Source organism: Tachyglossus aculeatus, chromosome 4 (genome assembly GCF_015852505.1).
Source record: "Tachyglossus aculeatus isolate mTacAcu1 chromosome 4, mTacAcu1.pri, whole genome shotgun sequence".
Taxonomy (NCBI): Eukaryota; Metazoa; Chordata; class Mammalia; order Monotremata; family Tachyglossidae; genus Tachyglossus; species Tachyglossus aculeatus.
In genome coordinates this window covers 104204154-104274997 of record NC_052069.1, presented here as the reverse complement: position 1 = coordinate 104274997, position 70844 = coordinate 104204154, and the positions used below count along the sequence as shown (strand labels likewise).

The 70844-nt window shown below is 51.9% G+C and overlaps 1 protein-coding gene across 1 annotated transcript; it reads left to right on the top strand.

Annotated features, from left to right (window-relative positions):
* Positions 1-30434: 30434 nt before the first annotated feature.
* PTGS1 (prostaglandin-endoperoxide synthase 1) lies at positions 30435-66358 on the top strand. The gene is made up of 10 exons (XM_038745084.1): positions 30435-30544; positions 48584-48700; positions 48954-49094; positions 50146-50289; positions 52682-52863; positions 55637-55720; positions 59271-59517; positions 60880-61166; positions 63414-63561; positions 65321-66358. The coding sequence occupies exons 1-10, from the start codon at positions 30463-30465 to the stop codon at positions 65668-65670; spliced, it is 1782 nt and encodes a 593-aa protein (XP_038601012.1). The 5' UTR covers positions 30435-30462; the 3' UTR covers positions 65671-66358.
* Positions 66359-70844: the final 4486 nt, after the last annotated feature.

Here is a 70844-nt window from a genome sequence, read left to right as displayed (position 1 = left end):
GCCTGGGCTGCCCCCCTCCCCGGGTCCTGACTCCGATGAGCCCTCTTCTCCAGCCCCCATCCCCAGGGGAGTGGGCCTCAGACAAGCAGTCCTGCCCCTGGATGACCCACATCCTAATCTGCTTAACTGTTTTTTAATTAATTGCAACAAAACACTTTCAAATTAGGATATGTGCTGGAGACGGGGGGAGGGAAGCAGAGATTGGGGGCCGGGTGTGGAGAGGGGGGAGGGGGTGGTCTGTACATTAGACAGAAACCGCTTGTCCTCGGAGCCCCCGGGCCCTCAGCGGTCCACCCTGGTCTGGACACTCCGAAGCAATTTCTATAAGATAAACTCCATAATCAGGTAAATAATTCCATAAGGTAGATTGGTCCCCGCCAGCTGCTTGTGTCTTCTGCCGGTAACCTGCTCAATTTCAGGGGAGTGAAAGCATGGGTCCAATTACAGGCCGAGCTCCGGCTGGACAAACTGCTCAGGGAGGAACTCGGGCAGGCAGGCACCCTCGCGGAAACGCGGCTTGGGGAGAATTAAACCGTTTAAGCTGTCACTCTGAATCCCAGAGAGGCCCTGATTACCCAGGGTGGAAACGGAGGGTACTTAGTACCGTGTCTGCTGCAATTTCCTGGCCCCCAGCATTGATGCCAAATGAGTTACTCTTCTCTCCAAGGCGGCCTCCATCGTCCCCCCTCAACCCTGTGCCCGCCCTCCCGCTGCTCCAGCCGGATAGAGGCCTCAGGGAGCCCTGGCATTTGACCCCTCTGTTGACTGTTGCAGGCAAACACCCGGGGTGACGGGGGCCACTAGTCCGGCCTGGTCTGCGGGCTGCAGGGAAATTCATGTCCAAGCAGAGAGAACGCCCTGAGTCTCAGAATTCCAGAATCCTTAAACTGAAAGTGACCTAGAGAGGTCATCCCACCCATCCCCCTGCCACCCATCACCCACCCTCCCTCGCCATTCCCTGCAGAGACAACTCTATCCCAATCGGCGGTATTTCTTGAGCACTTACTGCGCGCAGAACACTGTACTAACTACTTGAGAGAGTACAATACAGCTGAATTGGCAGGCACATTCCCTGCCCATAATGAGCTTATAGTCTAAGCATTTGAAGAGGAGAGTAAGCCTAAACTTTGAAACATTAAAACCCTGGAGAACTGGGTGTGGTCATAAAGGTTAGGATTTTGTGTTGGCATTAGCTCAGGAACGGTACCCGATCGATCATCTGCCTTCTTCCCCTCCTCCTTCCAGGGATCTGCTTCTTTGGCCACTGTATGAAGGGAAGCAGTGTGGCCTAATGGATAGAGCACAGGCCTGGAAATCAGACAGACCTGGGTCCTAATCCTGGCTCCACTTGCTTGCTGTATGACCTTGGGCAAATCACTTCACTTCTCTGTGCCTGTTACATCTTCTGTAAAATGGGGATTAAGGCTGTGAGCCCCGTGAGAGCCAGTGACCTAGTTGAATCTGAGTAACTTGTATCGACCCCTGTGCTTAGTACAGTGCCTGGCACATTCATTCATTCAATCGTATTTATTGAGGGCTTACTGTGTGCAGAGCACTGTACTAAGCGCTTGGGAAGTACAAGTCGGCAACATATAGAGACGGACCCTACCCAACAGCGGGCTCACAGTCTAGAAGGGGGAGACAGACAACAAAACAAAATATGCAGTCAAGTCATCAAAACAAACAGAATTAAAGCTAAATGCACGTCATTAACAAAACAAATAGAAGAGTAAATATGTACAAGTAAAATAAATAGAGTAATAAATCTGTCCAAGCATATGTACAGGTGCTGTAAGGAGGGGAAGGGGCATGGGGGATGGGGAGGAGGAGAGGAAAAAGGGGGCTCAGTCTGGGAAGGCCTCTTGGAGGAGGTGAGCTCTTTATTGAAGGAACATCTCCTTCAAGAGGCCTTCCCTAAGCACTCATTTCCTCTTCTCTCACTCCCTTATGAGAGGCCCTTGCACTTGGATTGACACTCTTTATTCAACCCTGTCTCAGCCCCACATACCATCCCCCCCAGAGACTTTAAGCTGGTTGTGGGCAGGGAACATGGCTGTTTATTGCTGCATTGTACTCTCCCAAGCGCTTAGTACAGTGCTCCGCACTCAGTAAGCGCTCAATAAATATGACTGAATGAATTGCATCGTACTCTCTCAAGCACTCGTTACAGTGCTCTGCACACAGTTGGCGTTCAACAAATACCATTGATTGATTGATTGACGCAACACTGCCTGAGGTCACCTCCCCCTCCTGCCCTCAGTGGAGGGAGGGGCAGCGAGATGCCAAGCCCAGGGTATCCCTCCTGCCCCACTGTGCTGAGATGCCACCTAAAAAGGAGCGAAGGATAGTGTGCCAGAGTTAGGGCTGGGGCCCTGGCCAAGGCCGGGTGAGGAGGGAGGGAGGGAGGGAGCCCACGCCCCGAGACAGCACAGCCCCGGTGGGCAGGCGAGGGTCACTGAAGATTCCTTCCTCCTTCTAGGAGGGGTAGGAGCAGGGCGGATCAAGAGGGGATGGGAGGAAACAGGGCATTGTTCGACAGGGAGGCAGGGAGCTAGGGGAAGTCTGTTTCCTCCAAGGGAGTTCCCTTAGCCATGTTCCACTTTACAAGAAAAAATAAAAATACACGGGCCAGAGCTTCCGAAAGAAGGGGGGCATCCGAGCTGGGCCAGGTGGGTGCCTCCTGGCATACGCGAGCCTTCCTGATCCAGTCTCCCAGCCCCCTCACAAGCCCACCTGCTCTCCCAGACCCGGAAAGTCACCTCTGGTCCACTGGTCCTCAGGCAGAGCCCTGGAAGGCAGAGAGATGGGCAGCAACGAGCTCCTCCCTGCTCACTCTGACACATCAAACACGAGCACAGTGAAGCCTCTTTCTAAGGGATTGATTTTGGAGGCCTCGGTTATAGGGGAGTCCTTTTCAAAGCGGAAACCAAGATAAAGTCAGTTGCTGGATGCAAATGAAATTTTCATGTTATCGGTTTTTTGTCAAATTAGTCATAATGAGATTGTCCTCAACTTTGTGTTTCTACAGTACCTTTCTTCCTGAAAACTCAAAGCACTTTAACATCTATTATCTTGGCTGCCCTCCCTGCATTCTTGAGAGCCAGGGAGGAGTTAGGATCATTCTCCACCATTTTGTGGAAGCAGCGTGGCGTAGTGGAAAGAGCACAGGGCTGGGAGTCAGAGAACCTGGGTTCGAATCCCAGCTCCACCACTTGACTGCCGTGTGACATTGGGCCAGTCACTTTGTATCTGTGCTTCAGTTACCTCATCTGTAAAATGGGGATTAAGATGTGAGCCTCACTTGAGACATGGACTGTGTCCAGCCTTATATCTATCCCAGCGCTTAGTGCAGAGCCTGGCATATAGTAAGTGTTCAACAAATACCTGTTCTCCTTCCTAGTTAAGCGATGAGCCCCTTGTAGGACCTGATTATCTTGTATCTACTCCAGCGTTTAATACAATGCTTGGCACATAGTAAGCACATAACAAATACCATAACAATTATTACAGATGGGAAAACAGGACAACTGAGGTTTAGCAAGTGGCCCAAAGTCACACAGCAGGCCATTAGATTAGAATTTGGGATTAAAACCCAGGTTTCCTCATCCTTAGGCCAGGCTCAACCTTTTACTGAAAGACTAAAAGAGACAAGCACTTAAAATAATATCCCCTCTTCTGAATTCTGCTTTTGCACCGATGTGTGTATTTGTAGTGGTGTGTATGTGTGGTGGAGAAATGTGTTACTGTGGGCCTGTGTCAGAGGGGAACACCTGGAAGGAAGAGGGGGGGGGGGGGTCTCTTTGTCCATGAATCAGGAATCCCTTCCCTTGGCCCTCATCCTGTCTGAGGATGGGAGTGTGGGGTAGGAAGGGTGATAGTGGTGGTTATGATGACCAAGGAAGTTCACCAACATCACAATCACCAGGAATAACAGCATCCAAACATAAACCACTCCCAAACAAAGTTGATTACTACCCACCTTAGAAGCCTCGCTGAGCCTGATTGACCATGAGGCCAGGGCTGGAATTATTACAATGCTCCCTCTCCAGCAGACTGAAAGCTTTGGGGCCCTGACTCATAGCTTCTGCGATACTAGTACATACTCATTTGCAGAAGGAGCCCAACAGGGGTTTTTAATAGCAAGTGCTCCAGGAACACCTGATCAATCATCTCACTCACCTCTAATCAATCAATGGTAGATTGTAAGCTCATTAGGGGCAGAGAATGCATCTCTTATATTATTGTACTGTACTTTCCCAAGAGCTTAGTACGGTGCTCTGCACAAAGCAAGTGCTCAATCAATACCATGGATAGCTTTATTGAGCATTTACTGTGAACAGAGTACTGTACTAAGCACTTAGGAAAGGACAGTACAGCAGAGTTGTTAGACGTGTTTCTTACCTGCAGTGAGCTTACAGTGTAGGGGGGGAGACAGACATTAAATAAATAAATAATTTATAACATATAATTTATGAATATATCATCTCACTCATTAGAGAAGCATCATTAGAGAAGCATCACTCAGAGAAGCAGCGTGGCTCAGTGGAAAGAGCATGGGCTTTGGAGTCAGAGCTTGTGGGTTCAAATCCCGGCTCCGGCAGTTGTCAGCTGCATGACTTTGGGCAGGTCACTTCACTTCTCTGTGCCTCAGTTCCCTCATCTGTAAAATGGAGGTGAAGACTGTGAGCCCCCCGTGGGACAACCTGATCACCTTGTAACCTCACCAGCACTTAGAACAGTGCTTGTCACATAGTAAGCGCTTAATAAATGCCATTATTATTGTTATTATTATTATATATGCGTAAGTGCTGTCAGGCTGTGGGTGGAGAAAATACCAAATGCCCAAAAGTCACGGATTCAAGCGCATACATGACATGAAAGGGAGTGGGACCTGGGGTAAAGAGGTCTTAATCAGGGAAGGCCTTTTGGAGGAGATGTGATCTTAAATCTGGGAAAAGTGAGGATGATTCTGCCCATTGTAGAGGGGATTGGAGAGGGCACATGACTTATCCAGGGTCACAAAGCCCATCAGCTACAGGGCTAGTTCTAGGAACCAATTCTCCTGGCTCCTGGGGGGTTCCACTAGATTGTGCTAAAAATAATAATAATAATAATGTAATAATATGGGACAGGGACTGTGTCCAAAACAATGTGGCTCAGTGGAAAGAGCCCGGATTTGGAGTCAGAGGTCATGGGTTCAAATCCCGGCTCTGCCACTTGTCAGCTGTGTGACTTTGGGAAAGTCACTTAGCTTCCCTGTGCCACAGTTCCCTCATCTGTAAAATAGGGATTAAGACTGTGAGCTCCACATGGGACAACCTGATCATCTTGTAAATTCCGCAGCGCTTAGAACAGTGCTTTGCACATAGTAAGCGCTTAATAAATGCCATCATTATTATTATTATTATTACCTCAGCTCTTAGTACAGTGCCTGGCACATAGTGAGGTCTTAACAAATACCACTAAAAAAAGATTTCTAAAGTGTCGGTGGGGAGAGCTATCACCCAGGGAGGGAAACAGCCTAAAATGGGGCAGGCTGATCGTGGCTCTCAGGGGACGTCCCCTGACAGATCCCGGCCATATCCTGTTTATTATTGGGCGGCCCACGGGACAGGGGAATCCTACACCAGGGGAGTAATTGACATCAGATGCTTCCTTGACCTACAGGATCTACTGAGGAGCCTGCAAGCATTTATTGTCTGGAAGAAAAAAACTCCCTCTCTCCCTCTGCCTTGTTCTCCGCATTTCCCTCCCTCTCCTCTCTCTTCTCTCTCTCGGTGGCTGGCTCTGTGTTCGTGTGGCCCGAGCTCAGGGAGACTAACGATTCGGAGCCGCAGCGGATGATGAATATGATTGCTGAAAGCGTTTTCCTGAGTTCTTCTTTCCTGGGTTTAGGGTTACAACGTACCAGACTTCCTGTCCAGCCTGGCCTTTTCAGTTCTGATTTGTTGGCCTTTCAAGCCCTGTCTGTCAAGTCCCTGAAGCAGGATGAGAGAAAGAAGGAGGAAGAGGAGGAAGGGTGTGGGGAGGGGGAGGAGAGGAGAAGGAGAAGGGGAAGGAGGAGGAGGGAGAAGAGGAGGGAGAGGAGGAAAGGAGGCAAGCCAAACTGGGACCAGAATGGAGGCGGAGGGGACCACTGGGGCCAAACCTGGTGGGATCTGGGCCTCTCTTGGCCCCCAGCCCCCATCCCCACCCACACGTGGATTTGCCCTCTGCTTCCACAGCACGTTCACTTCTGCCCTCTTACCATGATCCTGGCAATCAAGGAAATGGGAGCAGGGAGGCATCGTTCATTCAATCATATTTATTGAGCGCTTACTGTGTGCAGAAGGGGACACTGAGGCCCAAACAGGGTAAGTCACTACCCCAAGGACAAGTCACTTAACTTCTTTATGCCTCCATTTCCTCATCTGTAAAATGGGGATTAAATGGCCATTCTCCCTCGAATCTAGAGTGGGAGCCCAATGTGGGACAGAGCCTATGCCTGACCTGATTGTCATGTTATCTACCCCAGACCTTAGTACATAGTAAGAGCTTGACAAATACCATGCAGGGAGTCAGTGTCAGAGCTGGGACTAGGGCCCAGGCCCTCTGGCCCACAGCTCAGGGCTCTGTCCAACAGATGACCCTGTTGGACCCTGAGTTGCCAGTGGCCATCCTGGGGTTTCCATATCAATGCCATCTCAAGCTACTTCCTTCTTTCTCCTTATCCTCAATCAGTGGTATTCACTGAGCACTTACTTTGTGCAGAGCACTGTGCTAAGCCCTTGGGTGAGTACAATACAGTTGACAGATACATCCCCGCCCTCAAGGAGCTCACAAGGCCTTGGCTGTGCCTCAGTTCCTCCATTGGCCCAATAAGTTTGTCCCCATCCTTTCCTGGTTCCCAGGGCTCTTGGAGCTGCCAGTGGGGAGGAAGCTGAGGAGTCCAAAGAAGCTTTTTATTGTTATCACTATCAACGTTGTTATTATTGTTTTCATTTGAGCAGTCCTGATCCCTCCCTCCTGCCCGTGGTCTGAAGGTCCCTCCTCCAGTCTCACCCTGGGCCCTGTGGTCACTCATTCCAACAGTAGGAGCTCCTGGGCAGCCCATCCCTGGTCTTCCTCTCCTCTCACCTGTGGGGGAGAGTTTAGCCAGCCAGTGTGGGGTGCAGGCACTGAGATTGGGCTGGGAGGAGATGACAGGGAAAGGAAAGAGAATATGTGTGTGTGTGTGTATGTGTGTGTGTGCACACACACACACCCATGAGCAGAGGTCCTTGAGGTGCGGAAAAACAAGATGCTATCCTGACCCTCTCCCCGGCTCTTCCATGTGAATTGGTTAATTTTCTCTACTGACAAAGGGGAAAAGGAAGATGCAGGACAGAGTAGCAGAGTGGCAAAGCAGATGGGAGGCTAGAGGGGCAGTCCCAGGAACATGGCTGGTGCCTGGGTCCCAAGAGGTGCCACTCCCAGTCTTGGTACAAGGAAGTGGTTTACTTCCAGTTGGTTGGCCCTCAGAGGAATCTCCCCAGCCATTGGCCTAGGCCCGGGAGCTGTTAGCCAGCTGGCATTGGGTGGCATTTGACTTTTTGCCTAAGGAGGATGCCAGCTTCCATACTCACTGCAGGCTACTCCCGCAGCTGGGTGGAGGGGAAGAATATCCACTTCTACTTCTCGTGGTGGGTGGTTAAGGGGGTAGGGCAGCCCCCTTGCTCCACAGCCTTTGATCCCAGCCAAGATTACTGAGATTTTCCTCACCCCATTCACCCTGTTGGGCTGCCGCTGGCAGACCTAAGCCCCAGGGAGCTGTCCAATTTGCTTTCAATGAAGCCCCTGGGAGTCCCCAGCGCTCCCCACCCTGAGCCCCTCATGGGAGCCTACCTCTGCCACTCCAGCCCATTCATTCATCCATTCAATCGTATTTATTGAGCACTTACTGTGTGCAGAGCACGGTACTAAGCGCTTGAGCACTGTACTAAGCCCAGACCATGCACTCACTCGCTGAGCCCACCCGGAAGGCTGATATTTTCCCCCTTTCCTCCAGCCAGCCCCTCTCCAGCTTAGACGTTTAGCGTTTCCCCACCCTCCCCAGTCTCCAATTCCAGCCCTGGGGCAGGGGATGAGATGGGTGGACTTGGTTCAGGGCTAAGGGAGATGGAAGGAAGGGGAGGGGATGGGGCAGTGAGGAGGGATGAGGGAGGGGACAAGGGAGCAGGGGCTGTGATGGGGGAAAGGGGGAGAGACAGACAGACAGAGAAAGAGACAGAGACAGAGGGAAAGAGGGGCGCAGGGGAGGGGATTGCTGTGACTCAAGCTCGCTCTGGGTACAGTCTCCGCCCAGGGAGAGAAGGAGGATGAAGACAACGTGGAGAGGGAAGGGGTTGAGGTTGGAGGGAATGAAGCCAACCAGCCTCCACCCAAGTGTAGACCAGGGAAATAGGAAGAAGGGAGGAGAAGGAGAAGGTAAAAGGGAGGAAGAGAAGGAGGAGATGGTGGAGAGGGGAAAGGTAGAGGAGGAGGAGGTGAAAAGAATAAAGAGGAGGAGGAGGAGGAAAAGGTGGAGGAGGAGGTGGAGGAGGAATAGGAAGAAGAGGAGGAGGAAAAAGTGGAGGAGTGGGAGACGAGAGGGAGGAAGGGGAGGAGGAGAAAAAGTCAAGGAGGGGAAAGGGAGAAAGAGGAGGAGGAGGGGGAGGAGGAGAGAGAGGAGGAAAAGGTGGAGGAGGAGAGGAAGAGGACTTGGAAGGGAAGAAGAGGAGGAGGAAAAGTTGGAGGAGAAGGTGGAGGAGGAGAAGGTGAAAGGGAGGGAAAGGAGGAGGAAGAGGATGGGGAGAAGGAGGAGGAGGAGGGGGAGAAGGAGGAGGAGGAGAAGAAGGAAGAGGAGGAGGGCGAGATGGCAACAATGATGATAACAACAACAACAACAACAAAAACAACTTGGTGAGAGGGTCCCTGTCCCTGTAGTCAGGGTACTGGATGCTGAGGGGCTGGAGTCTGAAGAGGGAGTGGAGCTCCACAGAGCTGAGCTTGGTGCTGGATGGTTCTGACCCCCAGAGCCCAACAACCCCAGCAGAACAGTCTGTCCAGCCTGGGGTTGGGGTGGAGATTGACGAAGAAGATGCTACCCTCTATCACCATCCTCCAGCCCACATTACCCCCTTACCCCTTTCCTTATCCTGAATAACCTCAGCTGGGATGTGGGGGGGCAGAGGGAGGAGGGGGTGGGGGATGGAGGGGAAAGGAGAGAGGGAAGCATCATGACCTAGTGGATAAAGCAGGGGCCTGGGACCTGGGTTCTAATCCCACTTCCAACACTAACCTGCTGTGTGACTTTGGGCAAGTCACTTCAATTCTCTGTGCCTCAGTTTCCTCAACTGCAAATTGGGGATTGAATGCCTATTCTCCCTCCTACTTGGATTGTGAGCCTCCTGTGGGACAGGGTCTGCTTTAGACCTGATTAACTTGTATCCATCCCAGTGCTTAGACAGTGCTGGACACATAGTAAGTGCCTAACAAATACCATTAAAAATCCCAGCCCCCTGATGTGAGGGGAAGTCGAGGAACAGGAGAGGAGACCCCTGTAATGTACACTTCTTTGCCCACCCCCATCCCATGTCGCTGTGGACAGGCTGTTAGGTCTGGCCCGTCCCCACGGATTGATGACACGGGACCAAAGCTGTTTCCCTTTGTGTTTGGGAGAAGAGAAGATAATGGCCCAAATTACCAGCAATCACATCCCATTTCTGTGACGGAGGAAAATAGCCTAAATGGAGGATGTTTTGCTTTAATCCCTGAATTCAGCGTAATTGAGAAATTCTGTCTCCGAAATTCAAACACCCAAGTTTGTCTGACGCCTTCGCGGTCGGCGTCCATAGTAGCACATCGGCTCAGTACAAAGCCTTTACGATAAGATCCCCCCTACCCCTCTACCCCCAACTTGCTCCTACCCACCCCAGAGCTTCCAGGGAGCCAGGTAGGCCCCACTTCTGCCCACCCCCCTGCTCCCCAAATCCCCAGGGTGGGTGGACCAGCTTCTGAGTGGAGCTGGAGGTGGTGAGAGGACTGAAAAGGCAGAAGGAAGCATTGCCAATTTGGGGGAAAGGGGCTTCTCGGACTGAGAGTAACTCCAGGAGAGCAGTGGGCTGCTTCTATGCCCATGTCACTCTTATGAGTAAAGAAGATGGGAGAGATGGGGCGGGAAGAGCTGGGGGAAGTCAGAGGCCTCTGGGGATTGGCTTGAGAAGCCATCCTAGTTTGTACTGCTCCCATCAGTAAGCGCTTAATAAATGCCATTGTAATAATAATAATAATAATCTGGACCTCAATCCACCAGCCTTCAGCCTGGCCAGTTCACCGCTGCCATGGCTGGCCAAGCCTGGGCCTTATTCCCCAGCCCTCTGAGCAGAGCCAAGTCCAGAGAGGGATAGGCACAGATCTAGTCTGTGAGCCCACTGTTGGGTAGGGACCGTCTGTATATGTTGCCAACTTGTACTTCCCAAGCACTTAGTACAGTGCTCTGCACACAGTAAGTGCTCAATAAATACGATTGAATGAATGAATGGGGAGATGGATGGGGAAAGGATAGGCAGGTCCCGGGCCCTACCCACCCTTCTCAGGCCCTGGGCCCAAGCACCTGTGCTCCTCTCGAAGGTCGGATGAGGACCAGCTGGTCATGATTCAACTAGCACTCGCCCCTTCAGCTCCCCACAGCCCAGAGTCCTGATTCCCAGTCTAGGTGAACTAGGGAGCTATAGACACCCCTCTCTGCCTCTCCCTGCCCCTCTCCAACTCTCTTCCCCCAAACCACTGCCAGAGCTGGTCACTGCTCCCAAGGAATAAGCAGAGAACCAAGAACCGGCCAACATCAGCGTGGCTCAGTGGAAAGAGCATGGGCTTGGGAGTCAGAGGTCATGAGTTCTAATCCCGGCTCCATCGCTTGTCAGCTGTATGACTTTGGGCAAGTCACCTAACTTCTCCGTGCCTCAGTTAACTCATCTGGAAAATGGGGATTAAGACAGTGAGCCCCACGTGGGACAACCTGATCACCTTGTATCCTCGCCAGTGCTTAGAACAGTGCTTTGCACATAGTAAGCCCTTAACAAATGCCACTATTATTATTATTTCATCTCACCTGGTCCCCTGGTTTGTTTCCTGGCCCCATGGTCTCCGGCATCCCTCCCAGGGACAGAGATGGCGAGGGCAGAGGTTTAAGGGTCCTGTGTTTGAGTAAAATCTTCTCAGGCCTAGAGTTGAACTTCCTGTCCAAGCTAATCATGAGGACAACAGGTTCCCAGGCCCCTCAGCCAGATGCCAGAGTCTCCTGGCCTGCCTCAACATGCGGGCTGGCACTGTTCTCCTGGGAAGCAGCCTGTGGGGAAGACAAAGATTGACCAGAGAAGGGCAGGATGGGGCCTGGGGTAGTCGGGGTGAGGAGGGGAGCAAAGGGAGGAAGGAAAGAAGTGTGGGTAAGTCCTGGACAGGAGTGGCCAATGACCTGGAATTCTCCATTTACACAGCTCTGCCTTTCCCATCCCTCCTGTGTGCCCTTTCCTCACTTTCCCATCGCATCTATCACTTCTTTCCACAGGAGTGAAAGCCTCCCTCAGGGCTGCGGAGGTGGGAGGATCAGGATCACTCAATCAATCAATGGTATTTATTGAACATTTACCTTCCTGGGTGCAGAGGACTGTACTAAGTGCTTGGGAGAGAACAATAAAATAAAGTTTGTAGATGCAACCCCTGCCTTCAGGGAGCTTACAGTCTAGATAGGGCAATAAGACATTAAAATAAATGACAGATAAAGCGGCAGACTGCGTGGATCTGTACATAAATGTTGTGGAGCTGGGGGGTAGAGACTATCAGAGTGCTTAAAAGGTGCAGGTCTGGATGCACAGGTGACAGAGGGGAGAGCAAATAGCATGAGGAATTGAGGGTTTAGTCAAGGAAGACCCCTTGGAGGAGATGTGGTTGTAGTCGGGTTTTAAAGATGGGAGAGTGGTGGGCTGTCAGATACGAAGCGGGAGGGATTTACAGGCCAGAGAGAAAATGTGGGCAAAGAATCAAAGGTGAGGTAGAGGAGATGGAGCTACAGTGAGCAGGTTTGGCGTTAGAGGAGCAAAGTTTTCGGGCTGGGCTAGAGTAGGAGATCGGGGAGGGAAGGTAGGAAAGGGTGGGCTTAAAACTGATGGTGGGAGTCTTTCTTTGATGCAGAGGTGGATGGGCAACCATGGGGAGTTGGATGGGTAAGAGTCAGAACCCAAGGATACCTCTTTACCCACAGCTCAAGACTTCATCTTACACAATCCTCAGCCTTCCTTTCTGGGAAATGGGCCTAACAACTCCTGGCCCCTGCCCACTCCCTACCACGGGCTTTGGAGTCGGAGGTCATGGGTTCGAATCCCGGCTCCACCACATGTCTGCTGTGTGACCTTGGGCAAGCCACTTAACTCCTCGGAGCCTCAGTTACCTCATCTGTAAAATGGGGATGAGGACTGTGAGCCCCACGTGGGACAACCTGATCACCTTGTATCCCCCCCAGTGCTTAGAACAGTGCTTTGCACATAGTAAGCGCTTAATGAATGCCATTATTATTATTATTATTATTCTCTGAGCCTCAGTTACCTCATCTGTAAAATGGGGATGAGGACTGTGAGCCCCACGTGGGACAACCTGATCACCTTGTATCCCCCCCAGTGCTTAGAACAGTGCTTTGCACATAGTAAGCTCTTAACAAATGCCATCATTATCATTATTATCTGAGCCTCAGTTACCTCATCTGTAAAATGGGGATGAAGACTGTGAGCCCCACGTGGGACAACCTGATCACCTTGTATCCCCTCCAGTGCTTAGAGCAGTGCTTTGCACATAGTAAGCGCTTAACAAATGCCATCATCATTATTATTACCTGAGCCTCAGTTACCTCATCTGTAAAATGGGGATGAGGACTGTGAGCCCCACGTGGGACAACCTGATCACCTTGTATCCCCCGCCAGTGCTCAGAGCAGTGATTTGCACATAGTAAGCGCTTAACAAATGCCATCATTACCATTATTATTATTACCAAGAGAGATGAAAGAGATGAAAGCCAGGCAGCACTGAGACCACCCCCTCCTCCAATTTCTCCTTCTCTTCTACCTCTTCCCCTGCTTCCTCCGCCTTCTTTTCCTCCTTCTTTTCTTTTTCCTTCTCTTCTTTCTTCTGGTCTTCTTCCTCCTCCTTCCTTCCCTTTTTTTATTTAAATGTTCTTCGTGGAGCAGGACCCTGGTGTGGACCGCTGAGGGTATGATTCCGCTGGATGGACGAGGGGAATCCTGAGTGGGAAGTAGGGACCAAGCCGGGCCCTTGCTCCCGGCGCAGGAATGGTGGCCGTGTGCTGCCACCCTGTGTAGGACGCAGGGATGAGAGGGGAGATGAACCTGCTGTGGTCTAGACGACACTGGCGGAGGGAGCCCAACTAGGCTAGTGCCTGGGTTCCCCTGTGAAACTTGAGGCTTGGGAGGGATGAGAGGGGAGATGAACCTGCTGTGGCCTAGACGACACTGGCGGAGGGAGGCCAACTAGGCTAGTGCCTGGGTTCCCCTGTGAAACTTGAGGCTTGGGAGGGATGAGAGGGGAGATGAACCTGCTGTGGTCTAGACGACACTGGCGGAGGGAGCCCAACTAGGCTAGTGCCTGGGTTCCCCTGTGAAACTTGAGGCTTGGGAGGGATGAGAGGGGAGATGAACCTGCTGTGGCCTAGACGACACTGGTGGAGGGAGGCCAACTAGGCTAGTGCCTGGGTTCCCCTGTGAAACTTGAGGCTTGGGAAGGTGAGGCCTCTGCCAGGCGGGGCTCTGCACCCTTTCCCTTCCCTTCTCCCCTCTGCCAAGAGGCCCTTTAAGCACTTAACATCCATCCCACCTCAGCCCCACCACACCTGTGTACCTTTCCGTGATTCATTTTCGTGTCTGTCTCCCCCTTTGGACTGTAAGCTCCTTGTGTGCAGGTAACAGGTTTGCTAACTGTGTTGTGCTGTACTCTCCAAAGCGCTTAGTACAGTGCTCCGGCGATGAAGGCATTTGTTAAGTACTTTGTGCCAAACACTGTAGATGCAAGATAATCAGGTCGGCCCCAGTCCTTGTTCCACATGGGACTCTCAATCAGAGCTCAGCACATAGTAAGTGTTCAGTAAATACCATTGATTGGTTCATTGACTGATCGATTGACATAGGGCTGGGGCTACCCAAAGGGTAACTGGCTGGACAGAGGAGGCAGGAGAAGAGAAGGGGAGAGGAGAGGAGAGGAGAGGAGAGGAGAGGAGAGGAGAGGAGAGGAGAGGAGAGGAGAGGAGAGGAGAAGAGAAGAGAAGAGAAGAGAAGAGAAGAGAAGAGAAGAGAAGAGAAGAGAAGAGAAGAGAAGAGAAGAGAAGAGAGAAGAGAAGAGAAGAGAAGAGAAGAGAAGAGAAGAGAAGAGAGAGAAGAGAAGAGAAGAGAAGAAAAGAGAAGAGAGGAGAGGAGAAGAGAGGAGAGGAGAGGAGAGAAGGGAAGAGAGGAGAAAAGAGAAGAGAGAAGGGTGAGGCCAGCAACCAGCCCCATCTCATCCATCCCCTGCCAAACATACCGTAGAACAGAAGAGCCCTATTCCCCACAGTCCCATTTCTCAGCTGCAGGGCAAAAAGGATGGGTGAGTGGGAGGAGAGGAGGCAAAGAGATCCCTGAATTCAAGTGCAGAATCTGCTCTGGGCTCCAGTTCTTTCTTCCCCTGGGTTGCGAGAGGAGCAGAGTTGCTAGGGTACAGAGGACAGCATGACTTCTCTGCCCTCTTCATAAACCTGGAACAGAACAGGTGATTACTCCAGGCCCCGGACCGGAAGAGGCTGCAGTCACCTCTCCAGAATGCACCTGCCAAGGGCTCTCTGTCAGAACTAGTCAGCTGTTTATTTGCTCAGCTTTTTTAAGAGACATTGCTTCAGGTCAAGGATTAGTGGCACCATTGCTCTGGTTCCCACTGGTCTCAGCCCTGGCAGTGTGGCCTGGTGGAACGAGCCCAAGGCTGGGAATCAGGAGACCTGGGTTCTAATCTCGGCTCTGCCCCTTGCCTGGGGCCACCGTCCCCTTCCTCGGCAAGTCACGTATCCTTTCTGTAAAATGGGGATTAAATAAATAAGTCACCTTGCTACTATTCAATTTATTTTGTTAATGATGTGCATATTTCTATAATTCTATTTGTTCTGACGATTTTGACATGTGTCTACATGTTTTGTTTTGTTATCTGTCTCCCCCTTCTAGACTGTGAGCCCTTTGTTGGGTAGGGACTGTCTCTATATGTTGCCGACTTGTACTTCCCGAGCGCTTAGTACAGTGCTCTGCACACAGCAAGAGCTCAATAAATACGATTGAATGAATGAATGAATGAATGAACGAACTCCTCTCCCTCCCTCTTAGACTGTGAGCCCTGTGTGGGACAGGGACTATCTCCAGGCTGATTATCCTATATCTACTTCAGACCTTGGAATCAATCCATCGGTGAAATTCATTGAGCTTTCACTGCGTACAGGGCACTGTACTAAGCACTTGGGAAAGCAGAGTACAACAGAATTAGCAGACATGTTCCCAGCCCATAACGAGCTTACAGCCTAGAGGAACCTAGTAAGGCTTTAACAAAGGCTTATTACTGCAGTCTGAAAAGTGCCACCCCAAACCCCGGGGCCACCCCACCCTCTGTCAGAAGAGTTCGTTCCCAACCCCCGCGCCAATCGTGCCCAAACTCTATTCTCTGTGCCCTCATTCCCACCATGAAAATGCAGCCTGCTTTGGAGGGGAGCAGTTGTTGCGACAAGTAGCAGGGAGAGGGAAGGGAATGCCCCAGGTCACAATCATAAGACCTTGTACAAATGACGTTGCTGGGCCTGACGAATGGTTCATCCAGTGCAGTGCTGTACTGTCTCTCCAGCGCCGGGATGCCTGGAGGAACCGTGATCCACATCTAATAATAATAATGGTAGTAATTGTTAAGAACAATAGTAATTGCGGTATTTGTTAAGTGCTTACCACGTTCCGGGCACTGAACTAGACGCTGGAGTAAGTTCTAGGTAATCAGGTTAGACCATCCCTGTCCCACACACGGCTCACGGTCTTAATCCCCATTTTACAGCTCAGGTAACTTAGGAACAGAGAAGACTTGCCCAAGTTCACACAGCAAACAAGTGGCAGGGCAAGAATTAGAACCCAGGTCCTTCTGACTCCCGGATCCACAGTCTATCTTACCTCCAGTAACCCATTATGGACTACTCTCCAGGTTTTTATCCAAACCCATCTTAAATTTAATAGTAATAATGGTACTTGTTAATCGCTTAAGAGACGCAGCATAGAAACAATCAATCAATCAATCAATCATATTTATTGAGCGCTTACTGTGTGCAGAGCGCTGTACTAAGCGCTTGGGAAGTACAAGTTGGCAACATATAGAGACAGTCCCTACCCAACAGTGGGCTCGCAGTCTAAAAGGGGGAGATAGAGAACAAAACCAAACATGCTAACAAAATAAAATAAATAGAATAGATATGTACAAGTAAAATAAATAAATAGAGTAATAAATATGTACAAATAATGCAAAGTGCTCAACAGATAAAGGGCGTGGGAGTCAGAAGGTCACGGTTCTAATCCCGCCTCCCCCACTTGTCTGCTGGGTGACCTTGGGCAAGTCACAGTTTCTCTGTGCCTCAGCTACCTCATCTGGAAAACAGGGAATAAGGCTGTGAGCCCTATGTGGGACAGGGCCTACGTCCAACCTGATTAGTTTGTAGATATCCCAGTGCTTAGTATAGTGCCTTGCACATAGTAAACCCTTAACAGATATGTCACAAAAGTTACTATGTGCCAAACATCGTTCTAATGCTGGGGAAGACACAAGATAATAGGTTCAGACACGGTCCCTGTCCCACACAAGGCTCAAAATCTAAGTATGGGGGAGAACAGGTGCTGAACCCCCATTTTACAGATGAGGAAACTGAGACTCAGAAGAGTCCGTGGCTCAGTGGAAAGAGCCCGGGCTTTGGAGTCAGAGGTCACGGGGTCAAATCCCGGCTCTGCCAGTTGTCAGCTGCGTGACTTTGGGCAAGTCACTTAACTTCTCTGTGCCTCAGTTACCTCATCTGGAAAATGGGGATAAAGACTGTGAGCCCCACGTGGGACAACCTGATCACCTTGTAACCCCCCAGGGCTTAGAACAGTGCTTTGCACATAGTAAGCGCTTAACAGATACCATCATCATCATCATCATGTACCCGATCTCATGCGGCAGGTATGTAGCAGAGCTGGGACTAGAACTCAGGTCCTCTGACTCCAGTCCTGTGCTCTTTCTTCTCGGCCATGCTGCTCCTCTGATGCTGTTGTCGGACTGCACAACTTCTGGTGGCAATAGAGTTACCACCCACTGGGAAAAGCATTGCCTTTGGATCTGAATGTCCTAGCCTAGAGTTTCAGTGGATGGTCCCTTTGCCCTGGTTGAGCGGGTTTGGGGAGCAACAATTCCATGTTTGCCCTGCTCACATGATTTTGTACATATCGGTCACATTCCTTCAGTCTACACCTCTCCTCATTTTCTTCCACACCTCCTCACCGCTCCCTTTACGTTCTCCCACTCCCTTCCTTGTTGCCGTGACTTGCTCCCTCTGTTTGTCCTTCCCCACTCCCAGCCCCACAGCAGTTATGTACATATTTGTAATTCATTTATTTATATTAATGTCTGTCTCCCCACTCCCCAGACTGTAAGCTCGTTGCGGGCAGGGAATGTATCTCTTTATTGTTGCTTTGTATTCTCCCAAGCACTTTGTACAGTGCTTTGCACACAGTAAGTGCTCAATAAATACGATTGAATGAATGAATGAACCTTTCCGACCGAAGAATCTTAACCCTCTCACTACAGCCTCCTACAGAAACTTCTCCATCTCCTAATCATCATGGGGAATAAGACTGTGAGCCCTATGTGGAAGAGGGACTGTACCCAACCGGATTTTCTTGTATCCACCCCAGCGCTTAGTACAGTCTCTGGCACATAGTAAGCACTTAACAAATGCTATTATTATTATTATTATTATTATTATTATTATTATTATTATTATCTGGGCTATCAATCAATCAATGCTAATTTTTGAGAATTTACTGTGTACAGATCACCATGCCAAACACTAGGGAGAATAAAATACAACAGAGTTGGTAGACACATCCCCTGCCCACAAGGAGCATACAGTCTCGCTGACGGTCCTTTTCTGCCCCTTCTCCAGCTCCTTTCTGTCCTCCCCAAGATGCGGCAGCCAGAATTGCAGCGGGGACTCCAAGAGAAGGCATACCTGGGTCGTTTTGGGTGGTGGGAAGGGAAGCAGAATGAACCCTTTCATTTTCTCACCCATTTATGATGATGCCCACCTCCGGTTGGCCTTCTTGACCACGGCCTCACAGTGAATGGTCAAAAACGGTCAATAATGACCCCGAGAACTCTTTCCTGAGAGCCGACTGATGGCCCTAAGCCTGTCTCTCCCCACCACCCATACTCCTTCACAGCTGCCTTCGGTTCTGCTTTCTATTTTAAGAGTAGACCAACTTCTGTCCCCTCTCCTTCTCCCCCTTCTCCACTTTCCCCTTCCCCTCCCTAGTTCTCTCTTTTCCTTCCTGGAGCTACAGGCAGGGAGCTTTTGGGGGGCCTGGCAGGGGTGTGAACTGAGCTCAGGCCAGGGAAAGGTTGGGCTTGACCTCTGCAAGCTCGGAGGATTTGTCAGACAGAACAGAGGACCAAGTTTCCCACCCGTGGGAGACTCTGAAAAGGAGGTGACTGAGGGAAGCTAAGGCATCTCCTGCCTGGGAGATGCAAGAAGAGACATCTACAACATCCTGACTGTATCCAGCTAAGGGAGGGAAAAGTCTGTCTTGAGGCAAGGGGATGGTTGAGATGACTTCAGATGACCTGAGCCTTAAACTCTGCCAGCCCATCATCACCTGCCACCCAGTAGGATTAGGAAGGAATGCAGAGCGAAGGCCAAAAGAGTGAGGTGGCAACAATTCAGTTAGAGGGGCTGGGGGTACTTCCCTAAGGCATCCGTGCTCAGGGAAGGGCGGAGGGGGGTCAATCAATCATCATCATCAACATCAATCGTATTTATTGAACGCTTACTATGTGCAGAGCACTGTACTAAGCGCTTGGGAAGTACAAATTGGCAACATATAGAGACAGTCCCTACCCAACAGTGGGCTCACAGTCTAAAAAGGGGAGACAGAGAACAAAACCAAACATACTAATAAAATAAAATAAATAGAATAGATATGTACAAGTAAAATAGATAAATAGAGTAATAAATATGTACAAACATATATACATATATACAGGTGCTGTGGGGAAGGGAAGGAGGTAAGATGGGGGGGATGGAGAGGGGGACAAGGAGGGGGAGAGGAAGGAAGGGGCTCAGTCTGGGAAGGCCTCCTGGAGGAGGTGAGCTCTCAGCAGGGCCTTGAAGGGAGGAAGAGAGCTAGCTTGGCGGATGGGCAGAGGGAGGGCATTCCAGGCCCGGGGGAATTTATTGAGCGCTTACTGTGTGGAGAGCACTGTACTAAGCGCTTGGGAAGTACAAGTTGGCAACATATAGAGACGGTCCCTACCCAACAGTGGGCTCACAGTCCTACCAGCCTCTCAGAATGCCCTTCTTCAATTCCCTCAGTCCTCCGAGCAGCGAGCTCAGGGCCGGTTGCCAGGCGGAGAGGGAGATCTGGAGCAGGGCGGAGATGCCCCTGCTTCCCCTGCCCATGGGAGGAGCCCTCTCTGCCCAGCGGGGAGGGAGGAGATTAGGCCGAGGTGGAGTCCGAGTTCTGGGCTCGGGGAGCAGGAGGGGCCCGGCCAGGCTGGGTCAGGCTGGGTTTGGGAGAAGCCCCAGTTGGAGTGTGGGTCAACGAGGCCTGTGCCCTGTACCCCCTGAGATGCCCCACTTGGCTTGAGCCCCCAGGAGAGGCACGTACCCCACCTCCTGGATTTGATTAAAGGGTCTGGCCCACACTGAGGAATGACTGGGGGTGGAGATGGGGGGGGGGGGTGGACCATGCTGGGACCTCTCAGCTAAGACAGCTCTTGGCTCTGTGGACTCCCCCTCCACCCGCCAATGTCTCCGGGATGCTCCAAGTCCCTGGGCTCTCCGCTATTGCCAAGCTGAAGAGAAGGAGAGGCCCCAGGGTGTAAAGGAGAAGGACATGCCTTCCAACAGCGTTTTCAGCTTTTCTGGTGTTGAGGGAGGGATGGGCGGGATAATAATAATAATGTTGGTATTTGTTAAGCGCTTACTATGTGCAAAGCACTGTTCTAAGCACTGGGGTAGATACAAGGTGATCAGGTTGTCCCACGGGGGGCTCACAGTCTTAATCCCCATTTTACAGATGAGGGAACTGAGGCCCAGAGAAGCCCAAAGTCACACAGCTGACAAGTGGTGGAGCCGGGATTTGAACCCACGGCCTCTGACTCCAAAGCCCGGGCTCTTTCCACTGAGCCACGCCGCTTCGGGATGGGAGATGGCTGCAGCCACGGCGGTGTGGGGTACGGGCTGGGATTCTTCTCCGTCTTTTGGGCTGAGAAACCAGGATGTCCTATTGTTCCCAGGAAATAAAGCCCAGCCTATGGACAGAATGTGCCAGCCAGGCGCCGGGCCCCACCCTTCCCAGTGGAAAGCACAGCCCAGGCTGGCTCATCTTTTCCACTCTCCTCCCTTCCTCCCTCACCCCCCTACACCCCAGCCTCTCCTCACAACCTATAGTCCTCTAGACTGTAAGCTCCTTGTGGGCAGGGAACGTGCCTATTCATCCATTCATTCAATCGTATTTATTGAGCGCTTGCTGTGTGCAGAGCAATGTAATAATAATAATAATAATAATAATAATAATAATGGTATTTGTTAAGCGCTTACTATGCGCACTGTTCTAAGTGCTGGGGGGGATACAAGGTGATCAGGTTGTCCCACGTGAGGCTCACAATCTTAATCCCCCTTTTACAGATGAGGTAACTGAGGCACAGAGAAGTGAAGTGACTTGCCCAAAGTCACACAGCTGACAACTGGCGGAGCCGGGATTTGAACCCGTGAACTCTGACTCCAAAGCCCGGGCTCTTTCCGCCGAGCCACGCTGCTTCTCTACTAAGCGCTTGGGCAGTACAAGGCGGCAACATATAGAGACGGTCCCTACCCAACAACAGGCTCACAGTCTAGAAGGGGGAGCATATTCTATTATTATTATTGTATATATATTATTACATCATCATCATCAATCGTATTTATTGAGCGCTTACTATGTGCAGAGCACTGTACTAAGCGCTTGGGAAGTACAAATTGGCAACATATAGAGACAGTCCCTACCCAACAGTGGGCTCACAGTCTAAAAATATTATATGATTATTACTATTATTATAATATTCTATTATTATATTGCACTCTCCCAAGCAGTTAGTACAGTCCTCTGCACAATGCAAATGCTCAACAAATGAGTGACTGATGACAGCCAAAGGCTCCGCAGCTCCTCTATCCAGCAGACTAAGGCAACTTGACTCTTAGCCCAGGGCCCCTCATTTTGCGTCTTCCTGAGCCCAGGCTTGGATAAAACCCCCTTCTCTTCTCCCCAGAGAAGGATCAGTGAGCCCTCCCGCCTCCATCTCCAGGCCCCCAATCAATCATTCAACCACTGGTATTTATTGAGCGCTTTGCGATGTCCTCCACCCCAAGATCATCATTCAGGATTGTCAGGGCCGAGAGCTGTAGGATCATCCCTCACTGAGGGAACCGGCCACACTCCCTTGCCCACAGTAGGAAAGAGGTGGAGACCGGCAGAGGGGCCGGGGAAGGGACAGCGTAGGATAAAGAGAAGAATAAGGATGGTATTTGTTAAGCGCTGACTATGTGCCAAGCGCTGTTCTAAGCGCTGGGGGAGATACATGGTAATCAGGTTCTCCCACATGAGGCTCACAGTCTCAATCTCCATTTTACAGATGAGACAACTGAGGCCCAGAGAAATTGAGTGACTTGCCCCAGGTCACACAGCCGACAAGTGGCGGAGTCGGAATTAGAATCCACGACCTACTTCAAGGCCCTACCGAGAGCTCACCTCCTCCAGGAGGCCTTCCCAGACTGAGCCCCTTCCTTCCTCTCCCTCTCATCCCCCTCATTTTACCTCCTTCCCTTCCCCACAGCACCTGTATATATGTATATATGTTTGTACATATTTATTACTCCATTTATTTATTTTACTTGTACATATCTATTTATTTTATTTTGTTAGTATGTTTGGTTTTGTTCTCTGTCTCCCCCTTTTAGACTGTGAGCCCACTGTTGGGTAGGGAGCGTATTTATATGTTGCCAACTTGTACTTCCCAAGTGCTTAGTACAGTGCTCTGCACACAGTAAGTGCTCAATAAATACGATTGATTGATTGACCTCTGACTCCCAAGTCCGCTGCTAAGAGAATAATGGGTGTGCTATGGGAAGCAGTGTGGCTCAGTGGAAAGAACACGGGCTCTGGAGTCGGAGGTCATGGGTTCAAACCCCGGCTCCGCTGATTGTCAGCTGTGTGACTTTGGGCAAGTCACTTCACTTCTCAAGGCCTCAGTTCCCTCATCTGTAGAATGGGGATGAAGACTGTGAATCCCACGTGGGACAACCTGATCACCTTGTAACCGCCCCAGCGTTTAGAACAGTGCTTTGCATATAGTAAGTGCTTAATAAATGCCATTATTATTGTTATTATTATCTCCCGAAGAATGGAGAAGCGTCATGCAGTCAGCCATATGGGGTGGGTGTGTATGCAGGGGTATGTGTGGGGGTGGTGCTAAGCGCTTAGTACAGTGTTCTGCACACAGTAAGCGTTCAATAAATACAATTGATTGAATAAATGGTGTACGAAGTGACCTTGGGGTGTGTGTGTTGGGGGGGGAGATGGGGGTGTAGAGGAGGTGACTTGGGTAAGCCCCTGCCAGCCTTTTGTCACCTAGTAGGTCTCCCCTGCCTCCTCTGTCCCTCAGATGCTGGTCTTTGCCCAAGAGGGGGCGCCCTCCGCCCACCGCCCAGGAGTAGTGAGAAGCAGCCAGAAGGTCGTGGGTTCTAATCCTGCATCTGCCACTTATCTGCTGGGTGACCTTGGGTGAATCATTTCACTTCTCTGGCCCTCAATTCCCTCATCTGCAAAAGAGGGATTGAGACTGAGAGCCCCATGGGGGACAGGGACTGTGTAAACCTGATTTGCTTGTATCCACCCCAGCGCTTAGTAATAATAATAATAATAATGGCATTTATTAAGTGCTTACTACTACTACTAATAATAATGATGATGGCATTTGTTAAGCGCTTACTATGTGCAAAGCACTGTTCTAAGCGTTAGGGAGGATACAAGGTGATCAGGGGGTCCCACGTGGGGCTCACAGTCTTCATCCCCATTTTACAGATAAGGGAACTGAGGCCCAGAGATGTCAAGTGACTTGCCCAAAGGCACACAGCTGACAATTGGCGGAGCCGGGATTTGAACCCATGACCTCTGACTCCAAATCCCGTGCTCTTTCCACTGAGCCATGCTGCTTCTCCTAGAATGAATTCACTCAGTCATATTCCCCATCCCCCCCGCCTTACCTCTTTCCCCTCTCCACAGCACCTGTATATATGTATATATGCTTGTACGTATTTATTACTCTATTTAATTTGTACATATTTATTCTATTTATTTTATCTTGTTAATATGTTTTGTTTTGTTCTCTGTCTCCCCCTTCTAGACTGTGAGTCTGCTGTTGGGTAGGGAACGTGTCTATATGTTGCCAACTTGGACTTCCCAAGCGCTTAGTACAGTGCTCTGCACACAGTAAGTGCTCAATAAATACGATTGAATGAATAGTTCTGCTTCTCTTAGTATGGTGCCTGGCATATAGTAAGCGCTTAACAAAATATTATTGTTATTATTATTAGTAATAATAATAAAACGTCTCCGCGCTCCCGGCCCGGGGTCGCTGGGCCTTCCTCGGAGACCCCTGGTCCTCTGGTCCCGGCCGAGTCCCTGGGGGCTGGCACAGGGGCTGGCACGGGGGTGATGGACGGGGGGCTGCTAAGTGCAGAGCACTGTACTAAGCGCTTGGGAGGAGTGCAATACAACAGAATTAGCAGACGAGTTCCCTGCCCATAACGAGCTTACAGTCGACAGCCTTGTCGTCTCCCAAAGGTTTAGTACAGCTCTCTGCACACGGTAAGTAGCACTGATTGATTGATTGATTGATTGATTGATTGATTGATTGGTTAACGAGAGCCGGGAGCAGAGGGGGCGAGGTGGCATTGGCGTAGTGGATAGAACACTGGAAGGGCCTGGAAGTGAGAAGGTTATGGGTTCTAATCCCGGTTCCACCACTTGTCTGCTGTGTGGCCTTGGGCAAGGCACTTCACTTCTCTGGGCCTCGGTTACCTCATCTGTAAAATGGGGATTAAGCCCATGAGCCCCATGCGGGACAGGGGCTGTGTTCAATCCGATTTGCTTGTATCCACCCCAGCGCTTAGCACAGTGCCTGATTCTATTTATCTATTTTGATGGCATTGACACCTGTCTACTTGTTCTGTTGTCTGTCTCCCCCCCTTCTAGACTGTGAGCCCGTTGTTGGGGAGGGATTGTCTCTGTCGCCTGGGCTTTCCAAGCGCTTAGTACAGTGCTCTGCTCCCAGTAAGCGCTCAATGAATACGATTGAATGAATGGCACATAGGAAGCGCTTAACAAATACCATCGTTATTATTGGTGACCACCCCGGGGGGGGGGGGGGGGGGGGCGGGGGAGGACCCCCGAGGAAAGTCGTGTTTCCAGCTCCGCCCCTGTTGGGGACCCCACCCCCTCTGTGGGACCCTTCCTCACCTACCTGGAGGACCCCTCCCTCCCCCCCATCGCCCCCACTCCCTCCCTTTGCTCTACCCCCCCCCAGCACTGATGTATTCTGTAAATATCTATAATTCTATTTATATTAATAAATTGAATTATTTATTATTTATTATTATCTATTTATATTAATACCAGTTTTACTTGCTCTGATGTGTATATACAGCTCTAATTCTATTCATTTACATCGATGCTATTAATGCCTGTTTACTTGTTTTGATTGATTCATTCATTCAATCGTATTTATTGAGCGCTCACTGTGTGCAGTGGACTGTACTAAGCGCTTGTTGTCTGTCTCCCCCCTTCTAGACTGTGAGCCCGATGTGGGCAGGGACTCTGTTGCTGAACTGGACTTCCAAGCGCTTAGTACAGTGTGCCGCACACAGTAAGCACTCGATAAACAATAATAATGATGGTATTTGTTAAGTGCTTACTATGTGCCATGCCCTGTTCTAAGCGCTGGGGTAGATACAAGGTAATCAGGTTGTCCTACTTGGGGCTCACAGTCTTAATCCCCATTTTACAGATGAGGTAACTGAGGCCCAGAGAAGTTAAGTGACTTGCCCAAGGTCACACTGCGGGCAAGTGGTGAAGCGACTCAATAATAATAATAATTTGAAGTGCTTACTATGTGCCAAACACTGTTCTAAACGCTGGGGGAGGATACAAGGTAATGAGGTTGTCCCACGTGGCGCTCACACTTTTAATCCTCATTTTACAGATGAGGTAACTGAGGCCCAGAGAAGTTAAGTGACTTGCCCAAGGTCACACTGCAGACAAGTGGTGAAGCGAGCCAATAATAATAATAACAATAATAATGGCATTAGTTAAGTGAAGCAGCGTGGTTCAGTGGGAAAGAGCCCGGGCTTTGGAGTCAGAGGTCATGGGTTCAAATCCTGGCTCCACCACTTGTCAGCTGTGTGACTTTGGGCAAGTCACTTCACTTCTCTGGGCCTCAGTTCCCTCATCTGTACAATGGGGATGAAGACTGTGAGCCCCATGTGGGACAACCTCATCACCTTGTATCCCCCCAGTCCTTAGAACAGTGCTCTGCACATAGTAAGCGCTTAATAAATGCCATAAAAAAGTGCTTACTATGTGCCAAACACTGTTCTAAGGGCTGGGGGAGGATACAAGGTAATCAGGTTGTCCCACATGGGGCTCACAGTCTTCATCCCCATTTTACAGATGGCATAACTGAGGCACAGAAAAGCGAAGTGACTTGCCCAGAGTCACACAGCTGACGAGGGGAGGAGTAGGGATTAGAACCCATGACATCTGACTCCCAAGCCCGGGCTCTTTCCACTGAACCACGCTGCCCTCTCCCAATCAGTCGCATTGTTTGAGCGCTTACTGTGTGCAGCAGGGCACTGTACTAAGCGCATGGGAGGGTACAGCGCAGTAATATAACAGGTACGTTCCCTGCCTTCAACGATTCCGAGCGATTCCGTGGGTCACCCCCTGTGTCCTCGCTTTTTTGGGGGGTGGGGGGTGTCCTGGTGTGTGTGTGTGTGTGTGTGTGTGTGTGTGTGTGTTTGTGTGTGTGTGTGTGTGTGTGTGTGCGTGTGTGGAGAGGTCCCAGCCACTCTCCCCACCCCCGACCCTAGCGACAATAATAACAATTATTACTATTATAGTATTTGTTAATCGCTTTCATTCCTTCCTTCCTTCATTCATTCAATCGTATTTACTGAGCGCTTACTTTGTGCAGAGCACTGTACTAAGCGCTTGGGAAGTACAAGTCGGCAACATCTAGAGACGGTCCCTACTCAACAGCGGGCTCACAGTCTAGAAGGGTGAGACAGAGAACAAAACAGAACATATTAACCAAATCAAATAAATAGAATAAATATGTACAAGTAAAAGAAATAGAGTAATAAATAGGTACAAACATATATACAGGTGCTGTGGGGAGGGGAAGGAGGTAAGGCGGGGGGGGTGGGGAGGGGGAGGAGGGGGAGAGGAAGGAGGGGGCTCAGTCTGGGAAGGCCTCCTGGAGGAGGTGAGCTCTCAGTAGGGCTTTGAAGGGAGGAAGAGAGCTAGCTTGGCGGATGGGCAGAGGGAGGGCATTCCGGGCCAGGGGGAGGATGTGGGCCGGGGGTCGATGGCTCTGACTCCCCCTTTTAGACTGTGAGCCCACTGTTGGGTAGGGACTGTCTCTATATGTTGCCAACTTGTACTTCCCAAGCGCTTAGTACAGTGCTCTGCACACAGTAAGCGCTCAATAAATACAATTGATTGATTGACTGATGGCGGGACCGGCGAGAACGAGGCCCAGTGAGGAGGTTGGCGGCAGAGGAGTGGAGGGTGCGGGCTGGGTTGGAAAAGGACAGAAGGGAGGTGAGGTAATAACAATAATAATAATAATAATAATGGCATTTATTAAGCGCTTACTATGTGCAAAGCACTGTTCTAAGCGCCGGGGAGGTTACAAGGTGATCAGGTTGTCCCACGGGGGGCTCACAGTCTTCATCCCCCTTTTACAGATGAGGGAACTGAGGCCCAGAGAAGTGAAGTGACTTGCCCAAAGTCACACAGCTGACAATTGGCAGAGCCGGGATTTGAACCCACGACCTCTGACTCCAAAGCCCGGGCTCTTTCCACTGAACCACGCTGCTTCTCTGGAGGGGGCGAGGTGATGGAGAGCCTTGAAGCAGAGAGTGAGGAGTTTTTGCCCTGTGCCAAGCACTGTTCTAAGCGCTGGGGTAGATACAAGGTAATCAATCAATCAATCGTATTTATTGAGCGCTTACTGTGTGCAGAGCACTGGACTAAGCGCTTGGGAAGTACAAGTTGGCAACATATAGAGACGGTCCCTACCCAACAGTGGGCTCACAGTCTAAAAGGGGGGAATCAGGTTGTCCCACGTGGGGCTCACGGTCTTAACCCCCCGTTTTACAGAGGAGGTGACTGAGGCATAGAGAAGTTAAGTGACTTACCCAAGGTCACACAGCTGACAAAAAAACCAACCAGATCTAGGGGCAACCCGGCAGGGGGCAAACTGGGAGGGACGGGTCCTGCTTCTCTTGTACTTCCCAAGCGCTTAGTACAGTGCTCTGCGCACAGTAAGCGCTCAATAAATACGATTGATTGATTGATTGATTGCCTCGAGGACCAGCCAGGGCAGGGAGGCCTGCAGAGCCGAAGCATCTGCCCTCGGTGCCGGATCCACCCAGGAAGCAGCAAGTTTATCCGGTATCATTTCCACCCTAAAGCCAGCTGTCCGACCTCCTTTTCCTTCACCGACAGAACCGGAATGAGGGGCTTTTCCTGAAACGCCCCCCACCCACACAACCACACAACCACACACCCACACACCCACACACACCAATTCTCCAGCTAAGGCTTTCCGGAACAGAACTCTTTTTGGGGGGGTGTCAGTGTGGGGGTGGGTGGGGGGCTTGTGCTGAGTGGAGAGCCGATCCCAGGGGCCCCATAAGGCTGGGATTCAACTCAATTCAATCGTATTTATTGAGCGCTTACTATGTGCGGAGCACTGGACTGAGCGCTTGGGAAGGACAAGTCGGCAACATAGACAGACCATCCCTACCCAACGACAGGCTCACAGTCTAGAAGCGGGGAGGCAGACAAGGAAACAAAACAAGTAGACAGGCGTCAATACCATCAGAATAAATAGAATTATCATCATCATCATCATCAATCGTATTTATTGAGTGCTTACCGTGTGCAGAGCACTGTACTAAGCGCTTGGGAAGTACAAATTGGCAACATATACAGTCCCTACCCAACAGTGGGCTCACAGTCTATAGACACATCATTAATAAAACAGAGTAATAAATATGTACAAATCAAATAGAGTAATAAATATGTACAAATGCGTGACTTTGGGCAAGTCACTTAACTTCTCTGGACCTCAGTTCCATCATCTGTAAAATGGGGATTAAGACTGTGAGCCCCACGTGGGACAACCTGCTCACCTTGTATCCCTCCCCAGCGTTTAGAACATTCATTCATTCCTTCAATCGTATTTATTGAGCGCTTACTGGTGTGCAGAGCACTGTACCAATCAATCAATCATATTTATTGAGCGCTTACTGTGTGCAGAGCATTGTACTAAGCGCTTGGAAAGTACAAGTCTGCAACATATAGAGACAGTCCCTACGCAACAGCCGGCTCACAGTTTAGAAGATAATAATGGTATTTGTTAAGTGCTTACTTTGTACAAAGCACTGTTCTAAGCACTGGGGAGATTGCAAGGTGATCAGGTTGTCCCACCGGGGGGCTCACAGTTTTAATCCCCATTTTACAGATGAGGAAACTGAGGTACAGAGAAGTGAAGTGACTTGCCCCAAGTCACCCAGCTGACAGTTGTCGGGGCCGGGATTTGAACCCACGACCTCTAACTCCAAAGCCCGGGCTCTTTCCACTGAGCCAAGCTGCTTCCCTTGTTTCCTCCTCTAGTACCAAGTAGTGGGCTTGAGCCCACTTTTTAGACTGTGAGCCCACTGTTGGGTAGGGACTGTCTCTCTATGTTGCCAACTTGGACTTCCCAAGCGCTTAGTCCAGTGCTCTGCACACAGTAAGTGCTCCATAAATACGATTGATGATGATGATGATGCTTTGCTCATAGTAAGTGCTTCACAAATACCATCATCAATCAATCAATCAATCGTATTTATTGAGCGCTTACTGTGTGCAGAGCACTGTACTAAGCGCTGGGGAAGTCCAAGTTGGCAACATATAGAGACAGTCCCTACCCAACTGTGCTTTGGGAAGGGGAAGGGCAGAGGGAGAGAGGGGGGCGATGGGGAGGAGAAGGAGAGGAAAAAGGGGGGGGGGCTCAATCTGGGAAGGCCTCCTGGAGGAGCTGAGCTCTCAGTAGGGCTTGAGATGGGGTCCTCTCGTGCTCCTCCCTCCTTTCCCAATTTCCCGGCCGTGTCAATCAATCATCAATCGTATTTATTCATTCAATCCTATTTATTGAGCGCTTACTGTGTGCAGAGCACTGTACTAAGCGCTTGGGAAGTCCAAGTTGGCAACATATAGATACAGTCCCTACCCAACAGTGCTTTGGGAAGGGGTAGGGGTAGGGCAGAGGGAGCGAGGGGGGCGATGGGGAGGAGAAGGAGAGGGAAAAGGGGGTGGGGGGGCTCAGTCTGGGAAGGCCTCCTGGAGGAGCTGAGCTCTCAATAGGGCTTGAGATGGAATCCTCTCGTGCTCCTCCCTCCTTTCCCAATTTCCCGGTCGTGTCAATCAATCATCAATCGTATTTATTCATTCAATCCTATTTATTGAGCGCTTACTGTGTGCAGAGCACTGTGCTAAGCGCTTGGGAAGTCCAAGTTGGCACCATATAGGGACAGTCCCTACCCAACAGTGGGCTCACCGTCTAGAAGACTCACAGAAGGGCTGACTACAGGCAGACTTCCCTGGCCCCCAACCCCCCCTTTTCGGGGGAGGGGAGCGAGGGAAATGAGGGGCGGGGGGAGAGGAGGAGTCAGAAAGGAGAGGAGGGAGCCCAGAGTCGCCCAGAGGGAGCCCAGAGCCGGGCTGGCTGCTGTCCCCATCATGAGCCCCCAGGCCCTCCTCCCGCCCCCCCCTAGGACCGGCCCGCCTGGGGCTGCCGTCGATGATGCTGTTGCTGCTGCTGCTGCTGTTGTTGCTGCTGCCCCCAGCCCCCGCGGCCCCCAGCCCGGAGAGTGTCGCAGCAGGTATTGCACTCGCACCGACACCGGGGGCCCCGTCTGGTCTGTGCCTGTCTGGGTCTGGATGTGTCTTGGGGGGGTGTGGGTGTCTGAGTGTGCCTATGTGTAGGTGTGGGTGTCAATGGGTGGGTGTGTGTGTCTGTGTGTGGTTGTGGGTGTCTGGGTGTGTGTCTGTGTGTGGGTGTGGGTGCCTGGGTGGGTGTGTCTGTGTGTGGCCATGTGGGGGTGTGGGGGTCTGGGTGTGTGTCTATGTGTGGGTGTGGAGGGGTGGGTGTCTGGGGGTGTCTGGGGGTGTCTACGTGTGGGTGTGGGTGTCTGGGGGTGTTTACGTGTGGGTGTGGGTGTCTGGGGGTGTATCTGGGTGTGAGTGTGGGTGTCGGTCTGTGTCTACAGAAGCAGGGTGGCTCAAGTGGAAAGAGCCCGGGCTTTGGAGTCAGAGGTCATGGGTTCGAATCCAGACTCTGCCAATTGTCAGCCGGGTGACTGGGCAAGTTGCTTCATTCACTCATTCAATCGTATTTATTGAGCGCTTCAAGCGCTTAGTACAGTGCCAAGCGCTTAGTCCAGTGCTCCACACACAGTGAGCGCTCAATAAATATGATTGATTGATTGCAGAGCACTGGACTAAGCGCTTGGGAAGTACAAGTCGGCAACATATAGAGACGGTCCCTACCCAACAGCGGGCTCACAACTTCTCTGTGCCGCAGTTCCATCATCTGTAAAATGGGGAGGAAGACTGTGAGCCCCCCGTGGGACAACCTGATCACCTGGTAACCTCCCCAGCGCTTAGAACAGTGCTTTGCACATAGTAAGCGCTTAATAAATGCCATTATTATTATTATTATATTACTGTGGGTGTCTATGTGTGAGTGTGGATGTGAGTGTCTGTGTGTGTCTATGTGTGAGTGTGGGTGTGGGTGTCTGTATGTCTATGTGTGAGTGTGGGTGTGGGTGTTGGTATCAGTGTGTGTCTGTGTGTGCCTATGTGTGAGTGTGGGGGGGGTGTCGGTGTGTGTGGGTGTCTGTATGTGGGGATGTGGGGGTGTTTGTCTCCCCATCCCCTCTCTCTGGCTCTGAGTCTCCTGCTCCCCCCAGCCCCCCGGCCCCGGGCGGGATCTGGAACGGTCTCCGGTGTCCAGGCCATTTGGCCTAGATTAGCGGAGCAGGGATGGAAGAGCCTGGACCTGTGGTTAGGGGACCTTCCCCATCCGTCCTTTTCTTGTGCTCGTTTGAGCTTCCCTGCCATCTTGGAAAGAGACAGCCCGGACCCTGGGGGGTGAGGGGAGGTGGCTGTCTGAAGACCCTGGCTGAGGGACTGGGGGGAACGGAGGCAGCGTGGCTTGGTGGATAGAACACGGGAGTCAGAAGGTCCGCCACTTGCCTGCTCTGTGACCTTGGACAAGTCACTTCACTTCTCAGGGCCCCGGTTACCTCAGCTGGAAAATGGGGGTTGCGACCGTGACTGTCCCACATGGGACGGGGCCGTGTCCAATCCGATTTGTTTGTATCCACCCCAATCAATCAATCAATCAACCAATCGTATTTATTGAGCGCTTACTGTGTGCAGAGCACTGTACTAAGCGCTTGGGAAGTACAAGCTGGCAACATATAGAGACAGTCCCTACCCAACAGTGGGCTCACAGTCTAGAAGGGGGAGACAGAGAACAAAACCAAACATACTAACAAAATAAAATAAATAGAATAGATAGGCACAAGTAAAATAAACAAATAAATAGAGTAATAAATATGTACAAACATATATACATATATACAGGTGCTGCGGGGAAGGGAAGGAGGTAAGATGCGGGGGATGGAGAGGGGGAGGAGGGGGAGAGGAAGGAAGGGGCTCAGTCTGGGAAGGCCTCCTGGAGGAGATGAGCTCTCAGTAGGGCCTTGAAGGGAGGAAGAGAGCTAGCTTGGCGGATGGACAGAGGGATTGGGGGCATTCCAGGCCCGGGGGAGGACGTGGGCCGGGGGTCGATGGCGGGACAGGGGTCAATGTCACCCCAGTGCTTAGTACAGTGCCTGGTGCACAGTAAGCACTCAACAAATACCAGAATTATTATTATTATTGTCATCAAGGCACAGACAAGGTTTATCCACCTCCTTCTAAACTCCCCCACACCCGCTGCCCTGTGTGGGCCCATCTGTCCCCAACCCCCTGTAGATCCACAGAAGTCAGGCTCCTGGGGATTTAGAGGATGGGGCAGGGGACCCACAGCAGGGAGGAGGTTTGGGGCAGAGGGAGCTGATCAGGCCTGGATCATCCTACCTGCCTCCCTCCAAAACAACTGTCACACTGGAGCTGGAAACGGGGCTGGGGCCAGGATTGGGGACTGGGGCTGGGACTGGGGGATAGCAGCCTTATCCACACCCCGGAACTCCCTCTGAGGGAAGGGTGTTTGGTGAGGGGAGATTCAGTATCATCTTCATTCATTCATTCAATCGTATTTATTGAGCACTTACTGTGTGCAGAGCACTGTACCAAGCGCTTGGGAAGTACAAGTTGGCATCATACAGAGAAAGTCCCTATCCAACAACAGGCTGGAGAATTGGACCAGATTCCTGCTAGTGCCGGTAGGGAAAAGGGGAAGTGAGCTGGCTGTTCCTCCCCCAGGCGCCGTGGAAAGGGGACCAGATCGAGGTTTGCACGTGACCTCAAGTTCAAAGTGTTTTCATCTCCGTCGGCTCCTGGTGTCCATTTTCCTAATTAAAAAACAAAACCCACAAGGGACCGGTAACAGTAATTATGGTATTTGTTAAGTTCTTACTATGTGACAGGCACTGTACTAAGCACTGGGGTGGATATAAGTGGATCTGGTTGGACACAGTCCCTGTCCTGCAGAGGACTCACTGTCTTAATCCCCATTTTACAGATGAAGGAACTGAGGCACAGAGAAGTTAAGTGATCATCTTGTACTTTCCAAGCGTTTAGTACAGCGCTCTGCACACAGTAAGCGCTCAATAAATATGATTGAATGAATGAATCTGCCAGTCTGTCTCCTTGTCTCCCTGTCTCAGTAAATTCCTTGAGGGCAGGGATCACACTTTATTACCCCGGTACTCTCCCAAGTGCTTCCTTAGTAATAATAATAATAATAATGGCATTTATTAAGCACTTACTATGTGCAAAGCACTGTTCTAAGCGCCGGGGAGGTTACAAGGTGATCAGGCTGTCCCACGTGGGGCTCACAGTCTTAATCCCCATTTTACAGATGAGGTCACTGAGGCACAGAGTAGTTAAGTGATTTGCCCAAAGTCACACAGCTGACAACTTGTACTTCCCAAGCGCTTAGTACAGTGCTCTGCACACAGTAAGCACTCAATAAATGCGATTGATGATGATGATGATGATGACAAGTGGCAGAGCCAGGATTTGAACCCTTGACCTCTGACTCCAAAGCCCAGTGCTCTTTCCACTGAAACACACTGCTTCTTAGTACCATGTTCTGCATACAGTAGGTCATGAATAAATATTATTGATTGACTGGGGGAAAAAGGTGGCACATTCTGGGGAGAGTCCTCTAAAGCCCAGGGTCCCGGCCCGCTCCCACTCCTGAAGCAGGGGCTCCTGTCAGCTTGCACATTAGCTTGCATTTCCTGCTTATAAGCTCGAAAGGAAGCTGTGGTAAGGTAGCGGAGAGGAGAGCGGACAAAAGTGACAGACTCTGGACTGCAAGGGTTGGGGTAGGGAGCTGGGGTGCTGGCTACATTTAGGGGGACTCTGAGAGTGGACGGCCTTGAGAACTTTGCTGGGGTTGGGGGGCCCTGTAGACCCTCCGCCTACGCTCACTGCCTTGTGGGGCGATCAGAGATTTGGCTCAATCATCTCTCTGAGTCCCTCACCCCCAAGGCAGGACTATACCGTCTCTCCCTGACCCCAAAGGGGCTGATGGGGTGGGCTCCCTCTTCTAGCATGTGGGAGAGAGACTCCCTTTGGGACGTAGGGTTCTTCTTCACCTTCTCCCTGCCTGCTTTGCTACCTGGCCCAGGGTTGTCTCGACCCGGATGCTTGTCCAGAATTCCCAGGTGAGCTGATCCCGCAGCCCAGGAGGGTCCATGGGAAACCGCCCTAGTGCACACACCCTCTCTATCGCACTCACTTAATTTTCCCCCCGGCAAGAGAACGGGAAAGAGAATTTAGATGAGATAAGCCACCGCTTGGAGAGCTCACGGCAAGTGCCAGCAGGAATGGGGAGCGAGGGAAATGAGATCATTCTACACTTTCACAGACTCCCCTCTGGGCCTCCAGTCCCTGCTGCAGACACCCCATCCCCACTGACAGTGACCCCGCTTCCTCCCCTACATCTTCCCCCATCTGCCTTCCATATCACTCCTGAATCTGCCCCTCACATCCTCCCCCATCGGGGGTTTCAGCCAACCAAGGAGCTCCTCCCTTCTCCCCACCCAATCCCCATCTCCAGCCCTTCCCAGACCACTGCGCTTCTGAAGCTCCTCGGCCTTTCAAACACCCGGGCAACTGGCATGGCTTCCAGATGTGTGCGAGCCATGGCCCTGGGCTCTCTTTCCCCTTCCTGGTCAGCTTCTGCCCTCAGTGCTGCAGGAGTAGGTAGTCACCTTGGGGCAAGAAGCAGCAGATGTTAAGCAGATGTAGAGATGTTAAACCAAAGTCCAGAGAGGAAAAGCGTGTCAGTGACCGCAGCAGTATTAGAACCCCCAGCCTCAGGCCCCCACAATTGCCTAGGTTGCTTTTAACCCCTCAAAGGCTCTGAGCTGTCGATCTCAGCCCCTGTCCCTTCGAGCATCCCCTCCCATCCCTCCTACACCCCAGTGACCCTTCACCCCTTCCTCTGCCGACTTCAGGAGTCCCCCACGGTGGACACGGGGATGGTGGGGCTAGGTTGGGGGCAGAGGTTGCAAGCCTCATGGAAGTTGATCAAGACTGACTCTAGACTTCTCCTGGCAGGCACAGCCTGGGGCATTTTATAAAGTGTTTCTTCTGTGCTGAATGGTGCTGGACTCTCTGCCTCCCTCCTCTCCTCCCTTCCTCCATCTCTGGCCAGGAGAAACACCTCCTGGCCAAGCAGAGCTCAGGGTAGGGGTTGGGAAAGGATGCAAGAAGCTGGGGAAGGGGGCCCTATGGGGCCACCGGGGAGGGGGGGAGGGGGCTTGGTAGAGAGGAGTTAGGGGCCCAGGGAGACATGAAGACAGGACTTTCTGGGCCAGGCGTCCATGCCCTAAGGGCTGGGTAGGTGTCGAGGGAAGGGAGGACACCCTACCCATCGCCTGGGCACACCCCGGGCCGGGCCTGCGTGTGAGTCAGGACAGGGAAGCCCAAGAGGCAAGAGAACAATAAAAGGAGTTCCTGATGCAGGGAGCCAGATTGTCTCTCCCTTCTCCCAGCACCTCAGTTTTCCCACCAACTAATGGACCCTATGGGGGTAGAGAAGCAGCGTGGCTCAATGGGAAAGAGCACGGGCTTTGGAGTCAGAGGTCATGGGTTCAAATTCCGGCCCTGCCAATTGTCAGCTGTGTGACTTTGGACAAGTCACTTAACTTCTCTGTGCCTCATTTACCTCATCTGTAAAATGGGGATGAAGGCTGTGAGCCCCACGTGGGACAAACTGCTTACCTTGTAACCTCCCCAGCGCTTAGAACAGTGCTTTGCACATAGTAAGCGCTTAATAAATGCCATTATTATTATTATTATAAGGGTGGATTAGGAGTGGTGCTGATCTCCTGATCTCACCCCTCTGGTGATTTGGGACCACTCTGGTGATTTGGGCATCTCTCCAAAGCCTAGGAGCTGGTGAATCGCATCTCTGGGTTCTCCTTCCACTCTCAGGCTCGGCTTTCCCACTTCTACCCCTTCCCTGGCCCCCCAGCCTCAGCTCTGCCCTGCAGAGAGCATCTCTGCCTGGCTGGAAACAGTAGGCTTGGGCCAAGTCAAGTCCAGCTCTGCTTATCACGCTGGCACTCAGAGCCGAGGCAGAGTGCATGGGGTGGCAGCAGCAGGGAAGAGGGGAAGGAAGGAGCGGAGCTGGAAGTCCTGGTCAGAGCCAACTTTCAGGGTCATATACAGGGCAGATGGGAGGAGGCGGGCAGGGGGTGAGCCCTGGTAAGGCTAGCAGGGCACTGGAGAGCATCGGATGGAAGGGAGGGGGAAATTGGCTCAGGTCCTGGAGCACAAACAGAGCAGAAGGATGGAACATGGTACAGGAGGCTCGGTGGAGGGGGAAACAAGCCCAATCCCAACAGGATCTTGAAGCTGACCTCTCTTTTTGAAACCCGGGACTTTTGAGAAGTGGAGAATAGAGTGGAGGGGTGGGCTTATGTTCCCAAGAGGAAGGTCACTGGATTGGATCCTCTCTCCCCCGCGGGAAGAAAGGCAGTGTGCTGGGCCCAGCCAAGGGAGAAAGAGCGAAGTTTCCTCTGAGCCTGTTCGTGCTTGGAAAGCCAACCCATCTTCTTCAAGAGAAAGGAGCTGGAAGGGGGTTGTGCGGGGTAGGGTTGGAGAGGAAGAAAGGGGAAGGAGGAACTGAAAGAGGATGGAGCAAAAGGGGTGTTGGAAGAGAAACCAGACAAAGCTCCCAGCTGGGACAGACCAGTCTTTATTGAGCACTTATTGGGTGCCGAGCACTGTACTAAGCTCTTGGGAAAGTACGATACAGCAATAAACTGACACATTCACTGCCTACAAGGAGCTTACAGTTTAGAGCAAAGAGAAAGACATTAATTCAAATGAATAAATTACAGATATGTACATAAGTGCTGTGGGGCTGGGGTGGGGGGGGCGAAGAACAAAGGGAGCAAGTCAGGGTGCTGCAGAAGAGAGTGGGAGAAGAGGAAAGGGGTGGGGGGGCTAGTGTGAGAAGGTCTCTTGGAGGAGATGTGCCTTCAATAAGGCTTTGAGGAGAGGGAGAGTAATTGTCAGATTTGAGGAGGGAGGGTGTTCCAGGTCAGAGGTAGGACGTGGGCCTGGGGTTAGCGGTGAGACTGTCGAGACCGAGGCACAGTGAGGAGGTTAGCACAAGAGGAGCAAAGTGTACATGCTGGGTTGTAAAAGGAGAGTAGCAAGGTGAGGTAGGAGGGAGTAAGGTGGTGGAGTGCTTTAAAGCCAATAGCGAGGAGTTTTTGTTTGATGTGGAGGTGAATGGGCAACCGCTGGAGTTTTTTGAGGAGCTCCAACAAAGCTCCTCTCCCGTGTCCGCCGTCCCCTGTCTCATTCATTCATTCATTCGTTCATTCAATCATATTTGCTGAGCGCTCACTGTGTGCAGAGCACTTTACTAAGCGCTTGGGAGGGACAATTCAGCAACAGAGACAATCTATTGCACATAGTAAGCACTTAACAAATGCCATCATTATTATTATTATTATTAATCCCTGCCCACAATGGGCTCACAGTCTAGAAGGGGGGAGACAGACATCAAAACAAGTAAACAGGCATCATAGCATCACTATAGATAAATAGAATTATAGATCTATGCACATCATTAATAAAAATAAATAGAATAATAATTATAGATATGTACAAATACAGCCAAGTGCTGTGGGGGTAGAGCAAAGGGAGCGGGTTGGAGCAATGGGGAGGGGAGAGGGAGCAGAGGAAAAGTCTTAGTCTTAGTCTAGCCTTAGTCTCCTGAGCCTTGTCCCCCACAGTCTGGCCAACCCTAGGATTGGAGCCGATTTACTCACCCAAGAGCTTCTAGGCCTAACTTCCAAGGCCCTGGATTTTGCACTTTCCCATCCAGTTCCTCAGGCCCCTGGGACAGGCGGATGAAGGAGCCTTCCTTCAGGAATGACTGAGGAGACTTCAGGACCGAGAACCTGCATGGAGGAATCAACTCCGATGCACTCTCTCTTCTCTGTCCTTCACGTTCCCTCCTGGGGCCCGCTTTACTAGGGAGTCGGCGTCAGGGGTGTGAGGGAGGATGGTACTCACAGGGTGTTTTCTGCAGGAAAACCGCACGATAACGGTGGATGGAGGTGGGCGGTGGGGGCCGTTGTTGATATCGTGGGCTGATGAATCCAGCCCTATCTGCAAGGCTGCATTAGGGCCAACTGCCGCATTTCTAAGAAGCCAGTGGGGACAGCAAGCTAGGAAGGCAGAAGGGAAGAAGTGTTCTGGAGGTGACCCAGAGGCTGACCTGGAGAAGAACATTCTTATCCCCTTAGATGGGAAAAGAAGCAGCTTGCCCTAGTGAGAAGCAGCGTGACCTAGTGGGTAGAGCATGAGTCTGGGAGTCAGGTCATGCGTTCTAGTCCTGCCTTGTCTGCTGTGTGACCTTGAACAAGTCACTTTACTTCCTCTGTGCTTCAGCACTCTCATCTGTAAAATGGGGATTGAGGCTGTTAGCCCCATTTGGGACAGGGACTGTGTCCAATCCGATTTGCTTGTATCCACTCCAGTACTTAATACAGTGCCTGGCACCTAGTAAGTGCTTAACAAATACTATAGTCATTATTATTATTATCATTATTCTCCTCACCATAGTGTTGCTTGCAATTCAGACAATCAGGAGTATTTATTGGGTGCCTATTGGGTGCAGAGCACTGTACTAAGCCCTTGGGAGAGTACTCTAGAGATAGTAAACATGGTCCATGCCCTTGAGGAGCATACAGTCTGGTGGGGGAGGAAGACCCTGAAATCCTTCCCCAACTTTCCCAGCAGGACATGAAGCCGAGCCCTTGGCTGAAAACACTGTGCCCATCAGGGCAGGCTCGTATTCCTGCTGGACTAGCCAGGACCCTCCCTCTGGTGTGGAATGTGCAGGGAGATTCCAGGGGCCAGGCACAGGCTGAGAAGGAGGGTGAGGGAGGTGCGAGAGGGAGCGGGTGGGGAAGGAAGTTACGCTGACTCCCCTGGCTGGGAGAAAGGATGTGCTCCTCTCCCCTCCTCAGTGATCCCTCCCACTCCTCCCTGCTCCCCAGGCCCAATCTGCTCCTGGAGCTGGAGCCTCTGGGAAGGGGAGGGGAGGAGAGGGTGTTCCATGCTCTATGTTGTCTGCTCCCTGCTCTGCCCAACTCTTCCAGGTAGAGAGGGTAGGGGAGCTTCCTGGAGCAGGAGAGGGAAGAGCAGGACTTTCCCAAAGTAAAGTTAGGGGCTCTGGCCCCACAGTGTGAGTACAAGGGAAAGCCCCACCACCCTTGACCACAGCCAGTCAGAGCGGGAAGGAAGAGGCATTGGGGATGCCCATTTTGGGGCATCCACCTCCTCCCAGCCCATCAGCCTTCCCGGAACAACCTGGCTCAAGCTGTCCCCGAGGTAGCCTTGGCAGGCTGTGGCTGCAACTGCCCGGGCTGGGCGAGCAGGGGCACACGCTTGCTGAGCAGGAGGAATGCAAGGAGCCGACTGGGCAGGCTGGCCTAGCCCCCCTCTGCCCTCTCCTGCTCCCTCACTCTTTATTCATTCAATCATATTTATTGAGCACTTACTGTGTGCAGAGCACCATACTAAGCGCTTGGGAGAGTACAATATAACAATAAGCTGGCAGATTCCCTGCCCACAACGAACTTAGAGTCTACTCATCGGGTTTCTGCCGTGGGCCCCCACCGTGTGCCCACATGGGCTCCTGTTTTCTCTGACGGTGAGGGAAGGGACTCAGGGACCCAGGGACCCCAGTTTCCTGCCTGTTCTGCCTCCAGATGTGCCAGGCAGCTGCAAAAGATACTGTCCCACCATCAAGGCTGAGGGAGAGGGGACAAGAGAGACAAGCAACTCACTCGGGTGTCCCTCTTCCCCAGTTCTCCAACTCTCCCCTCTCTCTTTTTCCCCCGACTCTTGCTTCTCCTCTTCTTTCTGTGTATTCTGTGGGAAGGGGATAGGAGGCTCCAGGGGGGGTCCCCAGTCCTCAAGTTCTTCGAGTGGGAGGCGAGGAAGCCCACAGTGTGTCATAGGGCGAGTGCCTGGGCCTTAAATGGTAGGGTTCACTGGCGTCTTCTTTCTCTATTCTTCCACCCCTCATCCCCCTACCCATGACATACACCTCTCTCCCTCTCACTCATTCACTCACTGTCTCTCTCTCTTCCCCTCCTGCTTGCAAAGCCAAAGCAGGCTCCAGGTGTCCTGTGGTCTGGTGCGGGGGCAGAGAGGGCATTGGGGTGAGGATGAAGGAGGGGAGCAGGAAGCCCCCCTGGACTTGCTGTGGCTCAGAGTGGGAGCCTGCCTCTGGGGGTGGGGCTGAGCTATTGTTTATGACTTTTCCGTGACTTTACAATCAGACGGCAGGAATGATTCTAAATATTATTCTTAGCAGACCCGGGAGGAGGCTGCTTTTCCCGATCCCAAAGTTGGGGGGGGTGTTCTTTCCCTCCCCCCGACCCCTCTGGGCCCCTCACACAGACCTTGTAAGCAGCTGAATCGCATGCCCTGACCAGGATGCATAGGCAGAATCCTCAACTGGGAGTGCCAAGTGCCAGGGTTCCAGCCCCTCCTCGCCCAGCCTTCTCCCAGGCTCAGACTACATCTCCTCTACCCAGGCTCTGAGGAAAGGCCAGGCTGGGGATGGCTTCAGGGTTAATAGGACCATGGCCACCCTCCCCCAGACCCCTGCACTGACTTGGCTTCCTGTGTTAAGTCGACTTCCCTCTTTCCAAGGCCCTCCCTGGAAGTTGTGATGGGGCAGAGAGGTGGCCAGGGATCTGTGCGCATGGGGGTGGAAGGGGGGGTGGGAGGGTTGTGCACGTGTGTGTGTATTCATTCAATCGTATTTATTGAGCGCTTACTGTGTGCAGAGCACTGTACTAAGCGCTTGAATGAGCGAGCAGGGAGCATAGAGCCTGTCAAGACTGTCTATCAAAAAATTGGATCACTCTCTTGAGTTCTATCCCCATGTTCCCTCACTGAATGTAACCAGGACAGTCTTGATGAGTAAAAGAAGGGTCCGAAAACGCCGATCAGGATGAGGGTCGGAATAATTCACAAGGAAAGGAAAGTATTCTGACAGGGAAGGATGGGTTTGGGGGTAATGTGGCAGAAAAAGATGCCGGGGTCAGAGTGGACCACCACCAGTTAAACATGAGTGGCACCAGCGTGAGGCTGAATTTTGAAAAGCAAGCAAAAGTCTGGGCTCTTCAGACTCTGACTAACCAAAAAGGGACCTGGAAATATGGGAGAACATGCAGAGATGGTGAAACATCCCAGAACAAAAAGCTTAATTTTATCATTATTAATAATAGTAAAAATAATACTATTTTTTAAGGGCTTATTGTTTGTCAAACACTTTTCTAAATGCTGGTGTAGGTACAAGTTAATCAGCGCTTAGAACAGTACTTGGCACATAGTAAGCGCTTAAAAAATACCATCATCATCATCATCAGGTTAGATACAGTCCCTGTCCCACTTGGGGCTCACATGCTAAGTAGTAGGGAGAGCGGGTGTCGAATCCCCATTTTACAGATTTGGAAACTGAGGCCCGGAGAAGTGAAGTGACTTGCCCAAGGCCACACAGCAGGCAAGTGGTGGAGCCGGGATTAGAATTCAGGTCCTCCGACTCCCAGGCCCGTGCTCTTTCCATTAGGGCACAGTGTTCCTCCAAAGGATTAAAGGCTCTAGGAATATTTATCCTGGAGAGGAGTAGGCTGAGATGGGATTAATAACTGTCTTCACATCTCGGAAGGTTTATTTCCCAGAGTAGCGGAGCCCATTCCTCCATCTTCACTGAGGCCGACTCATCAGGAAGCAAATATAATCTGTAGCTTTACAAATTGAGGTTAGACCCAAGGAAAAGTCTTCCGTCGGTGTTGCTAGACCGCATAAGAGAAAGCTGACCGTCGTCAGCCGGCTCGATCATTTAGGTTAGACACAAGACACGAGTCTCTCCGGGCAGAGAGGTCATGGAGTCTATTTCCCTGAGGAATTTCAATACAGTCCTGCTCCAAGTATGTGGATGAGGCCTCATTCCTGAGGATTCTGGGGTCCACGGTTCTCCTCACCCAGATTTTCTAGGGCCACCGACACAGTTGCCATACCTCTGGCACACTTTCTCCCCGACTACTTGAGGGCAGAAACCATATCTACTGATTCTTTTGTACCCTCTCAAGCGCTTAGTACAGGGTTCTGTGATGCTGCTGCTGATGGTGGTATTTGTTAAGCGCTTACTACATGCAAAGCACTGTTCTAAGCGCCGGGGGGATACAAGGTGATCAGGTTGTCCCACGTGGGGCTCACAGTCTTAATCCCCATTTTCCAGATGAGGGAACTGAGGCCCAGAGGAGTGAAGTGACTTGCCCGAAGTCACCCAGCTGATAATTGGCGGAGCAGGGATTTGAACCCACGACCTCTGACTCCAAAGCCCATGCTCTTTCCACTGAGCCACGCTGCTTCTCTAAGCAGAACAGGCACTGAATAAATTCCGTTGATTAAGCAATCGATTGATCGAATGGGGTCAGCAGCCTAGGATAAGCTGGATCTGACTCCCCTCGGCCGGGAGCTGAGTTGTCCGAGAACTCCTGGGATTCCAGGCCGTGGAGCAGGTGGAGACGCGCTCTCTGCACCCGCAACAACGCCTGCAAACGTCTGCCACCTTCCTCTCTTTTCTCAGTTGGCCTGTGACCGAGGAGTCACTCAGGCATCTTCCAAGACCAAGCCCTGACAGCCGAGTCCTTGCCTTGATGAGTTTTTCTGGTGCTTGGACCACCCAGCCCATGTTTATGGAAAAAGAAAGCAGACCAAATAGGCCAGTCTGACGAGGCATGGAATTTCTCCGCCTCAACGTGAGGGACCAAACTGCCAACAAGGGAGGAGAAGGTGGAAAAAGGAGGAGGAGAAGGAAGAGGAGGAGGAGGGGAAAAATCATGTCAAATCTGATTATATTGTGTGTAGCACAATACTTGACATATAGTTTTTTTAAATCATATTTGTTAAGTGCTTATTTTGTGCCAGCCACTGTTCTAAGCTCTGGGGTAGATAGCTAATCAGGTTTGGACATAGTCCCTGTCCCACATGGGGCTCACGGTTTTAATCCCCATTTTACAAATGGTGGGGTAACGGAGGCCCAGATAAGTTAAGTGACTTGTCCAAGGTCACACAGCAGACAAGTGGCTGAGCCAGGATTAGAACCCAGGTCCTCCTGACTCCCAGGACCATGGTCTATCCACCAGGCCATGCTGCTTCTCTTGAAATCAGGTAATCAATTAATGGTATTTATTGAGGTTTACAATGTTTAGAGGACTGTACTAAGCGCTTGGGAGAGTACCATACAACAAAATTAGAATACCACTATTATGGTTAGTGTTATTTTTATTATTGTTATCATTATTTAATATTGCTATGAAGAAGTGGAGGTAGATAAAGAGGGGAAGACGAGGAGACCCCTTATTCATTCAATCATATTTATTGAGCACTTACTGTGTGCAGAGCACTGTACTAAGCACTTGGGAAGTACAAGTTGGCAACAACTTACGCATTATTCTCCTGGAAATGAAGCCAACCCTTAGAGCCTTAAAGAATTCATTTTCTGAAGAGAGACTTGTTCTCTTTGGCCATAGAAAGCAAATCGAGAGGAATTGCAACAGAAGAGATTTAGGTTAGACATTGGGAGGAGCTTCGGGACTGCTAGGTCTGTGAGAGGCTGGCCTGGAGATAGGAGGGTAATAATAATAATGATAGTATTTGTTAAGTGCTTACTATGTGCAAAGCACAGGGTAGTGAGGCATGGATGTGGTCCTCCTTATTCTGAAGCAGGAACCCCTCCCAGCCCCCCTTTTCAGCTCTCTGTCAGCAGCGGGGCTCCTACTGCTCTCTTGGGAGAGGGTACCCTCACTTGAAGTCCACCAGGACTCCCTGCCATCCATAGTGCCCTTTGCCTGGACCCCTGCTGTCCCCGGCCCTGCAGCGATGTCTCCTTTGCCTGGATCCTTTGACATATCTGGATTCCAGTTCAGCTATGCATTCTCTCTCTCTCTCTCTCTCTCTCTCTCTCTCTGTTTCTCTCTGACTGTCTCTCCCTCGCTCCCCTCCAGCCTGATACACCTTCCCTCCCTCTGGTGTGGGTTTGCTGAGGGGGTGGTTAGTTGGTGGAGAAGGGAAAGTGAGGGATGGAAACCGAGATGTAAAAGGAGTTGTCAGTCTGGCTGGATCTCCGCCCCCTGTCCCGGTCACCTGGGCCCCCGTCCGTGCCTGAGGAGAAAGGGGGCAGTTGTCCTCGCCTTCCTTTCCACGCGCGAGGAGGAAGACGGAGTCGGGTGGCCTCTTGTGCGGCTGGGTATGGTGACTAGACAGAGTGGCTGGGCAGCGCAGGGGGCAGAGTGGCCAGGTAGTGCAGGGAGCAGAGTGGCCAGGCATTGTCTTCCTAGCATGTGTCCTTTCCCTCAGGGGGCAGGGCAGGATGGTGATGGCACCCCACCCCCTCCCCAGCCCACCGGGCGTGTTTGAGGGTCCAAGAAGCAACCGAGGGGCCTGGACATCACCTCCTCCTCCTCCTCTTCTTCCTCTCTCCTGGCTTTTTTCCTCCTCCTACCTCCAGCTCCCTGGTCCGGCCGGGAAACAGAGCAGGAGCCTATCCCGCGGCCCGGGATTTAGTTCATGTGCTCGCCCTGCCTGGGCTGCCCATGACTGGGCCTCTCTGCCCAAGAGGCTTTGGGGTGCTACCATGGCCCTGAGCCTTATGTTGTCTGGGAGCAAGGAGTGGGGAGCAGGGGTGTGTCTGTTGGTGGGGAGCTGGAGGTGGGGGACATTATGTTGGAGAAAGTGGCAGTGGGGCTTTAATAATAATAATAATAACAATAATAATGGCATTTGTTAAGTGCTTACTATGTGCCAGGCACTGCACTAAGTGTTGGGGTGGATACAAGCTAATCAGGTTGAACACAGTTCCTGTCCTACATGGGGCTCACATTCTTCATCCCCATTTTACAGATGAGGGAACTGATGCCCAGAGAAGTTAAAGTGACTTGCCCAAGTTCGCACAACAGACCCGTGGTAGAGCTGTGATTAGAACGGAGGGCCTTCTGACTCCCAGTACCATGTTCCATCCACTAAACCGTGCTTTATACTTAGAGGAGCAGGGGGTGGGGCTTTATCTTGGGGAATGGGAAGGAGGGAAGGGATTTATATTGGGAGAGTGGGAGCAGGGTTTTATGTTGGGGGGGCAGGGCTTTATACTGGGGAAGCAGGGGGATGGGGCTTTCTTTTGGGGAGAGCAGGGGGTGTGGGATGAGAGACAGGACCAGGAGCTGGAGGGAGAGCAGGAGAGAGGCTATTCTAAGATGCAGGGGCTGGAGGCAGGGGCCTGGCCACGGTGGCCACTCCAGGACCCTTCCAGCCAGTGACGGGGCAGCAGTGTCCAGGGGCATTGATCTCAGGTTTCTTACCCTGGCCCAGGACTTTCTAGCCCGCCCATTTCCTCTGGTCCCCACCCCCGGCCCAGGCCCAGGCCCAAGCCCCAAGCTGGCGCCGAGGGCCAGGTCTGTGGAGACTGGGTGTGCCAGGCCTGGGTGACCAGGAAAGGGGGCGTGAGGACAGGAATAGACTGGTTTCCCAGCAGCGGGCACAGCTGGCAGTTTCCTGTCATCTCCCGCCTATCCTCCGCTCTGGCGCTCGGGTGCTCGGCATCCCCAAGCCTGCCGTGGGGAACGGCCCTGCCTTCCCTCTGGGGAAGCAGGGTGCGGGGGGTGGGGGGGGGGAGCTGTGTCTTTGTCTTTCCTCAACTTTCACCCAAAGTGAATTTCCCTTCCAGCTGGCGTCAATGAATCCTTGCAGAATGGCTAGGGGCAGGGTTAGGGACAGTTGAATTTCTTCTGGGGCTGACCATCCTGCCGTCCCCTCTCTTCTTCCCCTGGAAGCCCCCCCATCCCACTCTGTCCAGGGACCATTCTGGGCCAAGGGAACGGCCATGTCGCTCGCTGCTGTCTCCCTCGGACACCCCGACTTCCCTGGGAGACTCCTCAGGAAAGTCTAAGAACTGATCCTGACAGAATAGTGCCCACTCCTTCCTCCTTACACTCTTTCCCCTCCCACTTCCCCCCCCCCCACACTCCCTCCTCTCCTGCTCTCTTCCCTTCCCACTCTCTTCCCCTAACACTTTCTCCCCCTCACACTCTCTCCCCTCACACTCTCTTCCCTCACATTCTCCCCCTCACTCTCCCCCTCACGCTCTCTCCCAGTCACACTCCTTCTCCCCAGCTCTCTCCCTGCCACACTCACTCCCAACTTGCTCTCTCCCCCTCACACTCACACTCTCTCCTCTTCCACTCTCCCCCCTCATACTCCTTCCCCTCCAGCTCGTTCCCCACCATGCTCACTCACTTCTCTCCTGCTCTCTCCCCTTCCACTCCTCTTCCACTCTCCTTCCCCTCCAGCTCTTTCCCTCTCACACTCTCTCCCCTCACACTCTCTTCCTTCACATTCTCTTCTCTCATACTCTCCCCTCACACTCTCCCCTCACACCCCTTCCCCTCCAGCTCTTTTCCTGCCTAACTCACTCCCCTCTCCCCCTCTCCCCCTCCCAGTATCCCCCCCTCACACTCTTTCCCCTCCCAAGCTCTACCCTCACACTCATTTCCCTCCTGCACTCTCCCCCCATACTCCTTCCCCTCCCCCTCTCATCCCTCTCCTGCTCCTCTCTGCTAGATAAATCTTGCGTGCTAGTGCCGCCAGCAGTACCCCTAGCCAGGCTTGAGTCAGCAGGAAGTGCCCTAACAAAAAACCTTATCGGTGCCATGGCTGCTGAGGCAGAGGAGGGAGGATGATGGGGTTGGGAGGTGGGGGAGAGTGGAAAGGGAGAAGGGTGGGGCCTGGATGTCTGGGTCCTCTGCCCCGAATCACCCCAGAGCCCCAGATCTGTTCTCCCTGGCATGGGGGAGAAGGGGCTTGGCCGCTGCCTCCCTCCTGCAGGAGTTCCACTCTGGAGACGGGATGGCCCTGGTCCTAAAAACCCTCAACTCCAGGGTAGGAGGCCAGGAGGGGCCGGAAGCCCAGGCTGATAGCTGCCTTCCCTGACCCCGAGCCACACGGAGCAGAGAGGAAGGGGAGAGGAAGGGAGTTGGGGGCGGGAAGTGGACGCCTATTGACTTTGGAGAGGTGGGCCTGGGCCGGGCTGGGGGCTGGTGGCTCGTTGCCCCCAGGGGAGACAAGGGAGGGCGATCACCGACCACCTCAGGGTAGTACAGAGCCAGGAAGCAGCCCCTGGGAAAGAGGAACAGTTGATCCAGGCAGGTCCAGGGAAGAGGCGCCACCCTCTCAGTCTAACCGAGCCTCCGCTGGGGACTTGGAAGCCACCATGCTCAGGAGTGTCCAAAATGCATGTGGTTGGTTTTCTGCCAAACACTGCAACCTCCCTGCCTCCCCACCCCCTGTTTTTCCTCCCCTCCTGGGTGCCCTCTCCAGTCCCCACAGGTTAAACTGATTCTTTTTTTGTGTGTATGGTATTTGTTAAGGGCTTACTGTGTGCCGGGTTCTGTACTAAACGTTGAGGTAGAAACAAGCTAATTATGTGGGACAGAGATCGTGTCCCTCATGGGGTTCATAGACTTAATCCCTACTTTACTGATGAGTTAACTGAGGCCCAGAGAAGCTAAGTGACATGCCCATGGTCACACGGCAGACAGGTGGCAGAGCTGGGATTAGAACCCAGATCTTTCTGACTCCTAAGCCCATGCTCTTTCCACAAGGCCACACTGCTTCACTACTGGCACTCTCCCTCCAAACTCACATGGGAATTGCATCTGTGTCCCTGGAAAGCTGTCCCCTCCCCAGCACTGGGGCCGGTCCCAACGAAGCAGCCACTGGTCCCAGGTCACAGTGCTGGGGGACTCTGTCTGTCTGGGAAGGTGAAGCGGATTGACTATGGAATTCTTTAGGAGAGTTGCCTTGGCTACCCCTCAGATTGTTCAATCAATCCGTAGAATTTATTGCGCATTTTCTGTGTGCAGAGTATTGGACTAAGCGCTTGGGAGAGTAAAATGTACCAGACACACTCCCAGATGGAACCCGAAAATCCCACCGACAAGGTCCCCTTTACCCTACCCTAAGCAAACGGGGTCCAGGGGTGCGGAAGGGAGGAGGCTTGGAATCTGGTTTCTAGCTCCAGACAGTTCGATCTTCCCTTGCTCAGCTCCCTGTACCCCTTGTCCCTCTTCCAGTGAACCCGTGTTGCTACTTCCCATGCCAGAACAAAGGCGTGTGTGTACGCTTTGGCTTGCACCAATACGAATGTGACTGCACAAGAACCGGCTACCATGGACGCAACTGTACCTCCCGTGAGTCCTGTTTGCCTTGCCCCCTATTCCTCGACCCTTCCTCCTCACTACTGAGACCCCATCCCCACCCCCAGGGGTTCCGGGATGGTCAGGTCAGCCTGCCAACACCGCTTCAGGTCTGGACCTGTGGTTGGGGAAGGCTGGTTGGGGAGGGAGTATTGCCTGTTCACAGTTTTCCGCCGGACCTGTCCCTTTACCTCCTCCTCCTCCTCCTTTTCCCCTTCCTCCTCATCCCCTTCCTCCTCGCCACCAGCTGAGTTCTGGACCTGGCTCCGGAATGCCCTGCGGCCCAGCCCGGCTTTCTACCACTACATCCTGACCCACGGCCGCTGGTTCTGGGACCTCATCAACGGCACCTTCATCCGCGACTTTCTCATGAGACTGGTGCTTACGGGTGAGGTTCCCCTGTCCCAACCCCCACTCCCCACCCTCTCCCCAGCAGGAGCCAAGAGGGCCCCTAACCCCCAAAGACTCCCACCCCCAGAGGGCTACAGATCTCCCCTGGCCACGGTGGTGGGCCCCCCTACAGCAAGCAGAGACCTTCCAGACAAGGCAGCTCCCCAGGGACAAAGAATCCCCATCCCCACCCCACACAAGGAGAGGTTCTGCTGAGGACATTTTGGCCCCCTCCGCTTTTTGTTCTCCAGTTCCTGGGGCGCTCTGGCCTCTTGTAGGGGTGGGATGGGGCCCGGGACCCGGTGTGGCCAACTGGTCCTGGAAGAAGCTGGATGGACCTCTGTCCCATCTGGTCCAGCAGCCTGACCCAGGTCTTTCCTGCAGTCACAGAGTTGGGGGGAGGGAGGGGAGGAGTGAGGACAAACGAAGGAAGGGACCAAGGAGGGTCTGTCTATCCGACTGTGGCTAATCTCTAGAAATTCAGATCATACTGTTTTGCCAGATGATGGCTCTCCAGATAACGATGAGGGGAATTCACAGCCTGTGGGGCCCATCTGATTAAGACCCCCCAGGCAGATATTGCGCAATACATTTCAATTGCCTGCCAGAAAAACCTCCGACAGCCAGCAAGTGTCTGGGGCAAATGGAGGAGGTCCCAGTCTCCTCCCTCCCCCAGCCCCAGACACAGCTTCCCCACCGCTCCCTCCTGGAAATTCAGAGCTGCAGGGGCTGGCCAAGCTTTGGGAAAGCATTCACCTCCTCGGCCCCTTCTGCTGGGGAGGAGGCCCAGGCTGGGGGGAGAGGAACTAGGGGAAGGTCCCAGCTTTGTTCAGTATTTGCGAGGTGGGAGAAGCAGTGAGACTTGCCCCAGTCCCACTCCCCTGGTCAATCTGCCCATCTCTGGGTACGGAAGGCTGGTTCGCAACCCTACCCCTCTCCCTGGGTCTCTCCCTCCACCTCCCTCATCTGTCCCTTCCTCCCCTGTCCTCTCTTTTCTTCTCATCTCCTCCCCTTCTCTCACCGCCACGGTTGGCCTCTTCCCGCTGCAGTGCGTGCCAACCGGATCCCCAGTCCCCCGACGTACAACTCCGCTTATGGCTACATCAGCTGGGAGGCCTACGCCAATGTGACCTATTACACCCGCGTGCTGCCCCCGGTCCCCGATGACTGCCCCACGCCCATGGGGGTCAAAGGTAATGACCGCTTTGCTCAAGGGCTCCTAGGCAGGATGGATTGGGGGGGGTCTCTACCCTCCCCCAGAGCTGGAAATCTTTTCTGCCTCTCCTCGCTCCCCCGGCAAGCTCCGGGCAAGTGCCCCAGCCTCCCAGGGGCACTAAGCTGAGTTGATCCGATCCCACATGGAGGTTCTGGTACCTCATGCCCCACTTACCAGTGCTCTCCGTTGGCTGGGGGTGCCAGGTTCAAGTTTGTAGAGTCTTGGTGGCTCAGTGGAAAGAGCCCGGGCTTTGGAGTCAGAGGTCATGGGTTCAAACCCCAACTCTGCCGATTGTCAGCTGTGTGACTTTGGGCCAGTCACTTCACTTCTCTGGGCCTCAGTTCCCTCATCTGTCAAATGGGGATTAAGACTGTGAGCCCCCCGTGGGACAACCTGATCACCTTGTAACCTCCCCAGCGCTTTGAACAGTGCTTTGCACATAGTAAGCGCTTAACAGAGGCCATCATTATTATAGAGAAGCAGCTTGGTTCAGTGGAACGAGCGCAGGCTTGGGAGTCAGAGGTCATGGGTTCTAATCCCGGCTCCCCCACATGTCTGCTGTGTGACCTTGGGCAAGTCACTTAACTTCTCTGAGCCTGTTACCTCCTCTGTAAAATAGGGATGAAGACTGTGAGCCCCACATGGGACAACCTGATCACCTTGTATTCCCCCCAGTGCTTAGAACAGTGCTTTGCACATAGTAAGCACTTAACAAATGCCATTATTATTATTATTATTATTATTATTATTATTATTATTATTATTATTCTCCCCACAGCCCAGTAATCTACTTAAGTGGCCTCCTGGACTGGGGTGCTTAACCCTTGACCCTGCTCCCTAGGCTGTGGCATGTCCGACTTGCCCAGGCCCACCCACCTCAGGGTGGCCTAGAAGGAGAGGCGGGGTCTAGCCATTCATTTATTCATTTATGTTTATTGAATGCTTACTGTGTGCAGAGCACTGTACTAAGCACTTGGGAGAGCACAATATAAAAATAAACAGGCATATTCCTTGTTCATAGAGGAGCAGGGAAGGCTTCTGGACATTTTAACTTTATGCCAGCATGCGAGGATATGCAGAGGCTTTCGTGCCAATTAGCGGGTGCTACTTCTGAATCGAGAGCTTAGGCCCCTTGGAAATAAGGCAGCAGACCTGCCTCGTGCTCCAGGGTGAGTGTGCGGGCCTGTCCTGCACGGAGGGTGGGCTGGCCAACGCGTTCTCGACAAGACCCCTCCGGTGAATCACACCCGTGTGTGTGAGTGTGGCGGTAAACAGCAGCATCCGTACCCCACACGGGGGCCCAAACTTGGTGGACAGCTGCAGATGTTCTCTGTGGCTGTTTTCCATCCTACCTCTTCGACCCACGGTCTGCCCCAAGTCCCCGCTCCCAAACAGCTCCCATCTCTGCCCGCCTACCCCCATGCCAGGCTGGCCTGTCATCATCATCATCAATCGTATTTATTGAGCGCTTACTGTGTGCAGAGCACTGTACTAAGCGCTTGGGAAGTACAAATTGGCAACATATAGAGACAGTCCCTACCCAACAGTGGGCTCACAGTCTGAAAGGGGGAGATAAAATCAATCAATCAATCAATCAATCGTATTTATTGAGCGCTTACTATGTGCAGAGCACTGTACTAAGCGCTTGGGAAGTACAAATTGGCAACACATAGAGACAGTCCCTACCCAACAGTGAGCTCACAGTCTAAAAGGGGGAGACAGAGAACAGAACCAAACATACCAACAAAATAAAATAAATAGAATAGATATGTACAAGTAAAATAAATAAATAAATAGAGTAATGAATATGTACATATATATATATATATATATATATATATATATATATATATACATATACAGGTGCTGTGGGGAAGGGAAGGAGGTAAGATGGGGGGGATGGAGAGGGGGACAAGGGGGAGAGGAAGGAAGGGGCTCAGTCTGGGAAGGCCTCCTGGAGGAGGTGAGCTCTCAGCAGGGCCTTGAAGGGAGGAAGAGAGCTAGCTTGGCAGATGGGCAGAGGGAGGGCATTCCAGGCCCGGGGGATGAGGTGGGCCGGGGGTCGATGGCAGAGGAGTGGAGGGTGCGGGGTGGGCTGTCCTTCTTCCTGCGGCGGCTTGGCTTGTCCTGGGCCAATTCTTGGAGCGAGGGCTGGGCCGGCCCGGTCCCTGACTCCCCCGGGGAGTTGCAGAGACCCTCCAGGCCCCTGACCCCCCAGGCGCATAGGCCTTCTTGTTCTTCCCAGCCCGCACGCTCCCCGCCTCCAGCCCCAAAGCCCAGTGGATCCAGATCCCCATCACCGGGCCCTTTGCCATCCTCCCGCAGGGTCCCCGACCGGTCCCCACTTGCCACCCTCGGTCTCTCCCCAGGGAGGAAGCGGCTCCCTGACCCCGGACTGCTGGCCGAGCGCTTCCTGCTGCGGAAGTCATTCGTGCGTGACCCACAGGGGACCAACCTCCTGTTCGCCTTCTTCGCCCAGCACTTCACCCACCAGTTCTTCAAGACGTCGGGCAAGATGGGCCGCGGCTTCACCAAGGCCCTGGGCCACGGTGTGAGTACCCGAGGGTCGGGAGGCCGGGGATGCGGGGGCAGGCTCTCCCTCCTAGGGCTGGGTGGCCGGGAGCCGGTCTGGTCATAGTCTTGCCAGGAGAGGGGAGGAAAGGGAAACTGAGACCAGAGCCTCACCCTCCCCTGCCCACCAGCATGGGGAGAGCCTTGCCGAAACATTTAACCATCTAGTCCAGCCCCCTGTCCCTGGGCAGGATGGTCTGGAAACTGTCCCATGCAAAGAGGACTCTTCTATCTCCCGTTTTCCTAAACACTCACTGAGTGCCTCAGTTACCTCATCTGTAAAATGGGGACTAAGACTGTGAGCCCCACGTGGGACAACTTGATCACCTTATTTAGAGAAGCAGCGTGGCTCAATCGAAAGAGCACGTGCTTCTCTATATGTTGCCAACTTGTACTTCCCTAGCGCTTAGTACAGTGCTCTGCACACAGTAAGCGCTCAATAAATACAATTGATTGATTGATTTGGAGTCAGAGGTCATGGGTTCAAATCTTGGCTCTGCCAATTGTCAACTGTGGGACTTTGGGCAAGTCACTTAACTTCTCTCTGCCTCAGTGACCTCATCTGTGAAATGGGGATTAAGACTGTGAGCCCTCCGTGGGGCAACTAGATCACCTTGTAACCTCCCCAGCGCTTAGAACAGTGCATTGCACATAGTAAGTGCTTAATAAATGCCATTATTATTATTATTATTATGTGTACAGCACTATACTAAGTGCTCAGGAGAGTACGGTAGAACAGAGCTGGGGGACACATTTCCTGCCCACAACCATCTCCAGAGGCGAAGCTGCCTCAAAACTTCCTGCTCTTACAAACACTTAATTAATCCATCAGTGATATTTACTGAGCACTTACTGTGTGGATGACATTACACTAAGAATTGTTTTTTTCATGGAATTTAAGCACTTACTTTGAGCCAGGCATTGTGCTAAGCTCTGGGATAGATAAAAGCTAATCAGATTTGACACAGTCCATGTCCCATATGCGGCTCACATGGGGTTCACGGTCATAATCGGAATTTTACAGATGAGATAACAGAGGCACAGAGAAGTTAAGTGACTTACCCAAGGTCACACAGCAGTGGCTAGAGCACGTGCCTGTATATATGTATATATGTTTGTACATATTTATTACTCTATTTATTTATTTATTTATTTTACTTGTACATATCTATTCTATTTATTTCATTTTGTTGGTATGTTTGGTTTTGTTCTCTGTCTCCTCCTTTTAGACTGTGAGCCCACTGTTGGGTAGGAACCGTCTCTATATGTTGCCAACTTGTACTTCCCAAGCGCTTAGTACAGTGCTCTGCACACAGTAAGCGCTCAGTAAATACGACTGATGATGATGATGATGAATCAGAAGAACCTGGGTTCTAACCCCGGCTCCACCATTTGTCTGCTGCGAGACCTTGGGTAAGTCACTTAACTTCTCTGTGCCTCAGTTACCTCGTCTGTAAAATGGATAGTAGGACGGTGAGCCTCAAGTAGGACAGGGAGTGTGTCCAACCTGATTACCTGTATCTTCCACAGCCCGTAGAATGATGCCTGGCACATAGTAAGGGCTTAACAAATACCATTTTAAAAAATGGTGGCGGAGCTGGGATTAGAACCCAAATCCTCTGACTCCCAAGACCGTGTTCTTTCCACTTGGGACTTGGGGGAGTATAATGAAATAGATCGATCCCTGGCCTTAAGGGGTTTACAGTCTAGCGGAGAAGTTTACCGTCTAGCTACCCTCTACATAACCCAACTATGTGTTGACCCAGGAGGCCCTCCTACTCCAGGCTGCCATGTTCAACCCGTGGTCATGGGTTCAAATCCTGGCTCCGTCAATTAGCCATGTGACTTTGGGCAAGTCACTTAACTTCTCTGGGCCTCAATTACCTCCTCTGTAAAATGGGGATTAAAACTGTGAGCCCCACGTCGGACAACCTGATCACCTTGTATCCTCCCAAGCGCTTAGAATGGTGCTTTGCACATAGTAAGCGCTTTACAAATGCCATCATCATTATTATTATTATCATTATTATGTTGCAGTGCCGATGGGAAACCCATCGATGAATGAATCAACAGTATTTTTGAGCAGCTACCGTTTGCTGATGTTGTACTGAGAGAGTACAATAGAGTTAGTAGATGTGATTCCTGCCTTCATAGAGTTTACAATCTAGCAGGGAAGACAGACACTAGAATAAATTACAGATCATCATCAATCGTATTTATTGAGTGCTTACTGTGTGCAGAGCACTGTACTAAGCGCTTAAGAGGTTAGGAATAAAGAAAAGGGGGACATGTGTGTATAGCTCAAAGCAGGCTGTGGGGTCTTTGGATCAGCAGCTCTGCCTAGCATTTAGAGCACTGAGAGGTTGAAGAGAGGAATGGAGAGATAGAAGGATCTGGATTCTAATTCTGGCTCTAGGACTTATCTGCTGTGTGACCTTGGGCAAGTCACTTCACTTCTCTGTGCCTTCTGGGATTAAGACTGAGAGCCCCATGTGGGACGGGGAAGGGGTCCCGCCCAATTTGCCGGTATCCACCCCAGCTCTTAGTACAGTGCCTGGCACAGAGGAAGCATCTAGCCAATACCAAAATTATTATTATTACTGGTGACCGAGGGAAGGTTAGGGGACAAAGCTGAAGAACTGACAGTCTTTCCCCTTGAGAGCAGACTGGGCGTGCCCTGCCCCATCTTCTTCCCTGGGTCCAGTCCTTCCTTTATCTCTTGCTGCTCTGCTCACCTTCCCTTCTGCTCTCAGGTGGACCTAGGCCACGTGTACGGAGACTCACTGGAGCGTCAGCACAAGCTACGGCTCTTTAAGGGAGGGAAGCTAAAACACCAGGTATCCGAGCTGCCCCCAACTAGGGCTCTGGTGGGTTGGGAGGAATTAATGGGGACCAGCAGCCCACCCCTCTGCCGTCAGTGGAGAAACTCCCTTGGGGCCCAGCCAGCCCCCCAGCCCTGCTTGCTCTTCCCCTCAGAAGATTACTCCCCAAGGTTTCTGGGGTGAGAAGGGCTGGAGAGAGGAGGGTTTGGGGGATGGGGAGGGAATTCTGGGGAGCACCTACGGCCACCCTCTTGCCCTGACATCTTCTGGGCCCAGCGGTGCCCAGAAGGGAGACTGGCATAGTGGACTCCTCAGGGAGGGAGCAAAACGAGGGACCCAGATGGTGCCACGGGGCCAGCGGATCAGGTCCTGGTGCCTAGCTAACCGGGAGAAGTGAGGGGGAGGCAGAGGGAGACAAGGAGAAAAGGAGGAAGAGGAGGAGGAGCAGCCGATTAATCAGTCGTATTAATTGACCACTTACTTTGCATTAAGTGCTTGGGAGAGAACAATCTAACAGAGTTGGTAGACACGGTCCCTGCCCACACAAGCTTACAGTCTGGAGGGGCAGACAGACATGAATATAAATAAATAAATAAATAAATCATATTTATTGAGCGCTTACTGTGTGCAGAGCACTGTACTAAGCGCTTGGGAAGTACAAGTTGGCAACATATAGAGACAGTCCCTACCCAACAGTGGGCTCACAGTCTTAATAAATTATGTATATTACACAACTGCTGTGGGGCTGAGGGAGGGGTGAATAAGGGTGCAAATCCAAGTGCAAGGGTGACGCAGATGGGAGTGGCAGAAGAGGAAAGGAAGGCTTAGTCAGGGAAGGCCTCTTGGAGGAGACGTGCCTTCAATAAGGATTTGAAGATAGGGACAGCGATCGTCTGGAGAATATGAAGAGGGAGGGTGTGGGCGAGAGGTCAGTGGTGAGATAGATGAGATTGAGATATAATGAGTAGTTTGGCATGAGAGGAGTGAAGTGTTCAGGCAGGGTGGTAATAGGAAAGCAGTGAGTTAAGGTAGGAGGGGGCATGGAGTTTCTGTTTGATGTGGAGATGGTTGGACAACCATCGGAGGTTCTTGCGGAGTGGGGAAATATAGACAGAACATTTTTGTAGAAAAATGATCTGGGCAGCAGAGAGAAGAATGGGCTGCAGTGGGGAGAGACAGGAGGCAAAGAGGATGGATGGATGGTGGATGGTTGGAGGATGGAGACAGGAAGGATGGTGGTGTCATCTACAGTGATGGGAAAGTTAGGGGGATGTTGTGATGGTTGAACCAAGAGGATTTAATGATAGACTAAATATGTGGGTTCAATGAGGGAGATGAGTTGAGGATAACATTTCTGAGACAGGAACGATTGTGGTGCTGTTTACTGTGACAGGAAAGTCAGGGAGAGGGCAGGGTTTGGATGGAAAGATAAGGAGTTCTGTTTTGGATGTGTTTGAGGTTTTGGTGGGACATCCAAGTGGACATGTCCTGAAGCCAGGAGGAAATGCTAGACTGCAGAGAAATAGAGTTTAGGGCTGGGGAGAGACAGGAGGGGAGAGACAGGAGGCAAGGAGGTCAGCAAGGAGGTTGAAGAAAAATCAAGGCAGGCTAGGATAAGTGCTCGGATTGACGAGGTAGCGGTTTGGATGGAGAGGTGAATCAATAAATACGATTGAATGAATGAATGAATGAAAGTGCTGTGGGGCTGGAAGCGAGGGATAAATGAACGGAGCAAGTCAGGGTGACGCAGAAGGGAGTGGGGGAAAAGGGCTTAGTCAGGGAAGGCCTCTTGGAGGAGATGTGCTTTCAATAAGGCTTTGAAGGAGGGTACAGTCACTATCTGTAAGATACGAGGAGGGAGGGCGTTCCACGCCAGAGGTAGGATGTGGGCAAGAGGTCGGCGGTGAGATAGACGAGATAGAGGTACAGTGAGAAGGTTAGCATTAGAGAAATGAATTGTGTGAGCTGAGTTGTAGTAGGAGAGTAGCTGTTGTTGGGTAGAGACCGTCTCTATATGTTGCCGACTTGTATTTCCCAAGAGCTTAGTACAGTGCTCTGTACACAGTAAGTGCTCAAAAAATACGATTGAATGAGTGAATAAATGAGGGGGTACGGGCTTTAAAGCCATTGGTGAGGAGTTTTTGTTTGATGCAGAAGTGCATGGGCAACCATTGGAGTTTCTTGAGGAGTGGGGAAACATGACCTGAAGGCTTTTGTAGAAAAATGATCTGGGCAGCAGAGTGACGTATGGACTGGACTGGGGAGGGACAGGAGTCAGGGAGGACAGCAGGGAGGCTAATACAGTAATTAATCAAGGTGGGGTACGATAAGTGATTGGATTAATGTGGTAGCAGTTTGGATGGAGAGAAAAGGGTGCATTTTAGCAATCTTGTGAAGGTGGAATCGACAGGATTTCAGGATAGATTGAATATGTGGGTTGAATGAGAGAGTCATAGGACAACATCTAGGTTACAGGCTCGTGAGACAGGAAGGATGGTGGTGCCATCTATGATGATGGGGAAGTCAGGGGGATGTTGTGATGGTTGAGCCAAGAAGAATTAGTGATAGATTGAATATGTGGGTTCAATGAGGGAGATGAGCTGAGGATAACGTTTGTGAGACAGGAAGGATTGTGGTGCTGTCTATAGTGACAGAAAAGTCACAGAGAGGACAGTGGTTGGATGGAAAGATAAGGAGTTCTGTTTTGGACATGTTTAAGGTTTTGGTGGGGCATCCAAGTGGCCATGTCCTGAAGACAGGAGGAAATGCTAGACTGCAGAGAAATAGAGATAATTCAGGGCTGGAAATGTACTTTTGGGAATCATCCGAATAGAGGAAGTAGTTGAAGCCATTTGAGCACATGAGTTCTCCAAGGGAATGGGTGTAGATGGAGAATAGTAAGGGGCCCAGAACTGAATCTTGAGAGACTCCCACAGTTAGAGGGTAGGAGCCAGAAGAGGAGCTCTTGAAAGAGTTTGAGAATGAGCTGCCAGAGAGAAAGGAGGAGAACCAGGAGAGGACAGTGCCAGTGAAGCCGAGGTTGGATAGTGTTTCCAGGAGAAGGGGATGGCCGACAGTGCCGAAGGTGGCCGAGAGGTCGAAGAGGATTAGGATGGAGTGGAGGTTGTTGGATTTGGCCAGAAGAAGATCATCAGTGACCTTTGAGAGGGCGGTTCCTGTAGAGCAAAAGGGGCGGAAGCCAGATTGGAGGGGGTCAAGAAGAAAATTGGAGAAGAGGAACTGGAAACGATGGGTTTCGACATTGGGAGAGGAATGGTAGGGGTTGGGATGATAACTGGAGGGAACCGTGGGATCAAGGGAGGGTGTTTTTAGGAAAAGGAGAAGGAGGAGGAGAAGGGGGAGATGCCCTGTCCCCTCAGCTCAGGGCCCAACCCTCTTCCCACCCTGTCACCCCGCAGCCTGCTCCAACAGCTCCAGGCGGCAGAGGCTGGGATGAGGATGTCCTGGGGAAAGGACCCTGAGTGAGGGGCTGGGGAAGGGGCGAGGAGGCTGGACACCAACCCCGTGCCTCACTTGTCTCCCGCTTCCATCATGGCGCCCGCAGGTGCTGAATGGGGAGGTGTACCCTCCGACTGTGATGGAAACACGGGCGAACATGACATACCCGCCTGGCGTGCCGCTGCACAGGCAGCTGGCCGTGGGCCAGGAGGTGTTCGGCCTGCTCCCGGGGCTCATGGTGTTCGCCACGCTCTGGCTACGTGAGCACAACCGCGTCTGTGACGTCCTGCAGGCCGAGCACCCGTCCTGGGCCGACGAACAGCTCTTCCAGACTGCCCGCCTCATCCTCATCGGTAAGAGAGGGGCTCACCCCTGGCTTCGGGACTCCTGGGGACCCAGGGAGGGGAGCTCTCCTGTCATGTCCCTCCCCTCCTCCATCTAGCTTGGGTAACCCACCTCTGGCCCTGCTGGCCAGCCTTTCCCCTCAATGTCCCTGCTCAACCAGCTCTCCTCTCAGTGCTCCCTGCTCATCCGGCTCCTCTCCTCAGTGCTCCCTGCTCAACCAGCGTTCCCTTCATTGCTCCCCATTCAGCCAGCCCCTCCTTCCTCGGAGAGCCCAGATAATCAGCCGGTGACCCAGTCAACCTGAGCAGGCCATCTTTCTAAATGTGAAATACAGAAACTCCCACCCAGATTCAGCAGATGCGGCGAAGGCAGGGGTTCTGCTGGTTTAGTCTCTGCTGACAGGGGTAGAAAGGAAATTGGCCCGGACAAATACCCCTGGTGTGGGGAGCCTAGGGAGAGAGTGCTCTCCTATGAGGATTCACCCCCAAATAGCTTGCCCTGTAGCGTAGACATCGGAGTTGGAAATGTACACTTGGCGCAGTCAGCGCTGTAGAGATAGCCGGCCCGAGGGAGCGTCCGAAGGCGTGGCCATGAAGGACCGTGGTCGGGTTCCAAGGCGTTGTGTCGGCCTCATTGGCTCTGCTTCATCTTGAGATGACGTGGGGTAGGGGATGAGTCTGCAGCCTGAAGGTCAAACCATTTCCTCTGCCATGATAGACTCCATCACCTTCCCGATGGTCGCGCAGACTGTCTGCATCCACCCCCGCCCCAGTGACGTTTACCCCTTTTGGCTAAGTGGAGTCGATTATCCGGGCCCTGTGAGTCACTGCTCTACCACACGGCCCTGGCCTCGGGCTCCACCATGGTTCAGACTGGGGGCTAGGGCCCCTGAAGTCTGAGACCATGATTCATCGGATGGTGCTGTGTCCTCTCGGATAGGCAAGGACACCCCTGGGAACGGTGAGGGAGGGTGTCGCAGGAAGGATCCAATCAGGATGTTGTGCGTGGCGGAATTGGATAGAGGAAAGGTTAAGAGGCCGCACACAGTACCGTACCAGCCACGAGTCCTCAGGTCCACATAGTGACCCACTTCCTCCGAACTGTCAAGCACGGAACCCCGTGCGCCATCATCATATCACTCCTGGGAAAGGAAGGCTGAGTGGGCAGGGAGAAAGAAGGGTGAATATAGATGGGGGTCCCAGAGAGGTCAAGTAACTTGCCAGAGGCCCTGCGGTAGTTTGGAAGCCAAGCCAGGGCTAGAGTGCTTGCCCAAGCCAAGGGGCCTCTGTCGGACCAGGGCCCCGGGCAACCCCTTCATCCCTCGCCTTTCCCCGTAGTGGCCACCAAATGACCCCTCTCTCTACTGCTAGGGGAGACCATCAAGATCGTCATTGAGGACTACGTCCAACACCTCAGCGGTTACCATCTGCGGTTGAAGTTTGATCCAGAGCTACTGTTTGGGGTCCAGTTCCAGTACCGGAACCGCATCGCAGTGGAGTTTAACCAGCTGTACCACTGGCACCCCTTGATGCCCGACTCATTTGTGGTTGGGGACCGGGAGTACAGCTATGAGGAGTTTGTCTTCAACACCTCCATGCTCCTGGACTATGGTGTGGAGTCGCTGGTGGATGCTTTCTCCAGGCAGCCTGCCGGGCAGGTTGGAGGGGGAGGTCTTCCTTCTGGACTCAGCCCCACAAACTTCCTAGGAATCCTTCCCGTGCTTATCCTCCCTCTCTCCCCTGCCCCTCTCACCCCCACTCTCTCTTTTATGGTATTTATTAAGCTCTCACTATGTGCCAGGTACTGTACTTAGCACTAGGGTAGGTACAAGCTAAGTCCCACATGGGCCCAAAGTCTTAATCCCCAAACAAGCAATCAATCATATTTATTGAGCACTTACTTTGTGCAGACTTAGTACAGTGCTCTGCACACAGTAAGCGCTCAATAAATACGATTGATTGATTGCAGACAGACCGCTGTACAATATACAGAATTGGTGGAAACATTCCCTGTCCATAATGAGCATTTTACAGACGAGTTAAATGGTGCACAGAAAAGTGAAGGGACTTGCCCAGAGTTACGTAGCAGACAGGGGGTGGTCAGGATTAGAACTCAGATCCTCTGACTCTCAGGCTCCTGCTCTTTCCACTAGGCACACTGCCCCCCGTTTTTTATTTTTCCCCTGCCCAAGTTGCCCTTCTTCTGTTTCTGTTCCCATCCTCTTGTCCTTCTCTCTTTTAGACCAGGGCTGTAGGCCACTGTCTCCTGGAAGCTCACCCTGATTTACCCAGCAGCCCTCTCCTTAACGCATCCCTCTCCAACTCATCCCTGAAACAGTTGAATCTCTGGGGACACAGGGATGCAGGTTGACAGTGCCTCAGTCTTCCGCATTGGACTGGGGCTCCCAAAGCCCGACATTAACTGTGTCCCGTTCCCACACCGGACTGGAGGCTCCAGCTTGGTTTCTCGAAGAGGGACCCTAGGCTCTCGGCGTCCAGCTGGGTTCCTAGTGGGCGCCTGATAGACGAGGGGACTAAGTCACCAGCTGTTCCCTAGGATGACTAGGAGGGTTGAGGGCCAGCCTGGCAGTGGGAGATTGCCTCCGGTGTGCAATTGCCTCTGTATGCCCAGTTGGGCAGGGGCGGGCGATCTGGACTGTCCCGATGCAATCCCTAGAGGTTGAGACTTTCCAAAGCAGAGTGCTTCCCAATTCCTGGATTCTGCCGGCCTCTGCTGCCACCCCACAGTCCTGTCCTAGGCTCTATCCAATGCCAAGGATACAATGCCTACAGTAGTAAGCACTTAACAAATACCATCATCATCACTATTATTATAAAGCACCAGGGCTCTGTGATTTACGGAGGTCATCTTTTCCACCCTCCAGCCTCCAGAAAGGCTTCACCCAACCCTATCCAAGCAGATGGTACTATAATGATGGCATTTATCAAGCGCTTACTATGTGCAAAGCACTGTTTTTAGACTGTGAGCCCACTGTTGGGTAGGGACTGTCTCTATATGTTGCCAATTTGTACTTCCCAAGCGCTTAGTACAGTGCTCTGCACATAGTAAGCGCTCAATAAATATGATTGATGATGATGATGATGATGTTCTAAGCGCTGGGGAGGTGACAAGGTGATCAGGTTGGCCCACGGGGGGCTCACAGTCTTAATCCCCATTTTCCAGATGAGGGAACTGAGGCACAGAGAAGTTAAGTGACTTGCCCAAAGTCACACAGATGACAAGTGGCAGAGCCGGGATTTGAACCCCTGACCTATGACTCCAAACCCCGTGCTCTTTCCACTGAGCCACGCTGCTTCCCTAACAAGTACCATAGTTTATTATTATTATTTTTCTATGACACCTGCTCTTGGGTGTAGCAGATCCAGACACTGGGTATGAGGCTAGTCCATTTTTTTTAACGGTATTTGCTACGCGCTTAGCGCTTAGTACAGTGCTCTGCACACAGTAAGCGCTCAATAAATACGATTGACGATGATGATGATGATGATGTGCCAGGCACTGTACTAAGTGCTGGAATAGATACAAGCTTATCAAGTTGGACACAGTCCATGTCCTACACGGGGCTCACAGTCTTAGTCGCCATTTCGCAGATGAGATAACTGAGGCACCAACAAGTTAAGTGACTTGCCCTAGGTCCCGGAGCTGGGGTTAGAACCCAAGTCGTCTGTCCCACAGGCCTGTGCTGACCCACTAGGCCTTGTTGTTTCTCACCTAAATATTTCTTGCTGTAGTTGAAGCCTGTACCCTCCCGCTTGGTCAGGCAAAATTATTCTGACCTCCTCTGCCATCCCAGTGGTCCCTTCCGCTCGGCCGGGTTTCCCTGGTCCGTCCCCGCCTCTCTCGGGCAGGGGCAGCTGGTGACGACCGCATGTTCTGTTTCCAGATTGGCGGCGGGGGGAACATCAACCGCCACATCCTCCACGTGGCCATCGGGGTCATTGAGGAGTCGCGGGAGCTGAGGCTGCAGTCCTTCAACGAGTACCGCAAACGTTTTGGCCTGAAACCCTACAAGTCCTTCCAGGAGCTCACAGGTCAGTGGCCCCACCCCCCGCTCACTCTCCCTTGCCCCTATCCACCCCCTGCCAAGATCCACCCCTCTCCCTCCGCTCCATCCCCATGGCACCCTGGGGGATGGTAGTTCATTCATTCATTCATTCAATCGTTTTATTGAGCGCTTACTGTGTGCAGAGCACTGTACTAAGCGCTTGGGAAGTACAAGGTGGCAACATATAGAGACGGTCCCTACCCAACAGCGGGCTCACAGTCTAGAAGTTGTTCCTCCACCGTGCCTGGGGAACGTGAGAAGCAACGTAGCCTAGTGGAAAGAACTCGGGCCTAGGAGTCAGAGGAACTGGGCTCTAATTCCAGCTCTGCCGCTTGCTTGCGGTGTGACCTTGGGCAAGTCACTTAGCTTCTCTGGGCCTCAGTTTCCTCAGATGTAAAATGGAGATTAAACCCCATTCCTTCCTACTTAGACTGTGAGCTCCAAGTAGAAGATGAACGGTGTGCGACTTGATTAACTTGAATCTACCCCAGCGCTTAGAACAGTGCTTGACACAGAGTAAGCGCTTAACAAATACAACAATAATAATAACAACAATAACTGCGTGGAACCCCCAAGAACCCTGTATATATGTATATATGTTTGTACATATTTTTTACTCTATTTATTTTATTTGTACATATCTATTCTATTTATTTTATTTTGTTAGTATGTTTGGTTTTGTTCTCTGTCTCCCCCTTTTAGACTGTGAGTCCACTGTTGGGTAGGGACTGTCTCTATATGTTGCCAATTTGTACTTCCCAAGCGCTTAGTACAGTGTTCTGCACATAGTAAGCGCTCAATAAATGCGATTGATGATGATGATGATGACCCTCCCTGGAGAGTCTGTCCCCGTCATTCTCCTGCTCCACTAGCCTGGGCAGGGATGATCCAGCTAGTCTGGAGGCCAGGGAAGGGAAGGCTGACCTCGGGATGGCCTGGCTGACACTACGATTTTGCTTTGGGGAGTGAGGAAGCCCCCAGCCAGCCCGGCAGGAGCCCGGACCCTTCACTCTGAATCCTGAGAACCCTCACGGAGCAGCGTAAAATGGGCCAAGAGTCCAGGCTGGGAATGGGGTATCCGTGTCAGGTGGCGGACAGAGAGAGAATGGGGGCGACCACATCGCTGGCCGTGTCACAGCTCGGGGAAGGCCCTGCCCTCTCCCATCTTGCCCCACAGCCTGTCTGATCCGATCAAGTCTGAGGGCCCCGTAGGTCCTGCCCCAGCCTGGGGGTTCAGGCCTGTGCCCATGGGAGGTGAGCCTCCTTGGGCCCACACGTCAGTGGCTTGCATTTGCCCTGCCCCACGCCCCAGCCCACCGGGCAGCTGGAAACAGGGTCCGGGAACTACCAAAACCGAACTGGGCCCCCAGATCTGCAGGTCACATCAATGGGCTTTCTTTGTGTGTGGTATTTGTTCAACACCTACTATGTGTCAAATACCGTTCTAATCCCTGGGATAGGTACAAGCTAATTAAGTCAGATAAAGTCCTCGTCCTGCATGGGATTCACGGCCTAAGCAGGAGTGAGAACAGGTACCCCGATTTTAAAGTTGAGGAGATGGATGCACAGAGAATTAAAGTGACTTACCACTTCTTCTCAGAGTGGCTTCTCAGCGTGGTCGGTCCTAAGCCGACCCCTGCCACTGCTCGCCTCCGTGGAATCTAGGCCACTGGCTGCTTTTGACCTATTCGGGGCCCAGCCCAGAGCCCCCCGTGCGTCCCCCCCAACCGTGTCCCCTTGTGCAGGTGAGCAGGAGAAGGCGTCCGAGCTGCAGGAGCTGTACGGCGACATCGATGCGCTGGAGTTCTACCCGGGGCTGCTGCTGGAGAAGTGCCAGCCCAACGCCATCTTCGGGGAGAGCATGGTCGAGATCGGCGCGCCCTTCTCCCTCAAGGGCCTCCTGGGCAACCCCGTCTGCTCTCCCGAGTACTGGAAGCCCAGCACCTTCGGAGGGGAGACTGGCTTCAACATCGTCAAGACGGCCTCGCTACGCAAGCTCGTCTGTGCCAACGTCAAGACCTGCCCCTATGTAGCCTTCCACGTGCCCGCCCCCGCCCCAGGCGAGCGGCCCCGTGAGCCGTCCAGTGAACTGTGAAGCGTTTGGGGGGAGCGGAGCGGGGAGAGAGGGAGCGAAGAAGAGCTGGCCACGTCACCGCAGTGGGAGCCAGCGGGATTTCTGTTGGATCAATCAGTCGATCGGTCATATTTATTAAGCGCTTTGTGCAGAGCACTGTACTAAGACTTGGCGGATATATTCCCTGCCCACGATGAGCTTACAGTCTAGAAGATCCTCCAGAGCACTGAATTTCCTTTCCCCCTTTTCCCGAGACGTTTTAAGAAATGACACCCGGGCTTTGGTCCCCTGAAAGACAATCCCCGCAACCTCGAATCCCTCCCGCCTCCCGCCCTCTTCCCAACCCTCACTTTCCAGCGGAATGAGAGCTCGCTACTGTCCCTGCCTTGGCCGCCCGGCCCTCTGGCCCACCCGACCTGCCCAGGGGATGAGAGAGGCTGCCCTTTTCCCACCGTGGAGCCCACTGACAGCCTTCTGAACACCAGGCATCCCTCTATCCACCTGGAAGCAGCAGACACACACGATGTTGTGTGCATCCCATAGGCTGTGTAACGCAGTGCAGTCGCGTCCCCAGAGTACGCAAAACGTTGGAGAAAATCTGCAGAACCTAGAACGTGTCACCGGAGAGACGTCCGCCTCCCCGTCTGTCAGTCAGTTGTATTGATTGAGTGCTTACTGTGTGCAGAGCACTGTACAAAGCGCTTGGGAAAGTACGATATCATAATAAACAGACACATTCCCTGCCCACAATGAGCTTACAGTCCACAGGGGGAGGCGTTGATATAAATAAATAAATTCCAGAAAACGTACGTAAGCTGCGGGGCTGGAGGGGAGATGAGTGCCAAGCGCTGTACTGGGCGTTGGGATAAATACGAGATAATTGGGTTGGGTTCAGTCCCTGTCCCTCAGGGGGCTCACAGTCTAAGAGGGAAGGAGAACAGGTATGGAATCCTGACAGATGAGGAAACTGAGGCACAGACAGGCTACGTGACTTCATGCTCCTGTCTGGGCCCCTGGGATCGCAGATGTTGCTGGGAGAGGGAGGCTGAAAATAAGACAGGCCGAGATCCAGTCTCGTCCAGGGTGAAACGGGCTGAGTGGCCAAGCTAGCTAAGGGATTGGGCTAAGAGAGGTTCCTGCTTGGCCTCCTGCGGGCTGGTTCCCTGCACCCACTGTCACAGATGCATCCGGTCACCGCGGACACACTCACTCACAGATGCACGTGTTTGTCTTCGAGCACACACTCACTGGGACACCCGCGAGGGCAGCGGATGAGCCTCTGGCCCGAGACTTCAGGAGCGAGAGCCTGCGCGAAGGAATCGATCAGAGGGATGGCGGTGGGCCCCTTGCCCCGTCGTCCCTTCCTATCATCATCATCATCATCATCAATCGCATTTATTGAGCGCTTACTATGTGCAGAGCACTGTACTAAGCGCTTGGGAAGTACAAATTGGCAACACATAGAGACAGTCCCTACCCAACAGTGGGCTCACAGTCTAAAAGGGGGAGACAGAGAACAAAACCAAACATACCAACAAAATAAAATAAATAGGATAGATATGTACAAGTAAAATAAATAAATAGAGTAATAAATATAAATAATATATATTTATTTATTTATATATATATATATATATATATATATAAATAAATATAAATAATAAATAATAAATAGCCTGTGCCCGCTGGGGCTCGGGGGCCAGAGACCGAGTTAGGCAGAGGTGCAACACGTCACCCGGTGTCCGCAGAGGCGGGAACCCGGGATAGCGGTCTTACTCGATTGCCAGCTCCGATCTGAGAGTCGGGGATGGACTCCAGCCACCTAGCCCTCTCATCATCATCGGTGGGATTTATTGAGCACTTACTGGGTGCAAAGCACTGTACGAAGCGCTTGGGGGGAGTACAATACAGTACAGAATTGGTTGAAACGTTCCCTGCTGACGACGAGTCTAGAGGAGGTGGTGGACATTAGCCCACTGCTGGTGCTCTGGACAAAAAATAATAATAATAATGACATTTATTAAGCGCTTACTATGCGCAAAGCACTGTTCTAAGTGCCGGGGAGGTTACAAGGCGATAAAGGTGTCCCACAGGGAGCTCACAGTCTTAATCCCCATTTTACAGATGAGGAAACTGAGGCCCAGAGAAGTTAAGTGATTTGCCCAAAGTCACACAGCTGACAATTGGCGGAGCTGGGATTCGAACCCACGACCTCTGACTCCAAAGCCCGGGCTCTTTCCACTGAGTCACGCTGCTTCTGGCTAAGAGGTGGCAGAGCCCTGCCTGGGCCGGGCACTGTCCCCTCCTCTGCCCTCCAGTAACAACCCTGCCCCACTCCTTCTCCTTCTTCCTCTTCCCGAGTCCCCATCCTGGAGCGCCCGTGAGATCTGGGGCTGCATCCATGTTGGGACTGAGAAGGAGGTCTGAGGTCGATCAGGGTCCCCCAAAGGTCACCTAATCCAGTCCCCTGCCTCTGAGCAGGCCTGGAGCACCATGGCCTAGTGGAAGGAATACAGGCCCCGGAGTCACAGAACCTGTCCTTTTTTTTTTTCTCCCATGGTGTTTGCTAAGCACTTACAACTTGTACTTCCCAAGCGCCTAGTACAGTGCTCTGCACACAGTAAGCGCTCAATAAATACGATTGAATGAACTATGTGCCAGGTAGAGAAGCAGCGTGGCTCAGCGGAAAGAGCACAGACTGGGGAGCCAGAGGTCGTGGGTTCTAGTCCCGGCCCCGCCGCCTGTCAGCTGTGTGACTTTGGGCAAGTCGCTTCACTTCTCTGGGCCTCAGTTCCCGCATCTGTCAAATGGGGATGAAGACTGTGAGCCCCACGTGGGACAACCTGATTACCTTGTATCTATCCCAGCGCTTAGAACAGTGCTTGGCACAGTAAGCGCTTAACAAATAACAACATTATTATTATTATTCTTATTACTGTCGTTCTAAAGCTCTGGTGTAGATACAGGGTAATCAGGTTGGACACAGTCCTTGTCCCACACGAGTCTCACTGTCTTAATCTCCATTTTACAGATGCGGTAACCGAGGCCCAGAGAAGTGAAATGACTTGTCCAAGGTCACACGGCGGACAAGTGGTGGAGCTGGGATGAGAACCCAGGTCTTTCTGAATCCCAGGCCCATGCTACATCCATTAGGTCATTCTGCTTCCCTTAAGTCATTTCACTTCTCTGGGCCTCAGTTTCCTCATGTGTAAACTTTGACATGACCTCCCACTTTGACTGTGAGGCCCATATGGGACAGGTGCCATGTCTGACCTGATTATCTTTTTTTCTACCCCAGAGCTTAGTACATAGTAAATGCTTAACAAATGCCACAGTTTATTATTATTATTATTATTCCTATTACTATGATCTTTATTAAGATTCTACTGAAAACTTCCCATCAGAAAGATTCTCCAGGGTCACAGGCCTTCCCTGAAGAGACATCGTGACCCGTCTCAGACACCAATATCCACCTCTCCCTTTTTAAAAAATGTAAACGGTATTTGTTAAACGCTATGCTACTAAGCACTGGGGTAGGTACGAGCTAATGAGGCTGGACACAGTCCATCTCTCACATGGGGCTCCCATTTTGCAGACGAGGTAACTGAGGCCCGGAGAAGTAAAGTGATTCTCCCAAGATCACACAGCAGACAAGTGGCAGAGCTGGGATTAGAACCCAGGCCCTCTGACTCTCAGGCTTGTGCTGTATTCACTGGGCCAAGCTGCTTCTCGTATCTAGCCCAGAATTCCTCCTTTTTCCTCTTGAGTTGTCCTCCAGGATGGTGGAAAACACAGTGAATAACTGTGAGCCTTCAGGAGGCAGTGACTAATTCCCCCTCTGCAGTCTTGGCTGTCCCCCGGAGCCAGAGGGGAGACTGGGCTGTGGGTGGGATGGAGGCCCAGGAGAGGCTGATGGCTTTATTATTCTTATTATCATTATTATTATTATGGTATTTGTTAAGCACTTACTATGTGCCAAGCACTGCTCTAAGCACTGGGGGAGAGACTGGGGGAGAAGGCCTCCTCCAGGAGGCCTTTCCAGACTGAGCCCCTTCCTTCCTCTCCCCCTTGTCCCCCTCTCCATCCCCCCCGTCTTCCCTCCTTCCCTCCTTCCCTTCCCCACAGCACCTGTATATATGTATATATGGTTCTACATATTTATTACTCTATGTATTTATTTTACTTGTACATATCTATCCTATTTATTTTATTTTGTTAGTATGTTTGGTTTTGTTCTCCGTCTCCCCCTTTTAAACTGTGAGCCCACTGTTGGGTAGGGACTGTCTCTAGATGTTGCCAATTTGTACTTCCCAAGCGCTTAGTACAGTGCTCTGCACATAGTAAGCACTCAACAAATACGATTGATGATTGATGATGACAAGGTAATCAAGTTGTTCCATGTGGGGCTCACAGTCTTAATCCCCATTTTCCAGATGAGGGAACTGAGGCACAGAGAAGTTAAATGGCTTAGAATGGGATTGGTTAAATGGGATTCGAACCCGCGTCCTCAGATTCCCAAGCCCGGGCTCTACCCTCTAGGCCACGAGACTGACCAATCCGGCCCATCACAGCCTCATGTTTCAGCCCTCTGTCTCCTACCCCTCTTGGACTGTCTGTCCACAATCCATCTGAACATGAGCCGTACCCCAGTCAGCCAGTCCGTGGGATCCAAAGAGACAAGAAGATCCGGAAGGAAGCGGTGTGGCCTAGTGGGAAGGGCCTGACCCAAGAGTCAGGGGACCTGGGTTCTAATCCCCGCGCTGCCACTTGTCAGCTGTGTAAACTTGGGCAAGCCACTTCACTTCTCCGGGCCTCAGTTCCCTCCTCTGTAAAATGGGGATTAAGACTGTGAGCCCCTTGTGGGACATGAGCTGTGTCCCATCTGATTATGTCATATCTAACCCAACGCTTAGTACAGTGCCAGGCACGTAGTAAATGTGTGTCCAATCTGATTATGTCGTATCTAACCCAACGCTCAGTACAGTGCCAGACACGTAGTAAATGTGTGTCCCATCTGATTATGTCGTATCTAACCCAACGCTTAGTACAGTGCCAGACACGTAGTAAATGTGTGTCCAATCTGATTATGTCGTATCTAACCCAACGCTTAGTACAGTGCCAGACACGTAGTAAATGTGTGTCCAATCTGATTATGTCGTATCTAACCCAACGCTTAGTACAGTGCCAGGCACGTA

What these genes read in the sequence shown, in the direction of transcription:
- PTGS1 (XM_038745084.1), top strand. Translation starts at nt 30,463, where the DNA reads ATGATGCTGTTGCTGCTGCTGCTGCTGTTGTTGCTGCTGCCCCCAGCC. An exon ending in CCAAGGCCCTGGGCCACGGT is followed by an intron (nt 52,864 to 55,636) that starts GTGAGTACCCGA and finishes TTCTGCTCTCAG; the next exon opens with GTGGACCTAGGCCACGTGTA. An exon ending in GAGGGAAGCTAAAACACCAG is followed by an intron (nt 55,721 to 59,270) that starts GTATCCGAGCTG and finishes TGGCGCCCGCAG; the next exon opens with GTGCTGAATGGGGAGGTGTA.